This window comes from Onychostoma macrolepis, chromosome 23, assembly GCF_012432095.1.
Source record: "Onychostoma macrolepis isolate SWU-2019 chromosome 23, ASM1243209v1, whole genome shotgun sequence".
Classification (NCBI taxonomy): Eukaryota; Metazoa; Chordata; class Actinopteri; order Cypriniformes; family Cyprinidae; genus Onychostoma; species Onychostoma macrolepis.
In genome coordinates, this window is record NC_081177.1 from 28,242,096 (window position 1) to 28,303,043 (window position 60,948).

Genomic DNA, 60,948 nt, shown 5'->3' on the forward strand with positions numbered 1-60,948 from the left:
TTTTTAAAAAATCGCTAGTTTGCTACTCTAACGTTACATTGCTGATTTGCACAACAGTCCCGCAGACTAGTCTTGAATGGACTCCATGCATGTCTACAGTTTTAACTAAACTCCAAAGTTTGTGATCAACACTTGTTGGCTCTGGTGACGTAGCAGCCAGCTAGTGACAGTGTATGATGACGTGACCGTAACCAAATGGTGTCTCATTTCATAGGGGTATGTTTTCACCCCTAGCGCTTACCACTCGGTTTCAAGGGACAGGGGCTAGGGTTAAGACGAAGGGGTAGGGGAAGGGGTAAGACAGAGAAATGGGATTCACCCAAAGCATTACAATAGTCTAACCTTGAGCCGTGAGTAATGGCTTCTTCTCCTGCTATTGTTGTTTGCACTGTTTTCCACATGTACAGTTTATCTGTCTCTGTCAGCAGCGAAGGATTCACATGTGATAAATGCAGGGAAATAGTTAGGCTGACAGAGAAGGTTTTAGAACTAGAGACACGCATCCACACTTTAGTTGAGGACAGTAAAAATGTGAGGGCTGTAGATACTGCTTTGGATGCGACTAGCTCAGGGAGTCCTGTACATTGTTCGGTTCCGGTTGAGCCCATGCAGCAGGGCAACTGGGTGACTGTGAGGCGGCCTAGTTTTGGGTCAAAACACCACTCTTCCGTTCCGATCAAAACATCAAACAGGTTCTCCCCACTCGGTGACGCACCCACTGAGAAACCTGATGAAAGTTCTCTAGTTATTGGTGATTCTATTGTAAATCACGTGACGTGAAAATGGAGACACCAGCCACCATAGTCCATTGTTTACCGGGAGCCAGAGCACCTGACATCTTGGCAAATTTAAAAGTGCTGGCTAATGCTAAACGTAAATTCAGTAAAATTGTTATCCACGTCGGCGCTAATGATGTTCGACTTCGCCAGTTGGAGATCACTAAAAATAATGTTAAAGAGGTGTGTGAACTTGCAAGTACGATGTCAGACACTGTAATATGCTCTGGTCCGCTCCCTGCTTACCGTGGCGATGAGATTCATAGCAGACTGTCATCACTCAATGGCTGGATGTCTAAGTGGTGCCCACAAAATAACATAGGCTTTATAGACAATTGGAAAAAAATTTGGGGCAGACCTGACCTGTTGAAAAGACATGGTGTTCATCCCTCCTGGGGTGGTGCCGCTCTTCTCTCTAGAAATAATAGACAACTGGAGCCCAGGTCAGGAAGCAGACAGACTGGCTAAACCGACTGTCTGCTAGCCGCCTCACGGCACAGAAGTCAGTTAATTCTCAGCACATAGAGATTCTTTCACCTGGATATCACACTATAGAGACTGTGTCTGTTCCCCGAACTAGAAAATACAGAAAACATCCAAACCAAAGTAATATTAACAATTTAATTGATGTTCAACAAATAAAAAACTGATTTAATACAGATAAACAAATGATAAGGCTTGGCTTATTGAATATTAGATCCCTTTCTACAAAAGCACTTTTTGTAAATATGATCACTGACCATAAACTAGATGTGCTTTGTTTGACAGAAACCTGGCTAAAACCATATGATTACATTACTTTAAATGAGTCTACACCCCAAGATTACTGTTAAAAACATGAACCGCGTCCAAAAGGTAAAGGGGGAGGTGTTGCTATAATTTATAGCAATATTTTCAGTATCTCTCAGAGGTCTGGTTTCAAGTATAATTCGTTCGAAGTAATGGTGCTTCATATAACGTTATCCAAAGAAACAAGTGTTAATGATAAATCCCCTGTGATGTTTGTACTGGCTACTGTATACAGGCCACCAGGCACCATACAGACTTTATTAAAGAATTTTCTGATCTTCTGTCGGAGTTAGTGCTGACTGCAGATAAAGTCCTAATCGTTGGTGATTTTAATATCCATGTTGATAATGAAAGAGATTCGTTGGGATCAGCATTTATAGACATTCTAAACTCTATTGGTGTTAAACAACACGTGTCAGGACCTACTCATTGTCGAAATCATACTCTAGATTTAATACTGTCACATGGAATTGATGTCAGTGGCATTGAAATTTGGCAGCAGAGCGATGATATCTCAGATCATTATCTAGTCTCCTGTATATTCCATATAGCTAAAGCTGTAAAGCCAACTCCTTGTTACAAATATGGTAGAACCATTACCTCTACCACAAAAGACTGCTTTATAAATAATCTTCCTGACTTATCTTAGTTCCTCAGCATATCCAATAGCTCAGAACAACTTGATGATGTAACTGAAACTATGGACTCTCTCTTTTCTAGCACTTTAGATGCGGTTGCTCCTTTACGCTTAAGGAAGATTAAGGATAAGAGTCAAACATCGTGGTATAATGAGCACACTCGCGCCCTAAAGAGAGCAGCCCGGAAAATGGAGCGCAGCTGGAGGAAAACTAAATTAGAGGTATTTTGTTTAGCTTGGCGGGAAAGTACCCTATCCTACAGCAAAGCATTAAAAACTGCTAGATCTGATTACTTTTCGTCTCTTCTAGAAGAAAACAAACATAACCCTCGGTATTTATTCAATACAGTAACTAAATTAACGAAAAATCAAGCATCAACAGGTGTTGGCATTTCCCAAGAGCATAGCAGTAATGACTTTATGAAATACTTCACTTCCAAGATCGATACTATCAGAGATAAAATTGTATCCTTGCAGCCATCAGCTACAGTAGCGCATCAGATTGCGCACTATAGATCCCCTGAGGAACAATTCCACTCATTCTCTACTGTAGGAGAGGAAGAATTGTATAAACTTGTTAAATCATCTAAACCAACAACATGTATGTTAGACCCGATTCCATCTAAACTACTAAAAGAGCTGCTTCCAGAAGTCATAGATCCTCTTTTGGCTATTATTAATTCATCATTGTCATTAGGATATGTCCCCAAAACCTTCAAATTGACTGTTATTAAGCCTCTCATTAAAAAACCACAACTTGACCCCAAAGATCTAGTTAATTACAGACCGATCTCAAATCTCCCTTTTCTGTCAAAGATACAAGAAAAGGTAGTATCCTCACAATTATATTCCTTCCTAGAGAAAAATGATATCTGTGAGGAATTCCAGTCAGGATTTAGATCGTATCATAGTACTGAGACTGCTCTCATTAGAGTTACAAATTACCTGCTTCTATCATCTGATCGTGGTTGTATCTCTTTATTAGTTCTACTGGATCTTAGCGCTGCGTTCGACACTATCGACCACAACATTCTTTTGAATGCGCCTTAGCATGGTTCAAATCGTACTTATCTGACCTCCATCAGTTCATAGCAGTGAATGAAGAGGTATCATATCGATCACAAGTGCAGTATGGAGTACCTCAAGGCTCAGTACTAGGGCCGCTACTTTTCACGCTTTACATGTTACCCTTGGGAGATATTATCAGGAGACATGGTGATAGCTTTCACTGTTATGCTGATGATACTCAGCTCTATATTTTTTCGTGGCCTGGTGAAACACACCAAATTGAGAAACTAACGGAATGCATAGTCGATATAAAAAACTGGATGACGAGTAATTTTTTACTGCTAAATTCTGAAAAAACAGAGGTGTTAATTATCGGACCTAAAAACACCATATGTAATAACTTAGAACATTATCTAACACTTGACGGCTGCTCTGTCAATTCTTCTTCATCAGTCAGGAACCTAGGTGTGCTGTTTGATAGCAATCTTTCATTTGAAAGCCATGTTTCTAGCATCTGTAAAACTGCATTTTTTCATCTCAAAAGCATATCTAAATTGCGACCAATGCTCTCAACGTCAAATGCAGAAATGTTAATTCATGCATTTATGACCTCAAGGTTAGACTATTGTAATGCTTTATTGGGTGGTTGTTCTGCACGCTTGATCAACAAACTACAGTTAGTCCAAAATGCAGCAGCTAGAGTCCTTACTAGAACCAGGAAATATGACCATATTAGCCCGGTTCTGTCAACACTGCACTGGCTCCCTATCAAACATTGGATAGATTTTAAAATCTTGTTAATTACTTAAAAAGCCCTGAATGGTTTAGCTCCTCAGTACTTGAGCGAGCTCTTATCACATTATAGTCCTCCACGTCCAATGCGTTCTCAAAACTCTGGCCGTTTGATAATACCTAGAATATCAAAATCGACTGCGGGCGGCAGATCCTATTCCTATTTAGCACCCAAACTCTGGAACAATCTACCTAACACTGTTCGGGAGGCAGACACACTCTGTCAGTTTAAATCTAGATTAAAGACCCATCTCTTTAGCCTGGCTTACACATAACACACTAATACGCTTCTATTATTCAAATCCGTTAAAGGATTGTTAGGCTGCATTAATTAGATCAACCGGAACCGGGAACACTCCCCATAACACACAATGTACTCGTTACATCGTAAGTAGAATTGCATCTACGCTAATATTTGTCTGTTTCTTTCCTATTCTGTTTCTCAGTCTGTATCCGGTCAGATGGTGGATCAGCACCAAGAGATGATGTCTACAGCCCTGATCGTCAGCGGAGACCAGGACACCCAGATGACCCCCAGAGACATATCCCCAGTGAAAACCTCGATTGAATACAATAAAACTAAAAAAAATATAACAAAATAACTAAAATATAATAAAATACCTAACTACATAATACTACTATTGTTAGAAATTGCAACAAAATTAAAATAGAAATATAAACTTTTGAACTGCGGGTTTTGTCTGGTCAGAGGAGAACTGGCCCCCCGACTGAGCCTGGTTTCTCCCAAGGTTTTTTCTCCATTCTGTCACAGAGGAGTTTTGGTTCCTTGCCGCTGTCGCCTCTGGCTTGCTCAGTTGGGGACACTTAATTTCTAGCGATTATCGCCGATTTGATTGCACAGATAATATTTAAACTAAACTGAGCTAGACAATGACATCTCTGAATTCAATAATGAAATGCCTTTAACTGAAAATTGAGTGTTTAATCTTATCATTATACATTACTGACACTCTATCCTCTAATTTGATACTGTTAAGTGCTTTGACACAATCTGTATTGTTAAAAGCGCTATATAAATAAAGGTGACTTGACTTGACTAGAGTTACAAATGATCTGATCGTGGTTGTATCTCTTTATTAGTTCTACTGGATCTTAGCGCTGCATTCTACACAATCGATCCACAACATTCTTTTGAATAGACTAGAAAACTTTGTTGGCATTAGTGGAAGTGTCTTAGCATGATTCAAATCGTACTTATCTGACCACCATCAGTTCGTAGCAGTGAATGAAGAAGTATCATATCAATCACAAGTGCAGTATGGAGTACCTCAAGGCTCGGTACTAGGGCCGCTACTTTTCACGCTTTACATGTTACCCTTTGGAGATATTATCAGGAGACATGGTGTTAGCTTTCACTGTTATGCTGATGATACTCAGCTCTATATTGCTTCGCGGCCCGGTGAAACACACCAAATTGAGAAACTAACGGAATGCATAGTCGATATAAAAAAACTGGATGACTAGTAATTTCTTACTGCTAAATTCTGAAAAAACAGAGGTGTTAATTATTGGACCTAAAATCCCCACATGTAATAACTTAGAACACTGTCTAACACCTTATGGCTGCTCTGTAAATTCTTCGTCATCAGTTAGGAAACTAGGTGTGCTATTTGATAGCAATCTTTCCTTTGACAGCCACATTTCTAGCATTTGTAAAACTGAATTTTTTTCATCTTAAAAATATATCTAAATTGAGACCTATGCTCTCAAATTAAAATGCAGAAATGTTAATTAATGCATTTATGACCTCAAGGTTAGATTATTGCAGGGTTCCTCAAATCTTTCCCTGAAGGGCCAATCTGCTGCAGAGTTTAGCTCCAACCCTGATCAAACTCACCTACCTGTGATTTTCTAATGATCTTGAAGACTCTGATTAGCATGCTCAGGTGTGTTTGATTAAAGTTAGATCTAAACTCTGCAGGAGTGGGCCAGATTTGAGGATGCCTGGATTATTGTAATGCTTTATTGGGTGGTAGTTCTTCACGCTTAATAAACAAACTACAGATGGTTCAAAATGCAGCAGCTAGAGTTCTTACTAGAACCAGGAAGTATGACCACATTAGCCCGGTTCTGTCAACACTGCACTGGCTTCCTACTAAACATCGTATAGATTTTAAAATCTTGTTAATTACTTATACAGCCCTGAATGGTTTACCTCCTCGGTACTTGAGCGAGCTCTTATCGTATTATAATCCTCCACTACGTTCTCAAAACTCTGGCCATTTGATAATACCTAGAATATCAAAATCAACTGCGGGCGGCAGAACCTTTTCCTATTTAGCGCCAAAACTCTGGAACAATCTACCTAACACTGTTAGGGAGGCAGACACACTCTGTCAGTTTAAATCTAGATTAAAGACCCAACTCTTTAACCTGGCTTACACATAATACAGTAATACGCTTCTAATATTCAAATCCGTTAAAGGATTGTTAGGTTGCATTAATTAGGTCAACCATAACTGGGAACACTTCCCATAACACCCGATGTACTTGTTACATCGTAAGAAGAATGGCATCTACGCTAATATTAGTCTGTTTCTTTCCTATTCTGTTTCTCACTCCGTATCACCGTTGCCACCCGATCCAGTCTGTATCCAGATCAGATGGTCAGTTTTGGTTCCTTGCCACTGTTGCCTCTGGCTTGCTTAGTTGGGGACACTTATTTTCCAGCGATATCGTCTACATGATTGCACAGATACTATTTAAACTGAACTGAGCTGGACGATGACATCACTGAATTCAACAATGAAATGCCTTTAACTGAAAATTGAGTGTTTAATCTTGTTGAGCTGGATGGTACAGAAGGCATCGCGTTCTGACACATCCCCACCGAACTCCCCAGGTCCCGGGGAGATTTGCCAGAGATGCGAGGAGAGGCATCGCATCTCCCAACCGCAATCTCTTGGTTGCTGGCAAGAGGAGGCGTTGCAGGTGAGAGCGAGGAGGTAGTGCGTCGCACACTGTCAGCCCACGAGCCTGAGAACCCGGAGGAAAGGGAAATTGCTATTTCTTTGAATATGTAGTCCCTGAGCCAGCGGCGGAACAGAATGAAATGATTCTCCCCCTGCCCTCCTTCGGGGGAAGGAGCGGCACTGTCCTCGCCATCTCCTGAGATCGAGCAGCTTCTCACGTCTCTGGGTTGCCCTTCCCGAGGGACTGCGCTGTCGCCAAGCGCAGTTCCTGCTTCAACATCGGGTTGGTACTACCCTTGTGCATTTTAATTCCTTGGCTTGGTGTACTCGCAGGATAGCCATGGCATGCAGAGCAGCGGCGGCTTGGCCTGCAGCGCTGTAAGCTTTGGCAGCGAGGGCGGCCATCAACTTACAGACTTTGGCCGGGAGACGAGGACGATTCCTCCAAGTGGTGGCATTTTGCAGGCACAGGTGCACCGCAAGAGCACTCTCCACCTGGGGAATGTCAACGTACCCCCTATTTGTACGCCATCGAGGGTAGCGAGGATGGGGGAGGCAGACGAGCTGCTTCTGGCCATAAAAACGGCCATCCACGACTTCATCAGCTCCTTGTGTACTTTCGGGAAGAAAGGAACCAGGGCAGGGCGTGGTCGCGAGCCACGGCCCGTGCCGAGGAGCCAATAATCTCGCCGCGAGGGCTCGGGATTGGGAGGTGTGCACGCCTCCAGCCTGATGCTCGCTGCGGCCCGGGAAAGCACAGCCATCAGCTCTGCGTCCGATTCGGCAGCGGTGGCTGAGACACCTGAGGGGGGCAGCCCCACCGAATGTTCATCCTCAGAGGACGATTGCCCATCCTCCGATGCTGCGATCGACATCTAATCCTCTATCGGCATGCCGAATGAAACGCTGGGCACGCCGTAAGACGGCACAGCAGAATCACCGGGGTGCCGCACAGAACAGCTGCTGCGGGAGGAGTGAAAAATCCGTGGGAACTGGCCAGGCAGAAAGCTCTCACTGTAACCCTCAGATCACCCAGAGCACTAGCTGATGGTTCTCTGCTCGTGGCAGAGAAGCCAGCGCGGGTAGTGACAGAGGGAGCCCCTCCCATCCCCGTGAGGAGAGAGAGGCGCGATCACAGTGCTGCCATGGTTACACGCTCAAAACGAACGCATAAACCATCCACGAATGCAGCTTCAGCGCCCTGTATGCCCAGACACTGAAGAAAACGATCGTGGCTGTCGACGGAGAATAGTAAACGACTGCAACCAAGAGGACATGGCCAGAACGGCGTCTTTAAAAAGATGTGAACCGACTGTGATTTGGTCTTTTAGGAAATCTGGTCTCTTAGTTGAATTTTCCAGGGGAATCACTGCAGACAGGGACACTGCTGTTTGCACCATGACGCCAACCAGAACAGCTTTCAGACAGATGATGAATGGCTTTGTGGAGATCAACATGTTCATCCACTCGGCTCCAAAGCAAAAATCTGATGAGTGGATGCACCTGTCGCCTATTTATACCCGTATGCACGAGGAGTGGCTTAAGTATGCAAAATCCACTAGCCAATATTCATTGGCATTTCTCTTAAAGTCAGAGATGATTGGGGCTCCCAAGTGAATCCCCTAATGTCGTCACGACATAACTTGTAGTGACCGACAGAAACGGAACTCAAACGGCAGAAAACAACATTCAGTTTGTTTTCTTTATTTTATAAAAACGCAATGTTTTGTTGTCATTGTGAGTGTACACAAAAGCAGACCTTTACAGTGATGCATTATTAATCTCTATGACAATTATTATAGATGGGAGTATTTTAAATTCTCCTGTATAAGGAAACAGTAGAAGTGTTCGCGCCACCACACACACAACATATCAATTCCAGGCTTTCAGCATTACTAACTGTAGCAGACAGACGTGATGTTTCATGAGTGACAGGTTTTTAGCGCGACACTCTATCCTCCAATTTGATATTGTTAAGTGCTTTGACGCAATCTGTATTGTTAAAAGCGCTATATAAATAAAGATGACTTGACTTGGCTTTTATCTTTTAAACAGTCCAGATTGGTATATCATTGAAAGCTGCTGTACTTGTTAGTTTTGACTGTGCAAAGTTCCTCTAGTTCTGTGTGAAATTATAGAGCGATACGAAGGTAAGGGCATTATTGTTGTTGTTTAATTTTTTTTTTATTGTTGGATTATCATACAGTATGCATCAATGAATGACACAGTTTTGACTGTCATGGTGTGTGCATGAACGAGTGTGAAATACCTTACGTTGCTTATTCCGATCACTTATGACACTTATGTTTTGACAGTGTCTGCTAGCTTGCATATTTTAATCATATTTGGTAATTCTCTTTAATGTATTTTCCCCAATTTGATCCATGGGAAATTTATTGAGCATTATATTTATATTATTTTATCGTCAAGATTGTTTTAAGGAGATAAAAATGGCTCTTATCAACCTTGATTTACATTCTATCACATTATTTTTGGGCGGGTTTTTGTGAGCCTTTGGGCTGGAAATCGTCCATTATCTGGCAACACTGATACAGTTACATACAGGGTGTTCGGGTCCACTGGACCCAGGGGTAATAAAAGAGTGGACATTTTAGGTCCTGTGTACTGTACCTTCACTCTGTCCTACTGGGCCTGTTAATAGTCTGTGTATGTGTGCTTATGTGTGTGTGTGTGTGTGTGAGAGAGAGAGTCTATGAGCGTGCAAGTGTAAGTGTGAGTTTTGTGTTTCTGCCCCTGTCGATCCTGCACAAGGTTGTAGCACTTTAATTCATAAATGTGATCTAGGCACAGAGGTGGAAATAACTAGTTTGACTAGTGACTTGACTTGACTTAACTTGACTTAATATTTGGGTTGAACTGTTCTGGAACAGTGTTGTAAATGCAACTTAACCACTGATTTCTAGTTGTGTCCTCTTTTGGAAGCCCAAACAAAGTACTTTCACTTTCACAATGAAACACAGCGTCTCCAGGACATGGTGCCGGCGGCAGCAACAATACTACAGTGAGAATAAACATTATGCCCTCTTTCTTTGCATATACATTTGGGCGGTGTTATGCAAATCTTCCCACACAGTGACGTAGACGTGGGGGCATGTTTAAATAAGCCGTTTTAGGGGGGCGTGGTCAAGTCTTAACTTTTATAAAGAATATATCTTTTGTTTTGAGACTTTAGTCTTTGCAACTTCAGGGATCTTATCTATGCATGAACAGCTTGTAACACTCCAAAGAGAAAGGAAAACTTGAAATCGCATCATATGACCCCTTTAAAATGTGATACACTAACATAGCCAACTATAAAATGCAATGTCTATAAGCTAGTTTTTGCCTTAAAACATTATTTTACTTCCCTAGTTCTTTTAATACATTTGTTTGTACACATTTTCATACAATAAATGAAAAAATTATATTTCTGATCTCCGTCAAGACCATTATTACTTGCCTACAAATTCTTTATTCACTCCAAATTTACACTACACACAAGCATCAATCAATCTACTGCACTAAACTCGATTAGCCTGCCTTAAATGCCTGATGTAAAACTTGCCAAAAACGTGCCAATGATGACATAAAACGTGCCAAACCGTCTCTCCTTCACTCGCTCCTTCATGGGTCCTTAGGTTGTCGTTCCAAGGATCAACACACATTAGTAAAAGGACATTTATAATTTTTTCTTTGTCTACTGCTGCCGTGGTAAAGTAACCCAAAAAATGCAAGCTGTGCCTCTGTAATTTTCCTGTAACTACATTTTCAAAATAGACCAACTGTATAGGAAAACCACTACCATGACAACACTGCATAAAATGATTGTACAAGTGTTGATGAAGTACAAGTGTTTCTGCCTTTTATTCCGTCATAACCTCTAAAGCTGCTCTAGAAAAATTGAAGGTCATTAGCTCCAAATTATGTGATTATAAATCCAACTTCAATACCATCACATTAAAAAAGATGAAGAGGCTCTTGACAGAGCTGTGGTGAGATGACTGTGCTCAGGAGGATTTCGATTTTCGATCTTCCCAGGGTTATGTCCTGATCCCATTCTGCCTCTCTGACCCGTACTGTCCTGTCTCTTCTCTACTATTCTGTTAAAGAAAGGCAAAACAACCACACAATAAAATATACAAAAATAATGAAGAAACACTGAATTTATTAAGTCATAATTATAAATTGCTCTTTCACAAGTGCGACTTAAGATTTGCCTGTGATTTCTCTGTCACTCAGGATCTGTGATATGGCAGTTTATCCAAGGTTAGCAGAAATTACTGTAACATCATTTGCCAACAGAGGGAGCAGTTTCACTTGAAATATGTTCCTCTTCAGGAACTCGAGCTGCGTCCGAAAACGCTAGGGGAACACCTTCAGCGTGACCGGCTCTGAATACAAGTGTAATCTGTCCAATGGATGGGCGAGACATCACGGGCGAGGTGACGTAATGACCAGCTGGTATAAAAGCACGTGCGGTGAAACCGGCATCAGCTTTCTGTCATTCAGCTAGCGCTCTGTGTCTAAACTGTGTGTCTTATTTGGTGTTATCTGTCCTTTGAATTAATCATGTCAAAGAGCCAGTATAAGGCTAAGCATGTGAAGGGCGAGAGCAGATCACAATACAAGCTGTGTGTTCCTCCCTGCAAACGCTATTTGTCTGCAGGTGATACACACAGCTTGTGTGTGGTTTGTTTGGGAGCGAGGCACGCAGAGTCGGCTGTGAGTCCCAAAAGGCCCTTTTTTCCCAGGAGGGTTCTTTCACCAGCGTTCCCCGTGGCGATGGCCCCGCTTCCGCTGAGGCGGAACGGCGGCGGCGCTCGTGGGGTTCGCAGCGGGATCTGATGGAGGGATCGGAGACGAGCGAGTCTCTATCTCCATCCTCACCCATTAGATCCGGTGACCGCTGCCCGAGATCGGAAGCCCGCCATGCGGTTACTTCTCCTCGGGCAGCGGGCTCGGCACTTCTCCTGTCTTCCTCCGAGGAGGTTGACGTGGAGAGCACCACGTATGTTTCGCCCTCTCTTTCGCCCCAATATGAGGAGATTGTGGAGGTGGTCACTCGTGCTGTGGCCAGATTAAACATCGATTGGCCAGCCGAGTGTCGTGTTGAACCGCAGAGAAGCAAGTTGGACGAACGCTTTCTGCGGTTTAAGACTCCACCGCCACATCGGAGCCTGCCGTTTTTTCCCCGACCTCCACACTGAGGTGTCGAGGTCGTGGGGAAAACTGTTCTCGGCCCGCCTCTTCATCCCCTCGTCCGATTACTACGGTAATGTGGCGGGGACGAGTGAGCGCGGTTACAGAGCGATGCCTCGGGTGGAACAGACGCTCGCGAGCTATCTGTCCCCTGACGCTGCGTCCTCTCTGAAGGCTCCGACCTTGCCCACCAAGCGGCAGTAGGTCAGGCTGGTTCGTGTCTGCACACCATGGCGGTGCTGCAGGCGTACCAGGCTGACCTGCTCAAAGACCTAGATGAGGGTGAGGGAATCAATGCGGACGATATCAGCGAGCTCCGCAAAACCGCTGATTTGTCTCTCCACGCCACCAAGGAGACCGCCCGTGGCTCTGGTAATGGAACGAGAAGTAATTACTCTCTTAAGAAAGGAAGCCATCGAGGTGGTCCCTCCTCCGGGTTCTACAGCCGGTACAGGTTGTGTCTCAGATCAGGTCCCAGGACTGGTTTGTTACAATCGATCTAAAAGACGCATACTTCCATGTCTCCATCCTTCCTACTCACAGGAAGTTCCTGAGGTTTGCGTTCGGGGGCGAAGCTTACCAGTATCGGGTTCTTATCTTCAGCCTAGCACTCTCACCCCGCACTTTTACGAAGTGTGTGGATGCCGCATTAGCTCCGTTGCGGCTACAAGGCATCCGCATACTCAATTACATCGACGATTGGTTGATTCTCGTTCATTCAGAGCAGATGGCGGCTCAACATCGAGATGTTGTTCTCGCTCACATGAAAGTGTTGGGGTTAAGACTGAACGCCAAGAAGAGTGTGCTTTCTCTATTACAGAGGACCACTTATCATGGTGTGGTGTGGGATTCGACCACGATGCAGGCACGTATGTCGCCTGCTCGGATCGAGTCGATCCTCACGGCAGTCAGGGGAGTGAAAGAAGGCCAGTCACTCACTATCAAGCAGTTTCAGAGACTGCTGGGTCTGATGGCAGCTGCGTCCAACGTGATACCTATTGGCCTGCTGTACATGAGACCCCTACAGTGGTGGCTCAAGACCAAGGGGTTCTCCCCGAGAGGGAACCCACTTCGCATGATCAAGGTCACGCGGCGGTGCCTACGTGCCTTAGACATGTGGAGACAACCTTGGTTCTTGTCCCAGGGCCCAGTGCTGGGAGCTCCGTGTCGCCGCGTATCGCTAGCGACGGACGCATCCCTCACTGGCTGGGGAGCGATCATGAGTGGCCACCCTGCCCGCGGGCTGTGGAGTGGTCGCCATCTCACGTGGCACATCAATTGGCTGGAGATGTTGTCTGTGTTTCAGTCTCTGAAACACTTCCTCCCAGACCTAAGAGATCACCATGTGTTGGTGCGCACCGACAACACGGCAGTGGTCTCTTACATCAACCACCAAGGAGGTCTGCGGTTGTGCCCCCTGTACAGGCTGGCACACCAGATCCTTGTGTGGTCCCAGGGCAAACTCCTCTCGCTGAGAGCAGTATACATCCCTGGGCATCTCAATGTGGGAGCAGACATCCTGTCGAGACAGGGCCGAGGTCTGAATGGATGCTTCACCCAGAGGTGGTGAAGCAGATTTGGAGAGTGTTTGGCCAGGCTCAGGTGGACCTATTTGCGACTTGGGAGACATCGCAATGTCCCCTCTGATACTCTCTGACTCATCCAGCTCCACTGGGGCTGGATGCCATGGTACAGACTTGGCCGAGGCTTCATCTGTACGCCTTTCCCCCGATTGCTCTGCTCCCCGGAGTTCTGGAGAGAGTGCGCCGGGACGGGGTCCGGCTGCTGTTAGTAACCCATTCTGGCCAGGCCGAGTATGGTTCTCGGACCTGATTTCTCTCCTCGACGGCTCTCCATGGGAGATTCCCGTCAGGAGGGATCTCCTCTCACAGGCAGGGGGCACCCTTGTGCACCCCCGCCCGGAGTTGTGGAAGCTGTGGGTATGGCCCCTGAAGGGGCACAGCTCATAGCTTCCGGTCTCTCAACCGAGGTTGTTGAGACCATCCTCCAATCCAGAGCTCCCTCAACGAGGAAACTGTACGCCTTGAAGTGGAAACTTTTCACTTCATGGTGCAGAGACTGCCAGCTCGACCCAATCAACTGCCCAGTTGGTACAGTGCTGGAGTTCCTGCAGGCTCGACTCTCCACAGGGTTAACCCACTCCACCTTGAAGGTTTATGTGGCGGCGATTTCGGCCTACCACACCTCTCTTGGTGGACAGTCAGTGGGCAGACACCCCCTGGTTACACGTTTCCTCCGCGGTGCGCTGAGGCTAAAGCCCCCAGGTCCCGGTCCCGGTCCCGGTCCCGGTCCCGTATTCCTCCATGGGACCTGGCTGTGGTGTTGGATGCTCTCTGTAGACCTCCTTTCGAGCCTATTGAGGAGATCTCTGATCGCCATCTCACTCTGAAGACTGTATTTCTTCTGGCGATGTCTTCTCTTAAGAGAGTTGGGGATCTGCAGGCCCTCTCAGTGGCCCCTACTCATTTGGACTTTGCGCCTGGTATGGCCAAAGCCTTCTTGTACCCTCGTGCAGGGTACGTCCCCAAAGTTCCTTCTTTCACGCCACAGCCTGTCGTACTGCAGGCCTTCAGTCCTCCTCCCTTCAGGGAGCCAGACCAGCAGAAGCATAACTGTATGTGTCCAGTGCGAGCACTGGATGCATACGTCCACAGAACTGCCCTGTGGAGAAGGGTGGACCAACTGCTGATTTGCTATGGTCCCCCTAAGAGAGGTCTTTCTGCTTCCAAACAAACCCTCAGTCGGTGGATTGTAGAGGCCATTATCATGGCCTATGAGTCCTCTGATCTCCCCTCGCCGATGGGAGTCAGAGCTCACTCCACACAAAGTGTGGCGGCCTCCAAGGCCTTTCTCGCAGGTGTCCCATTACAGGACATCTGCAACGCTGCGGGATGGTCTACGCCCCTGACCTTTGTCAGGTTTTATGGCCTTGACATGCGGGTCACTCCGGGCTCTTCCGTCCTCTCGCCCTAGATGTGCTCCGCAGGGATACACAATAGGCAGGAACTTGGAAGCCTGGCGGCGTGGGCATCTCGTTCCCCTAGCGTTTTCGGACGCAGCTCGAGTTCCTGAAGAGGAACGTCTCTAGGTTACGTATGTTACCCTAGTTACTCAAGGGAACGAGACGCTGCGTCTCGAGGCCACACTTCCGGCATCCCTGCCCGCGCTTGCTTCATTCCTAAAAGCTGATGCCGGTTTCACCGCACGTGCTTTTATACCAGCTGGTCATTACGTCACCTCGCCCGTGACGTCTCGCCCATCCATTGGACAGATTACACTTGTATTCAGAGCCGGTCCCCTAGTGTTTTCGGACACAGCGTCTCGTTCCCTCGAGGAAGTAGGGTTACATACGTAACCTAGAGACGTTTTCCTGTTGTTCAGCAGGTAGAGCAGGTTATGCAGACAGGTAAGTACTTATATTTCAGGCATCTTGAACAACCTTTTTTTTTTTTTTTTTTTGCCAGCTTGTGCAAATACACTTTTTAGCACTGAATCTTACATGCGATACGTGTGCAAAAATAAAGTTTAAAGTAAATACATGAACAAAAAGTTAAAGTTGAACAATGTACTTGACCTCTGAAACTTATATAGAGATCCTATATAGAGCATCGGCAGGTTTCCAGAAGTAAAAGACCTGTTGATTTTCTCTACAGAGAAATTGAGAATAGATTTTTCTAATTATCTAAGAGGTAAGTTTTACAAATTGTATTTTTACTTACAAACAGACTCTGGGTTACCTTTTTGTAAAGTTAAGAGGAAGTGTTCCTACTTGAGCTAGTGGTATGCCGCAATAATACACTGTAAAATTTCCAAGGATTTTACCATATTTAACCCTAATTTCTTACAATACAATACTCACTGTATTATGATTTACTGCAAATTCAATGCAAGGTTGGTTATTAAAAAAAAAAAAAAGTGGAAAAAGTTTTGTCTTGCTTGAATTTACTATTATGGTGATTAGTTCTAGAAGCTTATTTCCTTTCGATTAAATGTTAGGATGCAGAAGAACGTGTAATTAAGTGCTGTTGTGAGGTACAATGTGATTATTTATTTATTTGTGTGTGTGTGTGTGTGTGTGTAACCATAAATGAGCATACCAACTGGATGAGCTATTTTACATTGACTTTTCAAATGGCCAAATTAATGACTCATTATTAATAGCCACATGGTTATTTCATGTTACGCAGAATTTTCTATTATAGTTCACAATGTAGTTCAATTAATCTTTAGCATTTATATGCAAAACATAGATTAATATCTTTTTAATAAGTTTTATTTTTACTATTCTGTAATTAATTTGAATTTGATCAGGACTTTTAACGTGTGCAAGATGAACAATTAGATTCATCAGTTTGAGGAGCTGCCTTGGTCTTTACATGTGCAGACATGTGTATACTACCAAGTTCAACTTGTGTTATGTTTTTAACAGTTTTAATGACAAGCCTGTATTTTTAAGCCTTTAGTAAGTATGCGTCATCAACATGTTAATGTACAAATGTTTAGCTCCATGAATTGCAGTTTTTTTAAAGAATGTTAATGTCGTTTTATTTATTTATTTATTTTTCCTGGTTGAGACTATATTTGGTTACACTTTATTTTGATGGTCCCTTTTGAATATTCTGTTGACACTAAGTAATGTTGCAACTACATGTCAACAAACTCTCATAAGAGTATTAGTAGACTGTCTGCTTCATATCTACTAACTCCTTATTGTGTTGGTCTCCCAACATATATTCTACTGACTATAAGTAACTTTGCAAGAACGTGTCAACTTAATCTAACCCTAACCCTACCAGTCAACTAATACTCTACTAACACTCTAATGAGAGTTAGTAGAAATGTAGGTGTAACATTACTTATAGTCAATAGAATGTGTTAAAGGAACCATCAAAATAAAGTGAAACCCTATATTTGACAATAATTGCTTGTATAGTTCAGAATGATTGATTTTAAAATACTGATTATTACCAATTTTTGTAGTGTTTTGCCTCAGATATTTGTTGGATAGGTGACTAATTTGTTATAACCATTGTTAAGATGCTTCCTGACCACAGTGAGAATCCCTGCTGGTGCCTCGTGATGGATACTTAAAATAACTGGTGATTGTTATTATAAGTATTATGTGGCTAATAGACATTTGCATTCCACAACTTTGAATAGATGGGTTTCCTCAGTTGAGTATTGGTTCCAATGTGTCATCTTCCCAACAAACACTATTCTCTGTAAAGCAGGTTTCGGACAATATGCATTGTGAAAAGTGCTAATCACCTTTGGCTTGCTTAGTTGGGGACACTTAATTTCTGGCAATATTGTCGACTTCATTGCAAAGATACTATTTGAATTGAACTGAGCTGAATGATGACATTCACTGAATCAATGATGAACTGTCTCTAAATAGAAAATTGAGTGTTTACTATCATCCTCTGATATCATGCATTATAGACACCATTTTCATGTTTGATACAGTAAAGCTGCATTGACACAATCTATATTGTATAAAGCGCTATATAAATAAAGGTGATTGACTTGACTAATGTTGTAGAATATTTTCTATTTAGGTGCCTTACGCTAATGTGAACCTTTACAAATTAATTGGTAAAAAGCATGTAAATTATTTTGGCAAAAGAAGAAACTCATTTCAACTTCTCAATGTGACAAAAAAAAAATGGCACACACGTTTTGCAAGTTTTTCTCAACGAACATGTTTTCTCCTTCCAAACTAATATTGCAATATTGACATCAGCACAAAAACTTTAAATCAGGTTTTCGACATTATTTTGATCATCATGTTCATCATCATTAACTTTATGCATATATAAATGAACATTATGTTATGGATGAGGAGGCACTACACCAGCAAGGAGGTCGATTTACATCAACTAACTATGAACACACACACGTCCTCTACATTGTAAGAGAAACGTTCACAACATAAACCTTCATCCCTTCGTTTGCATAAAGTACAAATCAACATTAAAAATAGCATTTACATTACACGGCTCTTTACCGTCTCAACTTAGGTGTTTGTTTCTACTCAACACAGTTGTACAGTTACAGTAGAATATAATCTTAATAAATTACATCATCATATACAAATATGACGGCGTGGACCCACACGCGTTTATACAGGTATGGTACATAGTGATTTCATTGCAGTCAAAATCAAATTAATACAATATGGTACCTATAGAGCATTACAGTGTTATTTTTTCAAAGCGTTGTTCTTTTGTTACCCAACATTTACAATTATAACACTACATTTTTATTTTCTATACATAAACACAACTCATACACACTGAATATAATAAAGAGGATACTCCCCGATACAACCCCGACACGTGTACCCTTCTGTACTTCTTTTTGTGTACATGTTACAGAATATTTTAACAATGCAAGTTCATTTTTTTTCTAGACTGAACAATTTTAGACAAATCACAAAGCTGCTGGGGGGGGGGGGGGTTCTTTCCTCTTAATGTATTATTTATGTCACATCACGTTTCATTATTTTTTTCGGCCCCACACTGAAACTCCATGAACGATGCACAGCTCCATATATTTATGTTTTCAGTAATTCAATCTGGAAAAACAGGCACATGAGGAGCACTGCCTGCATTATCAAAATCGTGGCTTTTCATCGTATAGAGTTCAGCTGTGAGAGGAATAAAAATGAAATGGTCCCAAAAAGTATTTGGACACTTGATATACACTTAAAACTGTATGAATGGCTTAGACAATAAAAATGTCAAAATCCTGCATATGATTTCAGCCATCTATCATTTCAAACCTAAAACTGCTTTATGTGATTTTTATTTTTATAATTTTTTCTTGAAAAGTGTGCTTGTCCTATCCTTCTGTCAACTACATTAAATGGTGTGATATTTTGTAATCCAATGCAATGCGATGAGTGGTTTAGAGGGATAGTTCAACTAAAAAATGAAAATTGTCATCATTTACACACTCTCAAGTTGCTCCAAATCTGTATGAATTTTTCTTCTGTTGAGCACTGAAGAATATATTTTGAAGACTGACAGTAACTATTGAATTTCAAGGAAGTCAATAACTACTAGCAACTGTTTGGTTACCAACATTCTTTAAAATATATTATTTTGCATTCTACAGAAGAAAGAAACTCATATAGGTTTGGAACAACTTGAGGGAGGGTAAATGATGAAATTTTTCATTTTTGGGTGAACTGACACTTTGAGTGTCCAAATACTTTTTGCCCCACTGTACAGTATATTGCCTGCAAATCATAGTTTAACACCATGTTTCAATTTTTATTTTAGTTAGTATTTCAGAATTGAAAATAGTTTTTTTATGTGTTTTAAACAATAGTCTTGATGCGAAACCAGAGCGTTAGTTAACAGGCCTTGAAACTACAGGGATTCATTTTATCAGTTGTGAATATTGATACCAGTAACTTCTGAACATGTGATGCATGTGGTGTTGCAGGTGTGAATTCACATATGGATTTGTCAATGTGCTGTGCATAAGTAGCCCAAATCATGCACAGGAAACATTCATGTCCATCTGAAGAACCTTGATTTGGTGTCAAGAGCTGACCATGAACGGATGCCAAATAGAGACGATGCTTATACAAGACCTTCTTGGAGTAACATGAGATCAACGATCAACCTTTTCGACACCTGTGGCTATGTTCAGAACATCATGCTTACATACTATGCAGTGCATGGAATACCAAGAGTTTCATCCAATAATGAGAGATTTTTCACAATATTCAATTCACTTTCAAGGCAATTGTATTGTGTGATGATACCTGGATGCCACTTGCATACAATATTTTAGTCAGGAAGCCATGTTGAATTTAACATGGATGAAAACGAGGCTGTGAGGTAGAGATTTACAGTCTTTACAATGGCACACACTGTATAAAGGTCCTAAATAATGCATTTTTACGACAAATCACAACTTTCAAAACAAAGAATGTTTTTCGTAAAGATGTTTCCTCAGCTGAAGAATCCATAGGTTGTTAAACATTACATTCCACTGAACACACTGCACTTCATTCCCTCACAGCTTCGATTTCATTCCTGTCAAAAATTAAATATGGCGCCACCCTGACTAAGGTCTACTGCATACATACATAATGCATACTGTTTCACATACTATCTTTAAAAATAGTAAGCAGTATCCATACTACTGCTAGGGTAGTATTCTGTTCTGAACATAGCCTGAGATTTTCCACCGCTTCCTGGTGTGAGGTTGACGTGAGTCTGCTGGCCTCTGTGGTCACTGTGGGAACTGCATACGGTACAGATGGCCTTAGGAATCAAGGGCTACATGCTCCATAGCACATGCTGCTATGCACACAGACACAGACATCAAGAGAACGATACCTAATATAATAATCACTGCAACGAGGCATGGACTGATGGTGAGAGTAAGAGGAAAACCCAATAGCCTGTTGTGAGTCATATTCTGTTTAACACGTGACACTGGACGAGTACCCCATAATTGCACACTGACTCTGTTAGATGAACTTTGTACTAAAATACAGCAGAGTGGTCACGTGAATATCTGTTCAGTTGGATATTATGCTAATGTCTGTAATATAATTTCAAATAACATGTAATCTGCACCAATAATGTGTAGCCTGCACTTGCATAACTGATGGGTCACTTATTTGTTCATATCTGCTTGTTTGTACGTATCTATATGCTTTTTAAATGTTTACAAATAGATATTAGAAGTCAGCAAGCTCTTCCCCGCCTCCCAGATAAGATCAATATATACAGTGTGGCTATCTTTACTAAGATTTTTTAGATTTTAAACAAGACTGCATTGCACATCTTCAGGGAAAGTCGTTCTTATTAAGTCTCTGGCGTTTTGCCATGTCGTTACATCGGACAATCAGAGCTGCCTCCAAAGGTGTGTTGTCCTCAAGTCAGGTGATCAGATTTCCTCAACGTAATTGGCTGGGTATAAGCCTGTCTGGCCGCTGTCCAGACGGCCTCTGCACCAGCCCTGGTCATCTTCCTCTTCGATCTTTGTTAATTCATCACCTGTGAGTGATGCAGATTATAACTGACATATCCACATTATGTATACACTCTAAAAATAAAGGTGCTTCACGATGCCATAGAAGAACCTTTTTGTCTAAATGGTTCCATAAAGAACCTTTAACATCTGAAGAACCTTTCTGTTTCACAAAAGGTTCTTTGTGGCAAAAGAAGGTTCTTCAGATTATAAAAAGGTAAGAAAGAGATGGTTCTTTAAATAACCTTTGACTGAATGCTTCTTTGTGGAACCAAAAATGGTTCTTCTATGGTATCACTGTGAAGAACCTTTTGAAGCACCTTTATTTTTAAGAGTGTAGTTGAAAAAATCATGTGTTATATGGAGGACATTCAGTATAAAGACTTCAGCAAAAACTGTTCATATTGATGATGACTGCTGTTGTGATGGCCTAACATCATTTATTTTGCTTTGCACTTTACCTGCTTTGAAGCTTAGCTCATCCTGCTCTTGCCCTTCATAGTCATAGAGTGCTCGCACTCGCACTCCTCCTCCTCCTCTGCTGCCTGAGTCCTCTTCGAAAGAGTTCGCACCGCCATTCGTCTCGTTTCCTGAGTACCCGGTGGGCTGCTCATCATCTGACCATTCTGTGGAGTACGCCTGGTTCTTTTCATAGCTGCTCACACTAGTCAAAGACAGGGGACACAAGCTGCAGTTTTACAGCCAGATGCCAGCAGAACCTTTTAAACTCTTGTTATTCAGAAAACCACCTGCAGAATGTGCATCATATTTCAATCAGTCAATCGATCAATCAATCAATCAATCAATCAGTCAGTCAAAAATGCATGCTCTGGGACCGAATGATATTGAGTAGTCACAATATACATTCATGATGATTTCACTGGAGATGTTATGTAAAAGTAAGCAATAGTTTGAACACTACAGTCATTTTTAGGTGCTTCTTAGTTTGTCCCTTAAGTCTTTTCAGATTAAGAGTCCAGAGTAATTTAAAGAAAAAAAAAAAAGTAATTGATATTTAATTACCACAGGGTGTGCATAAAATATGTGCCAAAATTACAAATAAAATTAAATGGTTTATTTTAATTGTCATGTTTTTTAATGCATCCAACCAGTCAAATTAAAAATCCTGAAAATCCTGTTGGAATTGATTCCTCTGTTTGAAGGGGAACAAGCTTTTTAAGCCATTTAAGTACCATTACAAAAGTACTGAGATTGTCTGCACTTCAGGCTTCCCGAGTTCGAGTCCTGGCTCATGAACCTTTTCCAAACCCTCCTACTTCACTTCCAGTCAATTAACTGTCCTATCCAAATAAACGCTAAAAAATAAATAAAGTACTGAGTACTGATTGAATATTGTGCAACAACTGAAAATACTGAAATATATTTTTATAACACTCAGCCCCAATGACATCTGCATCTTTTTCTTCTCTAAAGAATCATATATTCAACTTACGAAACCCTGTAGAGGCAGAAATAACTCTTGATAAGAGGAGAGTTCTCTATTGAACTTCAAAGGACTTCAAAGAATATTTTTTTAAAGAGTGAAGAAGACAGAAATCAGCCTCTAAAAAGAGAAAAGGGTAAAAGGACACCGGAGAAGAATAGGGAAGGCAGAGATGATGTCTGACCTGCCACGGTCTCCTGGTTGACCTGCATGCTCTGTGCTCGGAGTAGCAGGAGCGACTCCATCTGGCTTCTTCTTTTCTCTCTTGGCAACAGCATTGGTGGCTTCTGGATTATATTCCTGAGAAGAACAGATTCAGAAATATATAGCTTGGGGGTGGGGGGTAATTTAAAACTGTTTTATAAAGGTTTAAGAAAAACTACTTCTAGAGGGAAGAATTTATACAGTTAACCCTTTGACTTAACAGGGATTTTAAAGCTTGTGACAACGTTGACGTGAGAACTAGCCCAGGGCTCCCTAACCTTTTTAGTAAACTCAGAAACCTGAAAAGGGCACAATACTGCTAAAACCTGTTAAATGTTTATTTGTTCATTAAGAGCTGTGTACCTCAAACTGGGGCCAGTTCATATGCATGCCAGGACCGTGATTATTACTGAACCACTTGAGATCCTCTTGTGTGTTGGCAGCCAGAATGGTGCGCTCAAACTCACGGTACACTGACGCATAGCTAGAACGTGGAAAACAAAAGCACAGGAAACACAGACTTAGCAGTAAGCTCTGACAAATACAGCTGAACTAGACTAAAAGTAAACGAGACAACTGTATTGCTTTCACTCCAGTGAATTGTTAAGCACTACGACCGGATCACGACTCAAAAATCAGTCAATTAACTGAAGACTCATATCATTCTTTTGTTTATGTCTTATGCATATCTCAGCAAAAGCACAACTACTATTTGTGTGAATCAGCACAGACACACTGGTTCTGGGGTTTACGCTGACTTTTGGTTCTCGGTGAGGTTTAGGTGTCGTTTGATGTCCAGGAGAACCTCTTTGAGGAAGGTCAGTCGTTTGACCTCGTGCTGCTGGCATTGGTCAAACACCTGCTCCATGGACTCCGTGTACTGCGGTGTGCACTTCGACAGCTCATCCAGAGACTTCTCGTACTTCTCCTTCGCCTGCAGCACAAACACACATATATAACCCATATATTGCATGTACAATATCTACAAAGCTAAGTTTCACAAAAGTAGCTCTCAATATGCAATTTCTGTGCTTAAAAGCCTCATCAAAATCTATTTTAAAAAATGTCTTCATGTATCCACACATTAACAATTCAAGACCATTATATTTCCGACTTTCATCCTCCAGGACTCTAATATAATAATTCAACAGAGTAATGTATTCATTAGAGGGAGAGAGTGATTGTTATATCTTTAAATGTAATAACACTTCACATAAAAGTCCTCACTCATTTTAATGGCTCATAGTTGTAAGAGTGATATAAGATACTGAAAGTAAATGTCTCTCAGCAGAGATGTGCTCCAGATCCAGCACTTTTTTCCCAATATGAATATTATGTCTTTATTTATTGTAGTAGGCAGAATTGTTATATGTACACAAGCAGAATAAAACTAAGTAAATCTTTCAAAAAAGGAAGAAAAAAAATCTAATTTACTAAATTTAATTCAATGTTACAACAAGAAAGCTCAGGTTTTGAAAATGCATGCTCATGTGGCATGCATTAGACCATATGTGTGTGATTGTGTCAGAAATTCAGGATCGCGTAGGAAATGAAAAACCTGGAGTGGTTCTGGAGCGGATGGTGAAACTGCTGCCGTTCCACTCCACTCACAATACATCCAGTCTGTGCTTTGCTTCGTTTCGAAAATGTGAGCTCTCATCTGGAAATATTTTTGGCTAAGACAAAATATATTACCTAACATGGCCAAAAACTGACTGAAAGTTTACTCAATATTTCCTCTTCATAGAATGGTTGTATAAAAGTAACATTGCAATATCTGCATGGCTGTAACCTAGGGTTGAATCACATTCAATATTCAACACAACACTGATGAGGAACATGAAAAAGTCAAGTATACTTTCAGTGAATAGTACTTTTAAATGTTTCTTTTTGCCATATCTTTTTCTTTATTTTTCGCACCTTCTGCACGTCCTGTTTGCATTTCTCTGTCTTCTCGTGGAGTTTCTTCTGCTGGTCAGGAGTGACAGATGCATCTGCCTCACGGGCTGCAGCCAGTTTCTCCTCTTTACATGCCATGTGATAGTTCTTCTTTGCCGTCTCCATCTGCAGCCAGAAATGCCACACTTTAACTAACCGCACTGCAACTAAATGGATGAAGCTTAGAGAATGGTCAATTAAACTGACTGAAATTGTGAGACAAGTTGTTACAACTGAGGACACTACACTGCTCTTCCAGGCTTTAAATGCAAAATCGATGAATAAATGTATCATAAAAGTAGACCATCTGAATCTACACTGTAAAAAAAAAAAAAAACGTTGAGCCAACTTCAAATTTTAAGGCAACCAGCTTCAGCAGATTTTTGAGTTTGCTCAACTTATTTTTGTGAGAGATTCTCAAATTTGTGTTGTATAAACTTAAAACGACAAGTTGAGAAAACTCAAAAATCTGCTGAAGCTGGTTGCCTTAAAATTTTAAGTTGGCTCAACTTTTTTCTTTTTTTTTTTTTACAGTGTATGCGCTATATACCAAGTCTTCTTTTTTTTAAAAAAGCACATAATAGTAGGGGTGTCCCCGACTTTCATAGTTGAATCGGAATTTACGAATCATGCCGAGAGTCGACTGATAATCGAATCATATATTTGGGGGCGGGGCAAAATACATTACCAAGAGTCAAGTCAGACGTTCGACAGTCATAAATACACAGGGAAAATGTGTAACGGACGCCTCGTAGATACAAACAGGGTAAATAATGTTTTATGTTTTGATTAAAAGATAGTTAACATTAAATGTCAGCGAAACCCTTAAGAATTCACAACTTTTTTTTTTTTTTTTTGTACAATAGTGCTCTCATTATAATGTTATGTATATGAGTTATAACATTCTGCATTTCTGTTTTGAGCTGCGTGCGCTGAAGATGACCAGTAGAATGAAGCATATGATAGCCGGTTTTTAATCAATGGGATTTAACTCATTTAACTCACAAAGAATATGTTTCGTTATTTATATAACATAACGTTAATATTATGACTTATAGGCTATCTTCACAAAATGCCCCGAATGCACATGAACCTTTTGTGGACGCGTTCTTCACGCAATAACCTGCAGAAAAGCAACAAAATACTAACAAAAATCACAGCGTTTTATTATAATAGTGTTCTCATTATAATGCTATGTATATGACAGTTCCAGTCATAGTTATTAATATTATGCATTGTTGTCCTGCTCGCACCGTGCACTGAGACAATCACCATATAGTACTACAATGAAGCGCTTTACTGTAGCGTAACTCAACCAAATGCATCTTATACGAGATTAATAATATATACACAATATAAATAAACCGACTGAAACGTTTCTTTTAAGATTCTTATTTACTGCATTATCATAATAGGCTGTATATTAACTTATTGGGAGAAAACATAGAGTTCTGTGTGAAGTCAGACATTGAGCACCCCCATATATCCAAAATGGCATGATCATAACACCCCGCGAATATTCGACTGTGAGATTGGGAGTCGAATCAAGCTCCTCGAATCAAAGCATCGAATCGTCGACTATTCGGGGACACCCCTACATAATAGTTTTGTGTGAGGAACAGCCCGATTTACTGAAAATCTAGCTATCTGCCTATAGCTCTCCATTACGTGTTCATGTTCAAGTTGTAATGTTCGAGAAAAAAAAAAAGTTATTTTGAGTCTAATCTTTTCAATTACTCAGTTGATCCAGTTCACAAAACTGGTCTTGATGATTTGTTCACAGATAATCTAAATGTCATAACTGGATTAAGTAACTGATTCAATAATCCAATTGAATGAGGAGGAAGATGGTCAGTGAATTATGACATTTGAAATTTGGGTTAGTGAATAATAAAATTTGAGTCTTTCTCATACAAAACTATCACTTTTTTAGAGAATGTCATATGGGGTTGGAAAGAGTGAGTAAAATACTCACTTTAAATACTCAAAGATCACGTTGAGTACCATTGCTATAAACATCTTGTAAGCATAATACATCAGCTGTATTTCAGACTGCATGCATATTTAATATGCATTTAACTTATTCATATGCATAATGTATATGCATATTAATGAAGTAATGCCAATAAGGTATGTTAACAGAATTTACATCATTAAAATTTTTTATTTGTACCTCTTTGAGTTTCTTCGCCCAGGGTTTCTGGGCTTTCTTGAAGCCCTCTTCTGCCTCTTTGGTTTCCTTGAAGCCACCAATCATCTGTCTGTGGTATGAGTCTTTCTGCCAGTTCTTCACCTTCTCAACGTCCTCGTTCATCAGGCCGTTCTTCACCTCTTGATGAAGTTCACTCACCTTATCGGACTCTGTCATCATAGCTAACCAGGCCCGCTCCACAGAGCCATACTGAGGCCCTGGCCACACAAACACACACATATAAGTAAAACCAGACAAATCCACAGAATATACTGAGACAACTACTTTATTGGCATGATTTACGTCACAGTTGGCTTATTCCAATAACAGTTCTGAAAATTTAAAATAACTGCTTAAAAAAAATCTTGAGAGGATGAAGAAAGAAGCTTTAGATTTCACTGACTGACCTTTCTCGATCAGTTGCCTCCACCTTTTGGACCATTCAGTGAGCTGCTGGCTGTAGGATTTCTCAATCTTGGCACGTTCCTGAAGGCAGTTCATAAGATCATTGCAGAGTCGATGGCCGTCGTCAATTCTCTTGACAGCACGCTTATAATTTCCCACCTAAGCGAAGTGGAAGACATCATATTACACATCACATCGTATTACATATAACTTAATATACAATTCTGCTCAAAGGTTTACATAACCCCTGTAGAATCTGCAAGATGATACTATAAAAATTGCATTTAGAACTACTGTGTTGAAGCTATTTGATGTAACAGATACATACGTACACCCACTTGATGAAAATTACAGTAAACAGTAATACTGTGAAATATTACTACAACTTAACATAACAGTTTTCTATATTTTCAAATGTAATTTATTCATGTAATGTAAAGATGAAATTTTCAGCATCATTACTCACATGATCCTTCAGAAATCATTCTAATATGCTCTTTAATAATAGCACAACCTGATATTGCCGAGTGCGACGTGTTCCTGGGTCAACATCTTTGTTGACCCTGGAACAACATTGTGATTAACCAATCAGATTTCAAGAACCAGATTATAATTTTTGTGAAGTTTAGGATTACAATCAGTGTTTGATGCCTGTACATCAGTATAATTCATCTATCAGTTCCTCTGATTTTAGGGATTACTCATGGGTAAAGTTAGATTTAGGTGTAGGAATATGGTTAAGATTATATTTTTGGATTAAAATGTTGTTACAGGGTCAACAAAATATGTTGACCCAGGAACACGTCTAACTCGGCAATATCAGGAGGACATGCTTAATAATACACAGAAAAAATTATTATTATTATTATCACTGTTGAAAACAGTTGTGTTGCCGAATATTTTTGTGGAAACTGTGATGGATATCTTCAGTATTCTTAGACAGTTCAGAAGAACAGCATTTATTTGAAATAGAAATCTTCTGTAACATTATAAATGTTTATACAATGACTTTTGATCGGTGTGCCCTTTCTGGGGAGAAAAAAACAAAACTGACCCCAAACTTGAACTAGTATATATACATATATTTCACAAGACAAATAATAACTGAATATACACTATAATATAATACATATAATATAATATAATATAATATAATATAATATAATATAATATAATATAATATAATACAATACAATACAATACAATACAATACAATATAATATATTTTTTCCCAAAAATACTTGATACCACAAAATATCACCAGTTGGTTATTTATTTAGGAAGACCATATAGTGTTCCCTTCTCTCTGGTGCCTGCAGGTGGCATAAGACAGTGGAGAGGAATGAGTGTGGGTGATAAGAGGGGGAAGGGACTCATTCTTGTGCATGTGAAGTTACGCAATGACTGCCACAGCTTTGTGTCCATGTGCTCCTGGAGCTCTAATCCTGTGCTTCACTGCACTAACAATGACATCATAACCACACACACACACACACACGTCCAGGAAAGCTCAGCACAACTTTGAGTTTTAAAGAGATGGATTTAAAGGGATGAAAAACACAATGTGTCATTGTATCCTCACTGCAGTTATGTCAGCTGGATTTTATAAACAACACTGGTTATTTGAAAGCCTTTTAACTGATTGAATATTGTCAAAATGCAGAAAAATATTGACATACAGTGGGGCAAAAAAGTATTTAGTCAACCACCAATTGTGCAAGTTCTCCCACTTAAAAAGATGAGAGAGGCCTGTAATTTTCATCATAGGTATACCTCAACTATGAGAGACAAAATGAGAAAAAAAAATCCAGAAAATCACATTGTAGGATTTTTAAAGAATTTATTTGCAAATTATGGTGTAAAATAAGTATTTGGTCAATAACAAAATTTGTTATATACCCTTTGTTGGCAATGACAGAGGTCAAACGTTTTCTGTAAGTCTTCACAAGGTTTTCACACACTGTTGCTGGTATTTTGGCTCATTCCTCCATGCAGATCTCCTCTAGAGCAGTAATGTTTTGGGGCTGTCGCTGGGCGACACGGACTCCAAAGATTTTCGATGGGGTTGAGATCTGGAGACTGGCTAGGCCACTCCAGGACCTTGAAATGCTTCTTACGAAGCCACTCCTTCGTTGCCCGGGCGGTGTGTTTGGGATCATTGTCATGCTGAAAGACCCAGCCACGTTTCATCTTCAATGCCCTTGCTGATGGAAGGAGGTTTTCACTCAAAATCTCACGATACATGGCCCCATTCATTCTTTCGTTTACGGATCAGTCGTCCTGGTCCCTTTGCAGAAAAACAGCCCCAAAGCATGATGTTTCCACCCCATGCTTCACAGTAGGTATGGTGTTCTTTGGATGCAACTCAGCATTCTTTCTCCTCCAAACACGACAAGTTGAGTTTTTACCAAAAGTTCTATTTTGGTTTCATCTGACCATATGACATTCTCCCAATCCTCTTCTGGATCATCCAAATGCTCTCTAGCAAACTTCAGACGGGCCCGGACATGTACTGGCTTAAGCAGGGGACACGTCTGGCACTGCAGGATTTGAGTCCCTGGCGGCGCAGTGTGTTACTGATGGTAGCCTTTGTTACTTTGGTCCCAGCTCTCTGCAGGTCATTCACTAGGTCCCCGTGTGGTTCTGGGATTTTTGCTCACAGTTCTTGTGATCATTTTGACCCCACGGGTGAGATCTTCGTGGAGCCCCAGATCGAGGGAGATTATCAGTGGTCTTGTATGTCTTCCATTTTCTAATAATTGCTCCCACAGTTGATTTCTTCACACCAAGCTGCTTACCTATTGCAGATTCAGTCTTCCCAGCCTGGTGCAGGTCTACAATTTTGTTTCTGGTGTCCTTTGACAGCTCTTTGGTCTTGGCCATGGTGGAGTTTGGAGTTGGACTGTTTGAGGTTGTGGACAGGTGTCTTTTATACTGATAACGAGTTCAAACAGATGCCATTAACAGGTAACGAGTGGAGGACAGAGGAGCCTCTTAAAGAAGAAGTTACAGGTCTGTGAAAGCCAGAAATCTTGCTTGTTTGTAGGTGACCAAATACTTATTTACCAATTAATTCTTTAAAAATCCTACAATGAGATTTTCTGGATTTTTTTTTCTCATTTTGTCTCTCATAGTTGAGGTATACCTATGATGAAAATTACAGGCCTCTCTCATCTTTTTAAGTGGAAGAACTTGCACAATTGGTGGCTGACTAAATACTTTTTTGCCCCACTGTATATTGATCAAGTTGCAGGGTTAGCTACAGTTAGCTCAACGGTAGCTCACTGTAAAATCTGACTGTTAATTTTTGTTAACTGTATTTAATGTTCAACAATTCATTGAACTTGATTGTAAAATTCTGTACTATGCCTTTGTTACTCAATCTTAAGATAAACTGTATGAGTGAACATTTTGTCAAGGAAAAAAGAGTTTACGAGGCAGAACAATCTTGTAATTTCCCCCTACTTCTGTCAGTTATCCTCCTCTTTAGTTCCACTCATTCCTTTTTAAAAGTCAGAATGTTGTTAAATCGTCAATACAACTTAATTACCATCACAAATTGATGTTTGCCTAAATGGTTTTGTTTTACGCATTAATTCACCATTATGGTGATTAATGTTCCATTTGTACTTGAAACTTTTTATATATTAAAATATAATAAATCTCTTCATTCCATTTCTCTGGTGTTATAATTAAATTAGGGGTGTCAACGTTAACGTGTTAACGCATGCGATTAATCTAAAAATTTTAACGTGTTAATATTTTTTTAACGCAGATTAATCGTTTGATAAGGTTTCATCGTCATCGCAGCGCGGAAGGTTATCGATCATTGTGTGATGAGGGTACAGCACCAGTGTTGCCAGGGTAATGGCACAAGTGGTTTATTTTAAAAATACAGTCGCGGGGAAAAATTACAGAGCCATGGGTTGTGTTTTTTTGGGCTACTTTTTTAATGTACCGCGGCCGCCCAAAGTGTATATAGACAAATACAAATAAAAATGGATCCTTTTACTAATGCGTATTATACGTGGAATGTATCCCTGTCAACTTAAAAACGGAGAGGCGGTTGTAACATCAAACAACGTGAGTTTCAGCAGAGCATACATGTTAAGGCTTTTACACAGCAGAAATAAACATGACAACGGCCACTATAGATTATATAAGATAATAAACACACGATTACGATAGATATGGTCTGTATGTGATTTTCTTGAGAGAATGTGTGCATCTGAAATGCTAATTTGTGCAGCGACATAAAAGGCTATAAATAGCATATTTACAACAGTAAACAACCAAATTCCACATGTGATCGCAAAAGGAAGTTATTACAAACACTCGATGGTGGTTTGAAGTGAGTTCTGAGGAAAAGTGTACTATTAATCTCATAAATTGTCTTATGTAGCATGATGCTAATGTTAGCTCTAATGCAGCTGCAGAACAGGTCCAATTCTTCTTCATAATGCATTTTGTCATAATGCTTCACGTACGGTCGCACGAAATGTTTTGTTGTATTTATTTAGAAATACTTTTGATAATAGTTGGGTAAATGTATACTGGGATTGAAGCGATGTGGCTTGGTAAACGTTTTATTGCCAGTTTAAAGGTTGATAATGGCTGAATAAAAACAAAAGAATAATGATAAAAGAATAATAAGGATTATGTCTCATCCCTGACAGAAGTGTGAAAGACTCTGTTTCCTTAAAATAGTTTGTCATGCATGTCTTTTTCAACACATCCTTACAAAAAGGATTACTAAAACTGACAAACCAATTCAGAAAAAAGTAAAGCAAAGCAACTGCATTATTTATTGCTGCTGCACTCTGGGAGTTAGCATACTTGTGGCTGAATAAGTACTGAAGTTTTTAATAACTGATATTTCTATAAGAACCCACGGTGACACGGGTGTCACAAACACTGGTGATTATCTGGAAAGGTCTTTTTGAAGCATTATCCCTCACTTTCAACAACAGTCATGTGAAAATGTGTGCATTTTTTGTTGCCATGACAACATTTCCAAAATGGTGTCCTGTCTGGTTAGCACATGTTACAGTGTCAGTTTTTTTTTTTGTCAATTTTTAAAAACGCTTGTTTTTGTTACAAAAGGTATGTATCAACCCATGCAACAATTCTAATGTTTTAATAACATATTCTAGATTACTCTTAACCTGATTTTAATACATTTATTGAACAAATTGATATAAAACAAGTTACAAAGATATTGCGGTGACATGTATGTCACATCGGGCTGCTAACCTTATAAAAGTAGGAGGAATTGTGATGTGACGTATTTGTCACATTAAGAAAAATTGTAAAAATGGTAATGAGCTGCTCAATTAATTTAGCTGATTCAATTATTTTAGTGTTATATATATTCTGCTGCTCATTTCAAAGCATATTTTAACAAATCTACGTGCATGTTTAACATGTTGACCTCCAGTGTAAGGTAGTTATTTATTTTTATTCCGTTTGCACATTTTTGAGTTGTGTAAAAAAAAAATCTAAAAATCAATTTCTGGTTAAACCATATACCTGAAAAGGTAGAATTTGTATATGTTACAAAAGAGTTGTAAAATTTAATGGTCACAGTTATGTGGTTTTGAAATATGTTGTGGCAAAGCAAATAAAATGCAAAAACTACTTTTCTGGGAAGATAAAACAGAAACCTTTTTCAGAAGTAATATAATCATTTTGATATATGTTGTGGAAAAGCAAATAAACAGAAAAAAACAGTTATTTAGCAAAGAAAAAAATAAAATTTATTTTTTTCAATTGAGAAATAAATGCCCAATGTAACATATATGTAACATTAAAAATTTATCATAAACGCCCAATGTCATATATATGTCACATTACAGATCTTTCACAAGGAGGGGTTGTAAAAAAACAACTGCAGAAACATGTTATAAGTGGTCCATTTGGTCTGTTTTATATGCCCCATAATTTTCCTATAAGGAGAAATTGGTCTGGATTCTTATGGGTTAATTTAAAATATCTCTTAGATAGCTGCATTAATTTGAACTTGTCAAATTAACACATACTGTATTCTGGTTACCTACTGTACCTATGTACAATTGCATTAAGCTGTATCAACTACATTTTAAAGGGGTCATGAACTGCCTTTTTTTTATTATTTTGTAAGGTTCTCTGAGGTCCCCTTATAATGTTATCAAGATGTTTACATCAAAAACATCATAATTTGGGAACGCTCAGAACGCTCTGTTTGAATAGACCAATAGGATTGTACTGTAGACTCGGAAGCAAATGACATTGCTATGATTGGCTAATAGTTGTGTGTGTTTGCCAGCGTACATTCCTCAAAAATGGACACTGCTCTGATTTAGGTTAAAAACATATGAATACTCATATCAAACGATCTGTTTAACAGAAAAAAGCAATAGTGATCACATAATAAAAACAGTTACTCACACTTGTGTGTTGCGACATTACTGTTGGATCCAATATATTCGGCACAGCATTGTGTTTTAGTTTCAATCTTTTTAAAAATCCCACGTCAAATTGTGCCTTGTTTGTAAATGAATCCATGGTAAAATGAAGTGAACAAAGGATCAAGTTCTTACTGACACGGTCTGGAGCTTCATTAAAAATAAATTTCAGAATAAAGATCAGAAAGAAGGCAATGCAAGGACTATTTTCCCACAGCTTGGCACTACACAGCGTCTTGTTGTCTTCTTTATCATTTGGTTTCGCGTTCACCTCTTGTTATTTACACTACATGCATTTTTAGATTAATGAGAACGCTTTGAGTTCTGAAACTTACAGGATGTTTTTATAGTACAATGACCTCTTAAACCCCCTTTAAGGCAATCGGTTTCTTTCGGGGGTTTTTTCTTCATCAAGTTGACTTGTTACATTTCACTGTGCAGTATTCCATTCTGAACCACATTTATAGTACCTTTCTCCTTCCAGGCAGGTTTTACTACAGCGTTTTATCTCATATTCAGCTACACTGACCTTCACACAAGCTCTGATGAGTCATATCAGCCTGTAAATAAAAAACCCATAGTAGCACACGCTGACGGGGCACTTTATTCACCATCAATAAGTCAAACACACAAAACTGGCACATCCAACGCTTGCAGACTGCAGTCAGGATGCAGGTGCTGCTCTGGAACTCAATAGACCTTGTGCTGGAGTATCTACTTAAAAACTGCTCAAAAACAAACAAAAACTAGGTCTGCATCACTGTCTGAGCACTGATTGAATATGCGATTACTTTGACATAATACTGACGTGATGTTAAGACTGTATTGGCTGCCAGAGCCTCACAAAGGGTGATGTGAAGGGCTCTGGCAACATCACAGGGGCCGACAGTGTCGTCTAAATAGAGCTCATTGTGAGCATTCTGGCAGATTCTGATACTGCAAACACAGCATCCTCCTGTTTTCCAACCATAGCTGGCTAAAACACAGCACAACTATTGATGACCGGCTGAATAACTTAGCAGTGTAGCATTTAGAGGAAGGAAATGGTGGTCTTTGTACCTCCCAAAAGCTGTCCATGGCCTCATCAGCAACAGCGGATTCATCGTAAGAGCCAGACATGGTGCTGGGTGATGCGAAGCAAGACTGAACACGTCTGCAGAAAAGCGGACTTCCTCAAGCACTAAAGAGAAAGAGAGAGAGACAATTTTCAAGCAAAATAGCTCACAAAACATCTAGCTAAAATGATAAAACGCTAGATTTCATGTCCAAAATCAAGAAAGAAGCACTGAAACTTTCTGATTATCATACAATAGCAGAATATGTTCAATGTGATTTTCTACACTCTGCTATGACACTGTTTGAACTTAAAGAGAACTGACTTCATACATTCAGTAAATTAACCAACAAACCAGTTGATTAAAGGTCAAAAATGGTCCAGAAAAGTGAATTCCGAAAGCTCCTGAAGCATTTGAGAGCAGCTGACACTGAGACATGCTGGTTTCAGAGTCTGTTCTTACTTAGGCAACTTGATGCTTCTTCATTAGTTTAACAGTAGGAAATGATACGAATGCATGCATAAAGCAAAACAAATATGCACTGTACCAAGTTTAAAGACGGTATACAAAAAAAAAAGAGGTGTTGACTATAAATAACGAAAAAACAGTTCAATCAAAATGATTTTTGTCTGTTATTCTATTGTGTGTTAAGTCTAGTGTGTTGAGCTCTATTCATGGTTGCTGAGTTGCTGCACTGCAAATCTGCCAATTAGAAGGTTCCACCTCTGTTAGGATGTTTCCACTGGATTAAACAGCATTAACTGGGTGACAGAGCTATGCAAAGAATCACGCTTTTGTTTTGCACCCTGGTTTTTATTTTTTATTTTTTGCCTTTACAGCAATACTCTGGTTAGCAGAAATGAACAATGCAGTGCTAACTACATCATAATATAATCATGTGATGATGCTCAGTTCAACATGAAGAATACTACATGAGCCTCAATAGTGTTCATTTTGAGTTTATCGACAAATCAGACAACAAAACTTTTAGAAACCTAGATTTAGAGATGATTCTTTTACATTTTTTGGTAACACTTTATTTTGATAGTCCATTTTAGACATTCTACTAACAGTAAGTAACTTTGCATCTACATGTCAAGTAGCATTCATTAGAGTATTAGTAAACTGTCTGCTTAATATCTTCTAACACTTTATTTTGATGGGTCCACATACTGACTATGAGAAACTTTGCAAGTATATGTCAACTTATTCTACTAACCCTAAACCTACCCTAACAGTCTACTCTGAGAGTTAGTAGACATGTAGTTGCAAATTAATGAGAGTTACAAAGTTACTTATAGTTAGTAGAATGTCTAAAGTGGACTATCAAAATAAAGTGTAACCTTTTTTTTATTACCTTGTAAAAAAAATAAAAATAAAAAAGAAGTGTGCTTCATTGTAATGCACTTTTAGTGTACTTCAAATGTTAAAAGAAAAACAAACTTGCTTATATAATTTTAATTAAATAAAGCACTTAGTAATGATGTTTTCTTTAAAGTACATTTTAAATAATTATGTTATATATTAATAATATCCGTTCATGCTTTAAAATAGTAGTTATTTGAGGTGTTGACTAACATACTAAAGCACAGGTACTTGTTTATAATTTAACTGTAGTGTGTTATTTGATATTACATGAATTAATATATTTTAAACGTATTAAATTGCGACAAATATTTGATTAAAAATATTTAATTTTACATTTAGTATTTAAATTCATGACTTCCCTGGAAATCAAACCCATGACCTGATGTGCTGCTCTAGTGTTTGAGCAGCAGGAACACTCATTTGACTAAGTCTGCTGACTATATGCAACAAAGCCTAGAAATGCTGCATGCTGACACTTTACTAATTAACACATTTACTGCAAACTACTTATCAAAGGAAAACAAACTGTTGTGTATGCTGTCAAAACATAATTACAACAAAAATAAATCAGAATCTGTGTGACCCACTCTACCACAACATGGACTTCACAAAGCTAGAAGTAAATCTGAGACAAATATACATAGATTCATAATACAATAAACCTGGACCCCTGAGCAATGGAAACGTGAATATGGTTTAATGAGTCTTTAACCCAGTTTCTAAAACCCAAATTCCTTAAGCCCAATGTCTGATGACAGAGGACCCATAATGACACAGACAGCCATCTTGTAAGAGTCTCAAAGATTCTTAGTTTATTAGCTATTTGCTCCTCATGGCTTTATAATGGCCAAGTAATATGTTGCCATTTAACATAAAACACATTATTGTTGTTTGCAAATTAATGATAACTGCCCTACAAATTGTACTGAGATCACTGAAGAGTGATTCATTAACAGAAAGGTTAAGAAAAATACCACACATACATCCGTGAACATAAGGATGGTTTAATGGGATTTTCTATATTAATTTCTCAGAAAGTTGTCTTTTCTTTCTGAACAATGAGGCAAATGTACACTAAACAAACTGTATTAAAAAGTGTTTACACTGAATAAAGTCTTAAACTTTATTTTGCTCGACTCACTGTCAAATGATCTAGTTATTTTACTTTTATGCATGTTGGTGATCTTCTGTCAAGCATGAAAATCAACATTCAGTCATTCTTTAAACAAAGATTTGATTTAGAATTTCCCATGAATCATGTCATGCAACCATATCCATTTCTCAAATATTATGTCTAATGTGTAGTCAGTGTTGGCTAAGTTACTCAAAAAAAGCAATCCACTACAAATTACAAATTACTTCTTTAAAATTGTTATTTGATTACATTACTGATTACTGCATTTAAAAAGTAATCAGATTACTAATTGCTTTACTTTCAAGGTACTTTCAAGTTTACTTTACTTTTCAAGTTTCAAACCTAAAAAAATAGCCTACACTACAAAGTGAAACTTAGTCCTTTCATTAATTTAACATTGACTGAAAAATTACATAAGTATTATTTGCATACACTCACAATAGCAACCTAACCTTTTTTTTTTTTTTTTGGTTTTGTAAAATAAAGAAAACAAATAGGGTGCGCTTTCTGCATTCTCAGTCTCTGTGAATATCTTCCTGAAACAAGTCACTAAAATGAATGAAAATGACATGAGAAATATATCTATAGAAAGCTTGAAGTGTCGGTTTTTAAGTCATGTTTTTTTTAAGTCAACAAATATTCTCTGATAAATTAATCCGTATGGAACCGACGCAAGGTACAGTCTTTCCCGTCTGAGCTCACCGATAATGTGATCATGCCCACGCACATCACGCGCTATAAAATAATCATCCACGCAAAACCAGGCTTGAGACACGCGAATATGTAAACGCCCACATCACCTCTGTAAACAAAGAAAGATTCATCAAGTTCATCTTGGCTACTTTTTGTTTTTGGAAGGAGACGCGCTGTGAGGAATAAGCCTTGAATTTACCTCAGAAGAAGAATGCGATGCGACGCAGCTTAATCCAGAGGAGAATCTCATTCAGATTAGTCATTTATACTTATATTAGTGTTACTGTGACATAAACTTGTACACATTCACTTGTTGAACTTTTCCCAAATTATAATGCCTAGTGCCTAGACTAAAATATGTGAAATCGAGTGCAATATTTTGAAATATGATAGGGAACCTTTCATTGCATCTAAATGTTGTAGGACTCGTCTGCATTTTAGCTCGCAATCTCCGGTGATTTATTAAAGGGCAAACTGGCACGCAAAACGTGATTGAGACAATGAAATCAGCAATATCTTTGATGTTCAGTGTCAGGACAACAGCTGTGTTTAGTACATGTAATATTACTAATATTAATATTTCATAATTTCATCTGTGAGGAGGTCAATATTTAGCTCTCATTCATTCAGATTATGAGGACCAAAGTGAAAAGATACTGTGTCTCTGCTAAGAATAAAGCAAGGGCCTGTTTACACCAATGGCGATAACTATAAAGATAACTTAACTATAATACAGTTTTAATAATCATGCTTATTCTTTGACAATAGTGAAGTCCACACCACAGCTACAATGTCAACAGCACAGAGGAACGATATTGTTGGAATCGCTTCCAGAACGATCTTTTTCAGCTGATCAATGATAAAAAAAAAAATCAAAAAATAACTTTGACAGCCAATCAGAATCCACCCAACTTCAGCGATCTCGCACATTTAAAGCAGCAGAGGACAAAACTGCAGCATAAAATAAACAGAATGTTACCGTTGACTATTGTGGATGCTAATGTAGTTACCATGATAGTTGCAGACCTTTATGCTAAAAGAATTAAGCAAAATATATGCTGAAGTCGTGTCACAGTTCCCCATCTTGCAGGTGAGCTCTTGGTTGTGTTGGATTCAGCAGACTGCCCTGATCTGATGTACTTTGCAGGTATTGGACAGAATCACTTCAGAACTATGATCTTAGCACCTCAAACTGCTCTTTAATATGTTGAGAGAGTGCTAAGTCTAAACCACATGCAGTATATACCGAATATATGCCTGAGTAAATAATTATTCTTCATAATTTGATGAATTATTGCTGCTATAACAAACAGTAATTTAAATTTACATTAAATGCAATTAGATAAACTTAAGAGTGTTTTGACCCATAGTATGTAGGATTTAATAGTTATACGTAATTTCATAAGTACTTCTATTATCTTTGAATTATGGTTAATGTACTGCCAACGGCAACACTTCTTTTTGAAGCACACATCTTTTTCACAAGGGGGATGGTACTTAATTGTGAGTAGGTTTGTGCAGTGATATTGTGTGCAAGAGTGGCACAGAAAATAATGTCTGCCTCTGCACTTTTCAACATTTTATTAGAACATTTTCCAAACTGACTAATTACAGTGATTAGACCCAGTGTAACCTGTCAGCGGGTCAGGAAAACAGTGACATAAATTGTTGCCAGCATGTGAATAACTATTTTAATAATTATATATTGTCATAAGACAAGATTGTGTTGTAACCTCAACTGCTTACTGCAAAGCATGCTGAATCTACTGCTGTATTGTTTTAGATTATCCATTTAGCTATGTAAGTGTACCAAAAGAGGTTGTTTATAGTTGTATACTGATGTTGAGATATTTCGAAGTGTAGGATGTAGACTAGGGAGAAAGTTACCACACCCTGTGTAGATTACAGCTATCAACCACCTTCATGAGAAGCACGGGATGTTATTTTCAGAGGCACTGAAGGACTTCTCACACATCCTGCACGGTTAACTGTTTTTCCAGTCACACTTTAATTTGGGGACAAATTCTCACTATTAACTATGACAATTGCCTCAATAAACTCCTAATTTGCTGCTTATTAACAGGTAGTAAGGTAGTTGTTAAGTTAACTTGTAAAGAGTTGGTCCCTAAACTAAAGTGTTACCATTTCTCCTTCACTCTCCACTCCATATTATAAATAAAATAAAAAATCATTTTTCAAATGTGCAGTGTTTTTTTCATTAGTGATAAATTACTAATCTACTGTAAATAACAAAAAACTCAGTCGCACTTTATTTTAAGGTCCAATTCTCGCTATTAACAAACCATTAACTATGACTTTTGCCTCAATAAACTCTTAATTTGCTGCTTATTAATAGTTAGTGCGGTAGTTGTTAAGTTTAGGTATTGGGTAGGATTAGGGATGTAGAATATGGTCATGCAGAATATGTGCTTTATAAATACCAATAAACAGCCAATATGTTAATAATAGGCATGCTAGTAAACAACTAGTTAATCGTGAGAATTGGTCCCTATACTAAAGTGTTACCAAAAGCTCTCAGCAGAACCAACCACAAGGGAAAAATCCATTCCATGCACAAAGTATCCAGCTCTTTGTTTTGATAAAAACTATGAACTTACCACCGGTGAACCCATTCACAAACAATGGTAGGACCTTTTAAGAGTAAAATAATCCAGATATCATTACACAGGTCCGGCCAGTGATATTATTGACCGCTAATGTTTTAGATCAGTACTTGTTTCTAATGCGGTCTTGGTTGTGGAGTGCGTCTGGAGCTCATGTAGAGGATAATCCTGCAGTGTTCCACTTGAATGGCTTAGACGGCATGAGGCGAGGGGTTACGGGGAGGAGCAAGAGAACCAGAGCGGGGAGAGCAAGGGTGTGATCACACCAGCACACACTGGGGAACATTGTGATGGAAAGCACCCGGGTTGCTCTGGTGAGGTAACATTTGTGCACTTGCTTTGTGCTTTTAAGATGAAGCTGTGGATCCTGTCATTTTGTAAAATGAAACTCAACAACCACAAACAATCACACCAAACCAGTCAAGATTACAAACAACAGAAAGGATGCTTTCATCTCAAGCAGCCAACCTTCAGCAGTATTCAGAGCTGAATAGACAATAATAAAATCTCTGCTTTAAAGCAGAACTGCAGTCATCATGTATGCATTAGGAAATGAGTATCTAGCCTTGTGAAAAAGAATGTGCACTTGTAGTTTACTTCAGAATTTAAAAGCATATTAACTGTACTTGCAAAAAATATAATAATGTTAATGAAATAAAGGCCACTTAAGTGAACTTAAAGAGTGTACACTTTCTAAAACACTTTTTATAACACACTTAAGTGCACCTTGTAAAATATCAAAAGTTTTTACTTTAAAATGGATTTTAAATTATTAAGTTTGAATAATCTTTTGTCTTATTTTGATGTGTTGACTAACATACTAAAGCACATGCAAAGTAATTATAATTTTAACTACAGTGTTATTTGATATTACATTGATTAATATATTTTAAATGTACGAAATTGTAACTTCTTACAAATATTTGGGAACCAGTTCTCACTATTAACTAACTATTGACTATTTGTCTCAATAAACTCCTAATATGCTGCTTATTAATAGCTGATAAGGCAGTTGTTAAGTTTATGTATGAGGTGAATTAAGGGATCTAAAATATGATCATGCAGAAAAAATTAATATGTGCTTTATAAATACTAATAAACAGCCAATATGCTAGTAATATGCATGCTAATAATAAGCAACTAGTTAAAAGTGAGAATTCGTCCCTAAACTAAAGTGTTACCAAATATTGAATTACAAATACTTACAAATACATGCCAAAATTTTTCAATAGAAAATATATTTAAGTAGCTATATTTTAGTTTACCATAAATGATTATCAGGACATTTGGCAGTACACTTTAACCATATTTCTAACACAACAAAAGTAATTGTGAGCACATATTTCCTACTTTAGTGGCTCAAACAAGCACAATGTACAGGTAATGGCATTTAACATAAATTTAAACTATAATACATTTATCTTAATTTATTCCAAAACCCAAATCTCAATCCAATCCAAGTGGTGAAAATCATTGCATTTCCTAAACAATGTTCAAATGGCTGACAAATCTGCACCCAATTTCACATGGTAGCAGCACAAACAAGATGGTTCACCTATCCTCACGATGCTTCATTCACAGCATGTCTAATGCATCTAATGTCTCTCACTGCTTAATTAAACCTGCAAGCAGCCAGAGAAATAACACCAGCTTCCTGAAGAGAGGCCTCCACAGGTTTGGAGTCTAACAGAGGTGACAACCCAAATCAATCCACTAATGAAATAAGGGAATAGTCAGGTGAACTGAAGGGACAATGGTCTGCTTGACATGAATTGACACAGGCAGGAGGAGAGAGAGAGACAGTGTCTTGAGGAGGTGCAGGGAGACACTTCCATGCCATTATTAACACCACATCGTCACACTGACAAGAATACATGTGATACATGTGACAATGGCAGCCTGTCACCCTTCAGCATTCATTGTCACTCACTCATTCAGGATTCATTGTCATTGATTTCAGATATTTAACGTGACTTGTTTACTGTCATCTGACAATATTTCCTTTGTTTTTACTAGGACTGTCAATTTATTACAAATTTGAATCCACTTAGGGTAACACTTTAGATTAGGGAACACATATTCACTAACTACTAAGAGTTTTCCCTCAATAAACGTACAGTATAATTCGCTGCTTACTGATAGTAAGTAAGGTAGTTGTTGTATTAGTTTAGCTATTGAGTCGGGTTAAGGGATCTAAAATATGATCATGCATTAATAAGTACTTTATATGTACTAATAAACAAACAGTATGATAGTAATATGCATGCTAATGAGCAAATAATTAATAGCGAATGTGTTCACTAATCTAAAGTGTTACCCAAATTAATTACATAATAGGCGTATTAATGAATAAATTAATGAATGAATCATTATGTCAATATATAAACATTAAATTGTCAATCATTTAAGTCATTATATTAATGTGGCAGATTGATTAGAAGCACTAATTGACTAAGTCACTATATATATATTATTTCCGTATGATTGTTGTCTGCAGTAGCAGCTGTTGGGCTGATATGTGAATTCACAAAAATATTTTTGCATTCAGTACCTCAAACTTAAATCAAGCTATGAGTTTTTATCAGTATGTGAACTCCCTGTTAATCAGGCCTGCAGCCTTGCTGTCTCTAGCATTGTGATCTACCAGTTGAGGTAAAGGAACACTAAAGAAATTAGCAGTTAACACTAAAGGACGTTCTTTAGGGACAGAGGGGGGAGATGGGATCAGGACACATAATAATTGGGACTCTGACTTGCGCTGTGTGCCATAATTCATTTCTGAAGCTCATTCGCTTAATAATTGTGTTACAAGAACTAATACATATTGTCAATGTTTCTTGGAGTGAGCTTATCAGGATGGGTTTCTTTGAAAAAAAAAAATGAAAAAAAAAATACTTGGTGAAGGGTTAACAGATGCCTAGTGAATGAAAACTACTGCACATACATGTAAACCTATTATAGTAAGCAGATTTCAGAGACTGTTGCTAAATATATCACACACATCTACCTGCAGCAACTGGGTTTGGAGGGTTTGCTGCAGACAAGCCTTATGAATGTACTCAGATGAACTGTCTGATCATAAGAGACTATTAGATATTGAACAGTTTAAGTGCAGTTAAGTAAGTGCATCCTTAATGCATGCATTTGTATGCTAACACTCATTGCATTGCATGCAAACTCATGTTTGTTACATGCAAAATGCATTTTCTATACAGAATTTCTTACAGAAATACACAATGAATGTGAAACAATTGCATTTTTGGAAGTTAATTAGATTACTTTTGTGCACAATCACTCACAGCATTGCATTATGATCTGCAACACCTCCCCGACTCATTGCATTCAAAACAGTAATTTCAGAAATTCACAAGGTATTTGAAACAGCTGAGACGGCATTTAAATCTCACTTTTGATGATAATGAAATGCTGAAAGTATGCTTGACTGAATACATCCCCGCTCTTCTCTATCATTAAAAAGTGCATATAATGCTCCACTCCATCATTTGATAAATTACTGCTGCCATGATTGCTGGAAAAATTTATTTTCTATTTTAAATAAAAATCTGTTTGCTTTTCACAAGTGGTAATAGTGCAACCTTAATTGTGGCAGACAAATAAAGCACAATCTGTAATAAGCCTAATTTACATACAAAGAAGACACGTTTGTGCTGAAGATATTAACTTAATTAAATGGCACAATGCAGTGCAGATAAAACCTATTTTATTTATTTATTTTAAAAAGTTGCATTTAGAAAATCTAATATTAAAACAATCTTAAAATGTATGTCTTTCTCCATTCAAGAAGATATGAAAATGTATAATATGATGTGAAGCTCTCTAAAAAAAGACAATAAAAATAGGGTCCAATGTGCTGTTTTAATAAGAAGGAATTTTTTTATAATGATTTTTCACAGGTGTTTTCCCTGTTGCTTTAATTACCCTTTTTTTTTTTTTTTTTTCTTACAGTGTAAAAGGGATGAAAGATGAAAGTGTAGTTGTATGTAAGGTGGAGCAGGTGTGGTGAAGTGATATGGAGAGGGAGGAGTGTAAGAGGGAGAGAGGCCGATCCCACAGGTGAGGTCTGGCTACAGTCCATTATCTAAGCAGCTCAGAGCAGAGACGCCACAGCTAATATCTGAGGAGCTTACAGCATGTAAGAAAAGCATGCTGGGAGTTGCCAGGAGACAGCGCTCCTTCAGATAGAGCTTTCAGCAGAAGCAACCTGATTGGCTGAGCCGTGATTAAACAAGTCATGTGACTGGAGGTTCAGGGGGTCTGATGTAATGTGGAAGAACGGCCATTAAGAGATTAATCATCAGAGAGAGAGTGTGTGTGGGTGGGTTGTTTGCGATCCTCTGGAAACACATGATTGTTAGCAACATCTATGATTTTGTGATTTGATAAACACATGTAAGCCAGCATCAAAGACTTCTTTTGACATGATATTGGGAGATGATCTGGCGGCTGGACTTCCCCCTTAAGATATTCAGAGGTTTATCCCAAACTCACACACTCGTAATACTGCTCCCATCAGGTCATTGGCAAGAGAAGACATGCCAAAATCAAGACACCAGAAATGGAAAGAGAAACAGGAGAAGGATGAGAGGTGTAGATGGCCGACTTGCAAGGCTACAGAACCAAAAATCTGTAATTTCACTGAATCTCCTTGCAGTTCTGTCACAGTGTCATCGCTCCTCACTTTAATGAGAGTAAAGTCACCAACACAGTAGCTATATTTCCATCCAAAGATACGAATTTAACTTATGCGCAAACCTGGAACATCACATTAAATATTTGCGAATAAAGCACCGTTTCCATCCAACGAGTCAAAGAGAACAAAATCATCAATTCCGAATAAACTGGCACTAAATAGGCCCAATCCCAATTCTATTTTACACCCCTTCCTCTACCCCTACCCCTCCGCCTACCCCTTCCCCTTGTCCCCTTGTAAGAATTGGGACACCAATACTATACCGTCACACGTGATCATACGTCATCTAGCTCCTACAATAAACACACCTATACTGGTAGCTGGTGTGCATTAGAGCCTTTAATTACGTTCTATATTAATGTGCTGCTGACTGACACACACACACACACACACACACACACACATCAGAGATTGCGCAGCTCACACATCCAGGAGCAAAGAAACTTGTCAACGCTGCCCCACGACTTTTATTAATAACAGTTTACTGAATCGATACATTATATTTTCCAGCAACTCTGGAACTCAACTATTTTTGAAGTTAACTCACTCATTGTAAAGAGAGACGCACAGAAGCGTCTCTCTCTCTCTCGCTATTTGAGAAAAAGGTTTAGCGATTTCTAATTATTGGGGGACTAGACCCCCTCAATGTCTATGGTGGTTATCGCCCTGATCAGACATTAAAATATGATGTGGCACTATCGTGCAGTCAGTAATGATATGACGTTAGCAAATTTTTGTGATTTTTTTGCAAACATTTCTTTGAATGACATGAACGTAAATATGAACACACAATTGAATGTAACATAAAACAAATGATTAATTTTCATTAAAATCTTTATAAATGCCAATAATGCTTAAACTGTAAAAAAAAAAATTAAAACTTAAAATAATTTGTTACCCCGCTGACTTAGAATTTTTTGTTTAGTCAACTAAAATATTCGAGTTGTCCCTTAAATTAACATTGAGTAACTTAAAATTTCAAGTTGACTAAACTAAAAAAATTAAGTCAGCGGGGTAACAAATTATTTTAAGTTGAAACAACTTTTTGAAACAATTTTTTACAGTGTACATTTATGTCTTTTTGTTCGCTCGGGCAGCCATGTTGCCGCTGTAGCTGGTTTATGCTGAGATAATTCAACCCCTTCGTTTTAAGTGTGGTCCCGAAAAATCTTCGTTTGAAGGGCTATCTGCCCCTTCCCCTTACCCCTATCCCTCCAACCAAAAGAGAATCGAGACACCCCTACCCCTTCACATGAATGTGGGAAAGGGGAAGGGCTAAGGGGTAGAAATGGGATTGGGCCGAAATATCACTAAGAAAAGTAGTTGAATCCACTGAATATAATAATTTTTATATTACTTGCGCCTTAGAGAGAGCAGACGAAACACAATAAATGTGATCATTGCTTTCGGAGGTGGATGCCTGCTGTTTGGGAACGCAGTCATGTAAGACTGTAATTATACAGAAATACTTTGATGTCAGACTTTGCTCGGGCATTTCAGAACGACCAAAACAACATTTCAGATGCTGTGCAACGAGATCGGTCCGGTTAGTCGTTACCTTGTCCCATTGTGCAAAGTCACATGACTTTTTTGATGAGCATGGTGGAATTTATTTGATAAATGTGTTTCCATCACAGTTTATGCACATTCTTTCTTATCGGATAAAAAGTTTAGGTATCACTTTATTTTGATGGTCCCTTTTGAACATTCTGTTGACAGTAAGTAATGTTGCAACTACATGTTAACAAACTCTCATTAGAGTATTAGTAGACTGTCTGCTTCATATCTACTAACTCCTTATTGTGTTGGTCTCCCAACAGATATTCTACTCACTATAAGTAACTTTGGAAGAACGTGTCAACTTAATCAAACCCTAACCCTACCAGTCAACTAATACACTACTAACACTCTAATGAGAGTCAGTAGAAATGTAGGTGCAACATTACTTATAGTCAATAGAATGTGTTAAAGGGACCATCAAAATAAAGTGAAACCCATGCTTTTGTCAAATTACCATCCCATGATGATAATACCGGCCCATTTTAGACAGAATACATTCATATTTACTGAATTCTTTATTTACATATTAACACAAGCAGAAGAATGCAGTAAAATTAAGAAATAAATGAGGGCCAGACTTTAATTTCCCAAACACTTCTAATCTGTCTGCCATTGAGATAATATACACACATTAGCTTTCATTTAAAAGAGAAAGACACTGGACACATTACTGTAGGAATAATCTGCCACACGACAATGCATAAAAACAACAAGCTAGTTTGTTGAACAGATGTTCAGTGTGCAACTGGAGAAACTATTCCCTGAAGCAGGTGCTGTTATTAAATCCAGCCAACTCATCACTTCTGTTTGGGCATACTTCAGAAACATTTAAAGAGACAGTAACTACACATGTAATAAAATTATTACCTACCCATGTGACATATCAACCTACTGTTCTCTGTAATGGACAAACCTGTAATGCACATCTTATTGGATGAGATCCTTCTTTATTTATAGTTATCATTAGCATAAGTAGGACTACCAAATATCAGAAATTTATAGTATTTTGGTAATACCCCCTGTTTTTTTTTTGTTTGTTTGTTTGTTTGTTTTCTTGTTTGTGAATAAATAGTCGGAAACACTTTAGTATAGGGTCCAATTATCACACCTATTATTAACATACTGGCTGTTTATTAGTACTTATAAAGCACATGACTATATTCTAAATCCCTAATCCTACCCAATAACTGAACTTAACAACTGCCTTACTAACTATTAATAAGCAGGAAATTAGGAGTTTATTGAGGCAAAAGGCATAGTTAATGGTTTGTTAATAGCGAGAATTAGACCTTAAAATAAAGTGTGACCAAACAGTCTATAATATTACCATTTGATACCATCACTATGCTGATCTTCAGCATTTTTGAAAGAGTGGACAGGAAAAGCCACTCAAGAGACTAAGAGTCTAAGTTATTTTAAATAAGTGGGCAAAGTTTGTCTGGTTAGCATGGTCCAGTTAGCACCTGCTGGTAGATTTGGTAACTACACTATTCTACTTCCACACTACTTCCAGAGTTCTTACTAGAACCAGGAAGTATGACCACATTAGCCTGGTTCTGTCAACACTGCACTGGCTCCCTATTAAGCATTGTGTAGATTTTAAAATCTTGTTAATTACTTATAAAGCCCTGAATGGTTTAGCTCCTCAGTATTTGAGCGAGCTCTTATCGCACTATAGTCCTCCACGTCCACTGCGTTCTCAAAACTCTGGCCATTTGATAATACCTAGAATATCAAAATCAACTGCGGGCGGCAGAACCTTTTCCTATTTAGCACCCAAACTCTGGAACAATCTACCTAACACTGTTCGGGAGGCAGACACACTCTGTCAGTTTAAATCTAGATTAAAGACCCATCTCTTTAGCCTGGCTTACACATAACACACTAATACGCTTCTAATATTCAAATCCGTTAAAGGATTGTTAGGTTGCATTAATTAGGTCAACCGGAACCGGGAACACTTCCCATAACACACGATGTACTCGTTACATCGTAGGAAGAATGGCATCTACGCTAATATTAGTCTGTTTCTTTCTTATTCCGAGATCACCGTAGCCACCCAGAATCCAGTCTGTATCCAGATCAGATGGTGGATCAGCACCTAGAGACGACCTCTACAGCCCTGAACGTCAGCGGAGATCAGGACACCTAGATGAGCCCCAGAGACAGATCCCCAGTGAGGACCTCGTCATCTAGACAGCCATCGGGACAAGACCTCAGGAACCAGATGAGTCCTTTACACAATCTGACTTTGCTGCGGTTGGAATTGAACTGCTGGTTCGTCTGGTCAGAGGAGAACTGGCCCCCCGACTGAGCCTGGTTTCTCCCAAGGTTTTTTTCTCCATTCTGTCACCGATGGAGTTTTGGTTCCTTGCCGCTGTCGCCTCTGGCTTGCTCAGTTGGGGACACTTCATTTCCAGCGATATCGTCGACTTGATTGCACAGATACTATTTAAACTGAACTGAGCTGGAATAAACATCACAAATCGAATTAAGATGTGGAGTATTCCTATTTAAGTCGCATTATTGAAGTGCAGTGTAGACATGTACACATCTTAATCACACTATTACTGTTGTGTAGGACTTTTGCACGTATAGCATGACAAATAATTAACTATAATAATTAAATAATTAGATTACCGATGTCCATGTAAACGTAGTCAGTGTCTGCCTCAGAATCAATCTCAATTGAGTTGAGATAAGCATAGGTTTCTAACATCTTGGTTGAGTCCTCTTATTAGTTCCAAGAACTGTAAGAACATATTTTGGTCGAAAGTCATTTGTTTTCACATCAGCACACTCTGTACTCAAAGCCTATCTCAAAGTAGAAATAGAAATGTTTCATTGTGCTCAACATTTGAGACAATATTGTATATTGAGAGGAGAGGAGATGAGTGGAGAGGAGAGGATTGAGCCTGGTTTCTCCCAAGGTTTTTTTCTCCATTCTGTCACCGATGGAGTTTTGGTTCCTTGCCGTTGTCGGGATGCTTAATTTCCAGCAATATCATCAACTTGATTGCACAAATACTATTAGAACTGAACTGAGCTGGATGATGACATTCACTGAATTCAATGATGAACTGCCTTTAACTGACAATTGAGTGTTTACTACTGTCCTTTTGCATTATTGACACACTATTTTCCTATTTGATACTGTAAAGCTGCTTTGACACAATCTGTATTGTTAAAAGCGCTATACAAATAAAGGTGACTTGACTTGACTTACCATCATGTGAACCCTTAATGAATTATGAGCTCACTGAAAAATGTTCATCCATGATGGCAGATGAAAAATAGTAAAAATAAATTACTAAGAGGTGTTACTGCAACAGTTTCATACGTAAAAATGGCAACCAGTGTGTGCGTATGCTCCATATTCTTGTTTTTGGGTCAAATTGTTAGCTTAGCCAATGATATAATCAAAGATGTTTATATGATACTTGGAGAGAGCTAGTTAGCATTCCCATTTGTCTTAATGGCAGTTTGTCATCTTGTACAGGGCCGTCCTGGAAGCAGTGTGAATGTTTTGATCTTTGCTAATGGGATCTTTTGCTCAGAAATCATGATAACACTGATATCAGACAGCTTACGAAACTCTGGATCTGTGCAAATTGAGGTTTCATCTTCCAATCACAGGCAGCAGACAGGTTGTAAAAGTCTACTTTATGCTTTTAAGATCTTTCAAAAATCATTTACAAGATTTGTAACTTACAGTATATGTTACAGTATATGTTTCTTGCAAAATTTTCAGAATGCTTTATTTTGTCAGAATGCCACATTTTTTGAATGGCCGTTAATGAAGGAAGATGAGAATAGTCAAGTCAAGTCACCTTTATTTATATAGCGCTTTTAACAATACAGATTGTGTCAAAGCAACTTTCCAAAATGACCAGATTAAACACTCAATTTTCAGATAAAGGCATTTCATTATTGAATTCAATGATGAATGATGAGCTGGTTATGTTCCTGGTATAAGCCCAAGTTAGAATGGTGTTTACAGCAAAAGTGGAAAAACACACATTTTTACTGAATACTTATGCTGCAAGGATGGGTTTAGCAGAAAAGACTACTCAGCTCAGAAACGTCATCGACAGTCTTCAGCTTTCCAGCGCTATGTTAAAGGAGAAAGTCTATGCAGGTGAGAAGCAAAAGTGTTAATTTCTCCATTAACAAAAAACCGTCATTTCCCACTTGCTTATATTTCTATATCAGCATCTGGAACAACTGTTTAGTATAAAAGCAGTTTGCAAGTAGAACCCAAACTGAATGAAGCAGAGAAAATCTTATGGTTCAATGAATATGCAATGCTTTCAGACTGCATACATTGGAGAACAGGTGAAGCTGAAATCATGCTAGAATGGGCCTTCTTGACAAATAAAGAGAAAGAGTATTGAGTGGTGGTTGATTATGATAGTGGATAATGGTGTGATCTTCAACTTCATAATTAAACCACATGAATTCTGATATTAAATGTCCATTCACTTCACTGCGGCAACTACTGTCAATGCATGTCTCACTGTAATTTAGTGAAATCTCATAATCTTTTATTTTAACCCAAAACAATTGGTTTTGCAAGACGGATTAATTTCATTTCCTCATCACATTCTGCTACAACATTAAAGCTGCATACTGATGAAACTACTTCAATGCACTGCAAGTCGCTTCAAACAAAGGCATCTGCCAAATGCTTAAATACAGCTTTTTCATGAAAGATTAGTTCAAATTTAATTGTTTGGCCCAAAGTGTGGTATATTTTTGAATTCATTCAATTTTTTTCCAAGACTCAACTTTTTAAGACAAGCAACTCAACAAAGAGAAATACTTAGTTTCATATTTCTCAACATTTTTCAAAGGTACTCAACTATAATTATGAAGACCTAATTGACAATATTAATATGCATAAAATCCAAGTCTTTTCATCCCTCACAAGAACTCAAACAACCTAAAGAGATCCTCAAGAATAGGTTTGTGAAGTCACTCAATTACCCAAGAAACATTTTTCAATGAGTCATTTCAATAAACCTAAAAATGGCAATGCTATTTATCAACAAACTGTTTTACAACGGTTTCTAAAAGAGTTAAACATCTCCAGAAAAGATAATATTTCCTATGATGCATACTTGCATTGCACATCTGCATCAGTTTTTATTACATACTGCAATCCTGACTGTTATTACAGTATATTGATAGCCATGTGTCCAGCACTAACTATTAGAATTAAAGATCTACATCTACAGTGTATTGTGATGTTTGCCTGGCCTCTGTGACGTATATAGTTCAGTTATCCAAACTTATAACCTGTGCATGTTAGACATACTGTATTGCAATGGGTGTACGGGACTTTTCCAGGTCTTTGTTACTGTGTGTGCATGGTTTCGTCTGCGCTCTTGGTGGTTTATCCATGTTTTATGTGCTAGATCAGTGTTCAGGCATGCTTTTGGGCAAGCCTCTCAAAGGTCTTCATGATTTCAAGAAGAGAGAGCAACTTGACCTTGTAGTATGTAGGCCAAGGATGACTGCTGAGGTTCCTCGTCAGCGGCTCCAAACTATTGAAGGACTGGCATGCCTTCTTCAAGTACTGGAAGAGGTAGAAGAGATACTGTTGGACCCATCAGAAGTGGATGCCATTCATTGGCACCAAGACTGATTCTGTCAAGCTCTCAAGCTTGTTCCTCCAGTATCCCAAGCTCTCCCAGATATTGACAGATTTAAAAATGCAGTACGAGTAGAATTGCCTTCAAGAGTAGCCTTACTAGCTGAAGACATAGAAAAGAGGGGATGTGAGGGCAGGAACATTGCTAAGAAAACCAAAGCCTAGGAGTCAGATCTGCTGAAAAACAAATTCATAATAGGCCTAGTTCCAGTCTGCATCTCCATCGTGTTGCTCAGTTGGCCCTCCAGTGATCCCCTGTCATCATTATCTCCGGACCTTAGGATGCTCCTGTTCTTTTTTGGAGTCCTTCAATCAGTCCTCACCATGTGATTAGCAGAAATCCACTCTTAAAATGCTCAATAACCTGCAATGTTCACTACCTCATATTCATTACTGTTATGGCCAACCATGAGCTTCAAGTTGGTGATAAGATAGCTGCTTAGTTGAATTTAACACTCTGAAATTGACAAGGATCAATGTTGAGCATGAAATATGATTGCAATCACTATATATATTTGCCCCTTCTGAACAGGCTGGAGGGAAAGCATAAGAGCATAGCATAAGATGGCGTCTCTTTGGAGGGTAGGTGCCCTATGTAGACTTTGTGATCTGGATTAATGGAGCACACTGGACAGATAATATGAGCACAAGAAAAGAAGCATCTGAACATGTTACTATAGAGCTGTCAGCTCGATCATGAAGTCTGACTTTGCTGTACAAATAGCAGAATGTCAGTCTCTCCTTACCAGTTTTGCAATTCTTAGTCAAGACAAAGTCCACATAAGCTATAAATAACTTCTTAACATTGCTGTTCCTTCCCAATATGCTGAGTCCTTGACGCACAATGCTGACTGTATAAAAGCCCAACTGCACATAATCTACGAACCCCAATCAGCAGCTGCTTACGGCAGAGGTGCTTGACATCACTCACATGCAGCCAATTTCGGTCATTTTCTTCATGAAGACAACAAGAGCATCCTGAACTAACCAACATGAACTTGATGGAAGCCAGCAGCGAATACTTACTGTAGGTCAAGCAATGCAAATCAGCCAGTGGTTCTTATGGCGCCCCCTACCTTATAAACACAGCTAAATGCTGCATCAGTGACTTCTCTACATTAAACTCTCTTTTAATAAAAAAAAAAAAAAAGATTAGGTCTTTAATGATTAATCAGATTAGTTGACTGGTGAAGTCTGTAACCAATTAATTCAGTCATTAAATAGACATTTAGCAGTCATTAATGTGTGTCGCTGCAGTTAAAGCTATTCCTATTCAAATCATCGATCTTATTGTCTCTAGCAAAACAAATCATTATAGCGCCAAGTGAACCGTGTTCGACAACTCACCAAACTTTTGTTCAGGCTTGTTAGCTCTCAGTAACTCTTGTGCAAATTTAAGGGTTTATTGAAGTAGCATTTGTACATCAATAATGCACAGGTTTTGCAAGTTTTAGCTAATTGGTAATTTTATGGATAAAATTATCAGATATAGGAGGCAGGTCATCTTGGAACAACTCAGTAGTTAAATGGCTTACCTGTTTTTGTGTGGCTAACACAAGCTAATAGAGGGCACCTGCAAAAAAAATAAAAAATAAATAAATAAAGAAGCATAAAGTATAACAGATGGCTTTTGCTTTTTAATCTATTTATAAAAAGATCACTCTCCTTCTGGGTACAAAAATGCAAAAAAGTAATATATTTTTTTTGCATAGCCACACAAGAGATATATATTCTTATTTGTCTTATGTTTTTAAAATAAGCTATAGTAATGTAATATTCTCAGAAAATTGGCTAACAACTTGACTACAATGCAAATAAGCAGCAAAAGTAAATAAATGTCATAACAAACAGAAGCATCCATTGTAGGATTCAGTTAACGGGTGCTAGCCACTTTATTTTTCCTGTCAGTAAAATAAAATGGTTTTATTTACAAAGACTTTTTTATGTTACACATTTATAATTTTTTTTTTTTTTTTTTAAATCCCACTGTCACATCTATTCCAGGTTGTGAGGTATATATAGATAGGTTTCTATCTACTAATTTAAAAGCATCATTTAATTCTAATTTCGACACAGCTGTAGAACATTGTAATAATATATAAGTCCATCATACCAAATAATTTCCCATTAAAAATAAATAAACTGTTGCCTTGAACTGTTAGCTTTGATGCTTTCAGTGCAGAGAGCTGACATTTTTTTATTTTATTTTATTTTTTTACATTTTGCTGAGCAAGCTAACGCTATAAGACTGATGATACATGGGGCAACTTTTTGAGCAACTTTTCTGGGCAACTTTTTTGAGCAATGTTGCTTGGGCACTTTCCCACTGAGAATGGGTAACAAATTTCTATCTGCATACTTTAGATCGGTTGTGGGCCCTGTGTCTCACCTGGTTGCCCGTTGACGGCAATATTGCGCAACGTTGCCTGGCAACATTGCTCAAAAAGATGCCCCGTGTATAATCAGCCTAAAAGCCAAGACTATTTTATCACTACCATATCCATTTAATTAACGTTACTGATATTCATAAAGCATATTTAATTTCTTTAAGTGCCATTCAGCAGACGTATTAGAGGCCTTGTGTGGTACTACAACCCCTAAGAGCACATCTATGCAAAGAGATCAGACACAAGTCCTGCTTTAAGACTCACCCTGTGAATTCAATAGGTGTTTCTTCTCAGCATAAAGCAGTGGCAAGGCCAGGTAAGGGTAACAGTGTCACTGGTCAACTCAGACTGAAAGCACAACCAATCAGATCTGATAGTTTTGAATAGTTCAGGCTGATTCCAAACTATATGTGCAACAGGAACAAGAGGAAAACTGTATATTTAATCTGTTTCTCAAACAAAGATAATGGCTATGGTAAAGCTTTGTAATCGTATGGAAAAGAGCAACCAACGCAGTCTTCAGAATTTCACTCTTGTGTGAAGAAATCGATAAACTCAGTGGTGACATTCAGTAATCACACAGAGATGTGCAGTTTACACTAAAGCACATGACAGGTGCCTTAAAGATGCAACAAACACAACATCAGTGCAAAGAGCACAGTAAACAGTAGCACAGCACAGTAGTTTGCATGAGTCATTCATGCTGCAGTGCATGCTGGGAACCACAGTCCTGCCACTGAAGAAAAGGAACTGACAGCTGCCTAAGGGATGCGCTCAACACTCCAGACACATGAATGTGGTTGGTGTAAAAGTGGAAGCAGTGCCACCTCCACCCAAGAGCAAATCACATTTTTTATATACCCACAGAGAGATCAACTCTGTAGAAAGTTATCATATATAGAATATAGAAATATGCCTACACTGTAGAAAAAAAAAAAAAAAAAGAAGCAGCTCTGACAATGGGGTAAGAAAAATAATCTTAATTCAAAGAGAAAACAAGATTACTTTTCTTGCCCCATTGGCAGACTTTTTGGTAACACTTTTTATTTTAAGGTGTCATAATACAGAGTAATTACTTAATTAAATACTTAGTAGTAGCTGTTGAACTTACATGAAACAGAATGTACTTACCATGTAACTACGTTATGGAACAGACTGAACTTACAGTTTGTAATTATGTAGATAGTAATAGGCAGCTACTGTTACACAGCTACTTGTACACTCTTGATACACTTTATTTTAAGTCGCTTATGCCTGTGTAATATTATGTAATTGTAATGTAATTAGAAAGGTATTACATGTATTTAAGCTGTGTACTGGTGTGTTAAACTAAGGTGCAGCTGGATAAGGTGTACAGTATAGATACACATGAAGTGCACTTAAGTACAATCTTTATACACTTTATTTTAAGTAGCTTATGCCTGTGTACTTGCATTTATAATCACGTCGTATAAAGTCTGCAAGACATATGTAACAATCTTTTGGTTACATACGTAGCTGTGTAACAGACTCTGTCTGTTACATATGTGTAACAGTAGCTGCCTAGTACATCTACATAATTACAAACTGTAATTACAGGCTGTTCCATAACTTAGTTACATGGTAAGTACATTTTATTTCATGCAAGTACAACAGCTACTACTAAGTACTTATTAGGTAATTACTCTGTATTACGGACACCTTAAAATAAAGTGTTACCGATTTTTTTTTTCTTGTTTTAAGCAAAAAACGAACACATTTTTTTTTTTTTTTCTGAAAACAATGCGTAATATCTTGTCATTTTGCTTTTCAAGTAAATGTATCTTGATTCAACAATGTTTAGATATTTATACTATAAAACGACAAAAGTGCTATGTAACATCAATATGGAAAACAGTGTTAAAAATATTTAAAATATTTATATTACATTAGTCTGCAGTAAGCAGACTATCCTGGCATTTAGTGTATTCTTTGGCTGGTTTTTATTTTTATTTATTTATTTATTATTCTCTCTCTCTTTCTTAATCCAACATGATTCATAAGTGACCAAGCAGATAATGGTAGAAAGGATTTTATTATTTCAGTCCAAACAATTGTGTGATCCTCATGTAAACTGTACATTTATGAGGGAAAAGGTGTGTTTAATAAACATTCAGAAACTGACATTTATTTTTAACAACATCCCTGCTCATTTCAGCCTGATCTTTACAGTTTGTGCAAAACATTTCAGTTGCTATGTATGTAATGCAGCGTTACAAAGAGGCTATTATTGAAGGATGTGACATTTAAAATTACATTTGGAATGACAGTAAACTTACGACAGTGTCACCTATTACACACATTTTGAATTATATTTATATGTGTTCATTTTACAGAAAATTTTATTCAAAGCAACACACAAGAGGTAAGTGGTACAAGACAAGTGATTCACTTAGAAATGATGCAATACACTCAGAAGGGCACAAACTATCACAGAGCTCTGCAGCTCAACTTTACTGGACAATTCTCCACTCCACAAGGCAAAATGCATCTTATCTGGAATATACTCTTATAATAATCTAGAAAATAACCACTAACTTGTTCTATAATCGCATTACGGAACATGGATTCAAATTCCCATCAGTTTATATAAAGGAAAATCCAGAGGACTCATGATTTAGATGTTAGTTTGGTCATGTTCCCTGAATAAAACACCGTACTATTGAGTGTTAAGCATGAATCTGACAGAGAACTGCTCAAGTAAGACACGCATTACAAGAAGCGATGTTGATGTTGAACCCCTAAGAAGAGAGCTCCCCTAAGTGATCAAGAGGTTAGAAAGAAGCAAACTATAGTCTGTTCTTCTAGCTCAATGATTGTCTACAATAGCAGAGAGTAGAGTTATGAAGGTAAGCTTCATTATGTTGTGGTGCAACTGGTAAAGCTTCAGACTTGCAACCGGAAGATCCCAGCAAGGAATGAGCCATTTGCCCTTGAGCGAGACACATAACCCCGGGTTACTCCAGGGGGACTGAAGCTGTGAGCTCATGAAAGTCATGGAAAAAAAAACACCTACCCACATGAATAAACATTTCACAATTGCACATATTTCCCCCGTCTCTTCTCTTCTTAAATTAGGCTTTTGAAATGAAAGATGAGCTATAAAATGTTGTTACTGTCTCGGATTAATGTAGCGACAGCTTTACACCCTTCATTAGCTTGAAGCTTCTACATACGATCATTCATTAGTGTTTAAAATGAAATCTCAGATCCATTCAGTCAGTGTTGGCTGTGAGATCTCAATGCATCTACCCATATTATGGTTAGATGTTATCTATTATATTATCCTTTTAATGACATAAAACAAGTATCTTCCAACAGAACACAAAACATAATTAAACTCTAAATGGGAAAAGCTTATTTCCTCTTTGTTGTGTTGTGGTATATCCATTTCAATACAATTGCAAATGCAGGAAAAAGGATAATAAAGCCTGATAATGATATAATGTCATGTCACAAACTGCCACAAAGAACTTTTGCAATGTCTGAGCAAATTTAACAAACCTTTGTTTCACACATTTCTGACAATTTATTGACAATGCTGTCATTTTGGCTGCAACAACATTCATGTACATATGAATGGGAATGGAAATGCTAGCTAAAGACATTTTCTAAACTCTTAATGTCATATATTAGACGTGGATGCATCACTTTTAAAGATAAAGAAGGCACATCTGGTTTCAGCACCTCGGACAGCTCCAACACACCAGCCAATTCAATACACAACAAAACAAGGGGATATTTATCCAGGCAAAGTCATCACACTACGAAATGAAGACAATGTAAAGTAATGCAGTAAATATGATTGAGCTAAATAGTCAAAAAATAAGTAAATTAATTAATTTTAAAAATCCAGAGCTCCCTCTATCAGCAAAAAAATACCAAATACACTAGGACTGAATATTTAGAGACTACTGTTTTTTTGTTTGTTTTTTATAAGATAATTCCATATTCTAATAAACTGATTTCGTTTAAATAAATAAATAAAAACATTGACCAATCAACTCGAGGTCTCATGTGTATATAAAAATGATACATGTGTATAATAAGCGTAGGCTATAATATTTGCAACCATGAAGGAGAAGCGTGATAGATGTGGGCTGAATGAATGTAGCAGTTTGATTGGCTACAAAAACACGGTCTTTATAAGCATTCATTGGATGAAGCACGGGGGCGTGTCAAATCCTGAAGTCCATCAAAGTCTTCTGTAGATTTGCGGTCTCTTGAGGAGCTTCTGGACCTTACGCACCGCAAGCGTTTGCCACGCACATCGTACACGGCTTTCCGTGTATAATAACTTGGTTAAGGAAGGAGACATACTGATCTAAAGCATTATGATCATATTATACCGTTTCACAAAATGTAAACACAAATGCATTCATATTTCGTTCTGTGCGGTAAATATCTCAGCAGCGCTGTGTTTCTGTGATGGCTCCGGCTTTTCTTCATCGATGACTGTCAAGTGTTGTTGTTGCTAGCTGTTACATAACGACCAGTCGGGATGCCTTCATTGAATCCCACTCCTTATATTTTCCGACAGGTTTTATTGCAAACATGCCCGATGCCTTTTCATTTTAATCATACATTTGATGAAATAACCCCAAGCAGTTTGATATTTCTATAGCTCAGGTGTGATTCCTTCAGTGATATTGTCTTGTTTTGTTTATCACTCCTCGCCATCTGCCTAAAAGCAACGCCAACCAGTAGTGTTCTTGAAGAAAAACCATCTATATCAATGAAAGCATAGCTGATATGTCATGTTTGATGTCCATAAGGTTAGAAATAACAGTCAGACGAGCCTGATTATCAACATGGCCTTGAACAGATTTTTCTTTGGCTAAAATGATTCATTTGCGCTGCTGGCTATTCAACGTGACATTGCTTTGCGTGAAATTCCCGACATTTTATTAACGACATTGATGTTTTTTATGTAAAACATGTCTATTTACTCGCTGGATGCATAGCCTGGATTTCATATTTATAAATATAATACCAAGAAGTACGGTCAGCAAAGCAATAACGACGCACCTGAATCGTTCGCTAGCTATATTTATTTTATTTTATTCGTATGGACACGTCGGTGTTTAACATGATGCCATGATGTGCACGAAATACACCGCAAACAAGCACCAAAAGCGACTACTTAGGATAGAACAGGAGGCTTGAACAGAAACACTTTTACACAAAGCAATACCCAGGTCAAATATGCACCATACAATAATATTCAGCATAAGCCGTAAAATGAAAATATGATTGTTTCCTACCGAGAATGATGTATGATCGCTGTGCGGTTTTGTCGTTCGCAGTGATAGAAGGTGACCCCGCGCCAGATCACGATGTACGCAGCGATGTGTTCACTTCACTCTCCGCCGGTGGGGGATGGTTCACATGCGTGATGCCCGACGACAGGGAACCACCGCCAACCATGGCGCCTTTCTCAAGGATGTGAGAAAAACACGCGACTGATATTTTACGCTTGGGGATCGCTACAATCCAGTCTATATTTTAGAAGAAATGTTTTATTTATGAATTGTTTAAATGTCATTTCCTCTGTATCGTGGGGGTACAATTATGATTTATCTCTTGATATACTATATATATATATATATATATATATATATCAAGAGATAAAACAATTGTACCATTCTACAGAATTGGAATTGGTTCAAAGTCAGAATTGGTAAAAAAAAAAAAAATGATAAAAAAAAATATTGTATGCATGCAAATTGTATAATATCCAAGGTACACATTTCTAGTATTTGTGCAGTTAATTATCATATTGTATTTTTAGAAAGTTTTGGAATATTTGTCCTCTTCTCCAAATTTGTCACTACCGAAACACAGTAATAATAATTTAATTAGAAGGGTTATATTAACCTATTAAGATTTTGCTTACATCTAGATTGTAAATACATTTTTTCTGCTATTTTATAAAAAATAAAAATCAGAGGCAAATCAATAACAATT

General features: G+C 38.4%; 1 protein-coding gene across 3 annotated transcripts; it reads right to left on the minus strand.

The window, feature by feature from the left end:
- Nucleotides 1-17,807: 17,807 nt before the first annotated feature.
- Nucleotides 17,808-60,407, minus strand: pacsin1a (protein kinase C and casein kinase substrate in neurons 1a). Of its 3 annotated transcripts, XM_058764404.1 has the most exons (11): nt 60,246-60,407; nt 54,112-54,149; nt 34,837-34,957; nt 27,337-27,493; nt 26,912-27,147; nt 24,721-24,864; nt 23,559-23,734; nt 23,164-23,284; nt 22,781-22,896; nt 21,614-21,816; nt 17,808-21,178 (listed from the first exon to the last, which is right to left on the minus strand). In XM_058764404.1, the coding sequence occupies exons 3-11, from the start codon at nt 34,894-34,896 to the stop codon at nt 21,069-21,071; spliced, it is 1,323 nt and encodes a 440-aa protein (XP_058620387.1). In that variant the 5' UTR covers nt 34,897-34,957; nt 54,112-54,149; nt 60,246-60,407; the 3' UTR covers nt 17,808-21,068. The 3 variants fall into 3 exon arrangements, with proteins under 3 accessions (XP_058620387.1, XP_058620384.1, XP_058620386.1); XM_058764401.1 differs by lacking the exon at nt 54,112-54,149; XM_058764403.1 differs by lacking the exons at nt 54,112-54,149; nt 60,246-60,407 and adding an exon at nt 40,647-40,818.
- Nucleotides 60,408-60,948: the final 541 nt, after the last annotated feature.

Bases quoted from the DNA above. Each gene is read 5' to 3' on its own strand.
- pacsin1a (XM_058764401.1), bottom strand. From the start codon at position 34,896: ATGTCTGGCTCTTACGATGAATCCGCTGTTGCTGATGAGGCCATGGAC. The intron at 27,148-27,336 runs GTCAGTCAGTGA...TTGTGTGGCCAG, and splicing joins GAGGCAACTGATCGAGAAAG to GGCCTCAGTATGGCTCTGTG. The intron at 21,817-22,780 runs GTCAGACATCAT...GTCTTTGACTAG, and splicing joins CAACCAGGAGACCGTGGCAG to TGTGAGCAGCTATGAAAAGA.